This window comes from Opisthocomus hoazin, chromosome 6 (assembly GCF_030867145.1).
Source record: "Opisthocomus hoazin isolate bOpiHoa1 chromosome 6, bOpiHoa1.hap1, whole genome shotgun sequence".
Classification (NCBI taxonomy): domain Eukaryota; kingdom Metazoa; phylum Chordata; class Aves; order Opisthocomiformes; family Opisthocomidae; genus Opisthocomus; species Opisthocomus hoazin.
The window spans coordinates 60996973-61057920 of NC_134419.1; the positions used below are offsets into that span (position 1 = coordinate 60996973).

The 60948-nt window shown below is 41.9% G+C and overlaps 1 protein-coding gene across 1 annotated transcript; it reads right to left on the reverse strand.

Annotated features, from left to right (window-relative positions):
• Positions 1 to 31403: 31403 nt before the first annotated feature.
• Positions 31404 to 60200, reverse strand: HTR7 (5-hydroxytryptamine receptor 7). Its single transcript, XM_075423410.1, has 2 exons — positions 59634 to 60200; positions 31404 to 32896 (listed from the first exon to the last, which is right to left on the reverse strand). The coding sequence occupies exons 1-2, from the start codon at positions 60161 to 60163 to the stop codon at positions 32146 to 32148; spliced, it is 1281 nt and encodes a 426-aa protein (XP_075279525.1). The 5' UTR covers positions 60164 to 60200; the 3' UTR covers positions 31404 to 32145.
• Positions 60201 to 60948: the final 748 nt, after the last annotated feature.

Here is a 60948-nt window from a genome sequence, read left to right on the forward strand (position 1 = left end):
GACTGGTGAAAAGCCTATGTTACTCCAATCTTCAAACAGAGCAAGAAGGAGGACCCAGGGAACTACAGGCCGGTCAGCCTCACCTCCATCCCGGGAAAGGTGATGGAGCAGCTCATCCTGGAGGTCATCATCAAGCAAGTGGAGGAAAAGAAGTTTATCAGGAGTAGTCAGCATGGATTCACCAAGGGGAAATCATGCCTGACCAATCTGATAGCTTTCTACGATGGCATGACTGGCTGGGTAGAAGAGGGGAGAGCTGTGGATGTTGTCTATATCGACTTCAGCAAGGCTTTTGATACTGTCTCCCATAACATCCTCCTAGGGAAGCTCAGGAAGTGTGGGCTAAATGAGTGGTCGGTGAGGTGGACTGCGAACTGGCTGAATGGCAGAACTCAGAGGGTTGTCATCAGCGGTGCTGAGTCTAGTTGGAGGCCGGTAACTAGTGGTATCCCCCAGGGGTGAGTACGCAGCCCAGTCTTGTTCAACTTCTTCATCAACGACCTGGATGAAGAGTTAGAATGTACCCTCAGCAAGTTTGCTAATGACACCAAACTGGGAGGAGTGGTAGATACACCAGAAGGCTGTGCTGCCATTCAGCGTGACCTGGACAGGCTGGAGAACTGGGCAGAGAGGAACCTGATGAGGTTCAACATGGGCAAGTGCAGGGTCTACACCTGGGGAGGAACAACCCCATGCATCAGTACAGGCTTGGGGCAGACCTGCTGGAGAGCAGCTCTGTGGAGAGGGACCTGGGTGTCCTGGTGGACAACAGGTTGACCATGAACCAGCAGTGTGCCCTGGCTGCCCAGAAGGCAAATGGGATCCTGGGGTGCATTAGGAAGAGTGTGGCCAGCAGGTCGAGCGATGTTTTCCTTCCCCTCTACACTGCCCTAGTGAAGCCCCATCTGGAGTACTTTGTCCAGTTCTGGGCTCCCCAGTTCAAGAAAGATGAGGAGCTGCTGGAGAGAGTCCAGAGGAGGTCTACAAGGATGGTGAGGGGACTGGAGCATCTCTCCTACGAGGAAAGGCTGAGGGAGCTGGGCTTGTTTAGCCTGAAGAAGAGAAGGCTACGAGGGGACGTAATATATGCTTGCAAATATCTCAAGGGTGGGTGTCAGGAGGATGGGGTCAAACTCTTTTCAGTGGTGCCCAGCAACAGGACAAGGGGCAAATGGGCACAAACTGAAGCAGAAGAACTTCCGTCTGAACACGAGGAAGAACTTCTTCCCTCTGAGAGTGACAGAGCACCCACAGACGTCCCTTCCAACCCCTAACTTTCTGAGATTCTGTGATTCTGTAATGAGAAATGTCATTAACCTGTTCCAAAACTTAAATTTTATGATTCTGAATACACGTTCGTTGAACTATAGAACTTCTTGAACATCTACATCATATCCTTTTGGTCAGCAAAGGCACATATCAAGTTCAAAGTAAAGCCTATATTCATCTGCAAATCAGTATTAGAAGTCTTTAAACAAAGATTTTTTTGCTTGGCAGTGTAAATCTTAAATGATTCAAAAATTTTGCTTTAACAATATTGCACAATCACTAAAAGTGGTTCAACTACCAATTTTAAAATAATTTTAAAAGAAGGTGAGCTTCTGAAAGTGTAATATTTTTGTGCTGAATCATTACAGCAGATCATAGGAAGTGTAGGAGAAGAAAGGTTTTTGTAGTTTGGTCCCTTGTGACCTTTCACAGCCAGCATAAACTAGACTGTACCTAATGACTGGTAAGCTGATGTACAGAACATAGAGATGCAGAGACTTTGTACCTAGACTCAAGTATGCAACCCATGGCATATTTTATCAGTCAGTGGCCCATCATCTTGAGCTATCTATGTGCTGAAAAAAAGCCATAATGAAAAAAAAATGTGTGCTCTGGTTATCTCTTCCTATGAGAGGGAGAAAATGAATCCTGCATCTTCTAGTAAATGACGACTGGAACACATTTGCTTCATGCATCCTCTTGGATCCAAATTAGCTAGCCAGCAGGTGTATTACTATGGCACCAGCAAAAGACACAGCTATTTGTTTCCACTATAATCCACACAGGGTTGATGTGCTCCAGTTTCTTTCAAAGCCTTTGCTAGCCAAGAAGTAAAATTCTGTACTACAAATTTAAAAGATTGAAATATTTACCAAGTGTCAGATGGAGGACAGAGAAACCCATATGACTTTGTATCCAAAGTAATCTCAGGACCATTTTCTCAAAAGCTTAATATTTCTCTGTGTTTTATCAGAACTAGTCAGTCTTTTCTACTGCTTTGTTCACTAAACCACAGTTTAGGCTCTGCAAACTGTAACTTTCAGGTAAGAGTAAATGGAATAGGTATATCAGTGTGAGCTCCAGTTTATGGAACTACAGCAGACAAAGAGAAACACATTTTTGGAGCTCATTCAGGTTATATTTCTTCTAGGTATGCATTTTGCAACCCGCTGTGCCGTTTAACCAGCTAATTAGGTAGAGCAATTCATGGAAATGGAGAAAGAGTGATCTATTTACAGCCTCCTCTATGTGGTAATTTAACAAACTAAACTATGTTGTTTCACCCTGTCAATTATCTGGGAGAGTTTTAAAAGGAGCATTTTAAATGCCATAGTGTTCCTTTGTGGCAACAGAATAATTTTTCATAACATTTTAAAACTTGCTTTGATATAAAACTTTTATGGTTAACAGTCTGAAGATCTTTCACATTTGAGCAAAAGAATAAGAGGCTGCGTATTGTAAAAGTTCTGTTAATTCTCAAGTTTTCTATATTATATTTTGATATTTTTGGAGCTGTTACCTAGGCTTACCCTGCCAAATCCAAACTTATACTATGTAAAATATTAATATAGTATATGCAGCAGGTACTTTGTTAGCTTCAGTTTTGCTCTGTGAAAGTATGTTTTGCCACCTAAACTTTTGTGGATAGCTAGGAAATGGGGATAAGTTTACTAGTACAAATCCAAAAAACAGAGATTACCCAATTTCTGTTGTGAGTTTCAAATGCTGAGTGTTAAGATGCAGAACTTTCTTCGTAAGGCCTCACTGAAGCAAGTAATATCACTTCAGTATTAATGTAACGGCTGAGTAAGTGCCTCTGGTCTGAAGCCCTCCCTGTAAGTTGTATTTTTCAGATTGTGCTTAATGCATATTCATAGCACCTGCTCAGTTTTTCATTAATGGGCAATATATCAGGGCTTTCTTATTAAATCTTCTGAAGTTTCATACATCGCTTAGATGCGAGGGGGCTTCACTTTTGCCTTTTCAGAGTATATTTATAAATCGGAGCAGACTTCTGCTGTACTAAACACAGCACACTCATAATGTCTCAGCCCTCTCTAAACTGGGCTACGTCTCTGGGCTCTCTCTTTGGGTTTATCCAATTTGCCTTCATTCTTGCAGACCTTGCTACAGCAAATTCACTTCCCACTCTGCCTTTTTTTAGCGGGAAATTAGCTGCCCTGCATTTTCATAAAGCGTATAGGACAAGGAGATCCTCATCTTGCTGAGGTAAAATTGAATTAATAAAAAACCTTATGTAATATCATCTTTAAAATAAATGCGTGCTTACTTTTGCATGGCAAATGTCAACTGCTGATCAAGGTCAAAGACACAGTGAATGAATTTCAGTGTAATAGAAAAAGTCCTAGCTTCTAGGCTCTGCCTTTATAGTGGTGAGGTCGAACAGGGTATTTGAGTTGGTCAGGAAAATAAGGCCTTGGGGAGGGTGCAAGGACAACTTAGAAGTAAAGAGCAGCAAAAAATTTAGATAAAGGGTTTCCCAGAGAGTCCTAAAAGATTAGGAGTCTTTGATAATGAAACATCAATATTTTATAGGGTTAGAAAATAACCTTGCAAAAACACATTGAGAAACATTGTGAAGAAATGACCTGTTAAAGACAGTTCTGAGTGGAATATATGAATTCATGTAGGATTAAATTATATGAGGAAAGGCATTTATTCCCATCTGTTAGCGTGCTCTGAAATGAGGAGTAATACGTGTAGCAACAAACAGCTGCTGATTACCTCAGCACGATTTTGAATAAATTAATTTTCTCAGTTTTTAAGTGAATAACCCATAACAGAACAAAAAATCCATAATGGATCAAAACTTTTGTATCTTTTAGGTACTTTATATGAAGAGCTAGTGGACATACAGCATTAAAGACTTTGAAAAGTAAATATGAACTAGTAATTCAAGCGGCAAGATGAACATAGAATTAAAGGCTTTAGATAAATGATTTAAATGTACATATTGGTTCATTTTGGCTTTCATGTTAGAGAAGTTGGCTATCTATATGTAAATTGCCAGTAACACTAGGGATATTTTCTTATTTACCATAACCCCAAAATGCATCATAACAAAGAAATTACTACTGTTGCTAATAGAAACATGTCTTCACATACACAAAAATGAGAAGTTGCAAATGAAGTTTTAATTCGCTCTCTGGTAAGCTATGTTAATGAATATAATCATTCACCGTAAAATAACATTTTTTATGCCTGTGCTAGCTACACAGTGGCTCTGTGGACTTCATAATTTTCACTACATCTTAGTCTATCCTCAGAGAGAAGAGTATATCTTTTTCAGTTAATTAAAGCTGGTAATATAATATCCATGACTTCATCCACATGTATGTGCCAGCATACTTTGGAAATAATTGTATCAAATCCAATGTAGGGGTTAACTTCTCAGGTGCCTGATGCCCAAAACGAAATCTTGATGCCCATGTTAGGTATATAGGCTACTTCTGAAGTCCTTGCAGAGGGGCTGGGAGCCTCAGGGTGGGATCTGAGAGCAATAAAGCCTCCTTCAGCTAGCCCATATAATGGTCTGTGTTATACTTGAAACTACTTTCTGGAACGAGGATATGCCTACCAGTTTTGGGATTCATTCCTGGAGATGGATATCTATGCTTTTTTCTAACAAAGATCTCAGTAGGGCACTCTATTTTCATTGACAAGGCAATTATATTGAATATAATTCCATAATATTCCATAATATTTGAAATTTATATATAATACATATTATGTATATAATATATATATTCTCCAATATATTGCATAATATTTGGAAATATATGGCAATGAGGTGAAGTGCTTGGTGACTGGAAGAAGGAAAACATTGTGCCCCTTTTCAAAAAGGGTAGAAAGGAGGACCCTGGGCACTACCGACCTGTCAGCCTCACCTCTGTGCCTGGGAAGATCATGGAACAGATCCTCCTAGAAGCTGTGCTAAGGCACATGGAGGACAGGGAGGTGATTCAAGACAGACAGCATGGCTTCACCAAGGGCAAGTCCTGTCTGACCAACCTAGTGGCTTTCTATGATGAAGTGGCTGCATCAGTGGACAAGGGAAAAGCAACAGGTGGATGTCATTTGCCTGGACTTCCGTAAAGCCTTTGACATGCTTCCCCACAACATCCTTCTCTCTAAATCGAGGTGATACAGATTTGATGGGTGAACTGTTTCATGGATAGGGAATTGATTGGAAGGTCGCAGCCAGAGGGTAGTGGTCAACGGCTCAGTGTCCAAATGGACACCGGTGACAAGTGGTGCCCCTCAGAGGTCCATACTGGGACTGGTGCTGTTTAATATTTTCATCAATGACACAGCAAGATCAAGTGCACCCTCAGCAAGTTTGCAGATGACACCAAGCTGAGTGGTGCAGTTGACACACCAGCAGGACGGCATGCCATCCAGAGGGACCCGAACAAGCTGGAGAAATGGGCCTGTGTGAATGTCATGAGGTTCAACGAGGCCAAGTGCAGGGTCACGCATCTGGGTCAGGGCAAGCCCTGCTATCAGTACAGGCTGGGGGATGAAGGGATTGAGAGCAGCCCGGCTGAGAAGGACTTGGGGGTACTGGTGGATGAAAAGCTGGACACAGGCCACCAATGTGCGCTTGCAGCCCAGAAAGCCAACCATATCCTGGGCTGCATCAAGAGAAGAGTAGCCAGCAGGTCGAGGGAGGGGATTCTGCCCCTCTACTCTGCTCTGGTGAAACCCCACCTGGAGTCCTGCATCCAGCTCTGGAGCCCTCCACACAGGAAAGACATGGAGCTGTTGGAGTGGGTCCAGAGGAGGGCCACAAAAATGATCAGAGGGCTGGAGCACTTCTACAAGGACAGGCTGAGAGATTTGGGACTGTTCAGCATGGAGAAGAGAAGTCTGCAGAGAGACCTTACAGCAGCCTTTCAGTACCTGGAGGGGGCCTGTAGGAAAGGTGGGGATAATCTTTTTAGCAAGGCCTGTTGTGACAGGACAAGGGGTAATGGTTTTCAACTAAGGGAGGGTAGATTTAGACTGGATATAAGGAAGGATTTTTTTGCCATGAGGGTGGTGAAACACTGGCACTTGTTGGCCAGAGAGGTGGTAGATGCCCCATCCCTGGAAACATTCAAGGTCAGGCTGGACGGGGCTCTGAGCAACCTGATCTATTTGAAGATGTCCCTGCTCACTGCAGGGAGCTTGGGCTAGATGACCTCTAAAGGTCTCCCTTCCAACCCAAAGCATTCTATGACTCTATATTGTGGGCATTTTATAGAAAAAGGTAGTGTTTATAACGCTCAATACAGGCAGTAATCCTTACCCTAAGAGAGCTGATCCTCAACTGTCTCTTGATGAAGTACCTAATTCCAAGGTCTTCTGAGTTGGTGGTGGAATTGTTTCCCCTTCTGCTATTGAAATGATGCACTTTTACAGGAAAAACATTTGACATCTGTGAGCCAAACAGAATCTCTAGAGGCTTGATTCTGTAGGACGAGGTGATGAAGCTCATCTGGGAAATTAAACTTAAGACCTTTTTTCTGCTCCCAGAATTTCATTCACAGCCCTGACTGTACTTTTACAACACATCCCCTGGATAAAAGTTTAAACATAAAGGAATATCTTAAGTATTAGACTATGGAGTCACATACCCCTTCAGTTCTGTTTTGGTCCAATAAACATTGAAATAATTTCTGCAAAGGGCCTTTACCAGAAGGGACAGACAGTGCTTCCATCACTCTGAATAGCCTGCTGGCTGGAGTGCCCAGGGAGTAAGGAGGTTGTGGATTTGAGAAGAGCCTTTCTGCCAAATTTTCCATGTGCTGAGTCAGTCCTCTGACCATTTTATAAGAGACATAGATACTACCACCGTCACAACCATCTCTAAAAAGAGATGACTGGGTCTGTGTCATGTAGAGCGCTGGTTCTGGTGGGTATACAGTCCTTGTTCTCGGTCTGTGCTCGTTGGATTGGCAACTCGGACAGAGGATCTCCTGTTCTCATGTGCTGGCTCTGGCTCAGGAGCAGACCTCTGTGCCTCGCAGGAGCTTACAGTCAAACAGAGAAGTGACTGTTTAGAGATGTCCATGTTGATGTGGCAACTAGAGGTTTTTTTTGGATCACAATGTTAGTAATAGTTCATTCAATCCCACAAAACTTGTCCCTTAGGGTATGTTTTTATTAGGTATACCATATTCCTGTTCAAAATTTACTATTTGTTGATCATTTGCGTGGCAAAACTAGAGCTTGGTTTCACTTTGTTATCACACACAAATTTGAAAGCAAGATTTTCCAGTGTGGGAGGACTTAGAGAGTTGTAACACGCAACAGCATTTCTACTGTTTTTCTCTTTATTTTCTTCTTGCCGTTGCTACCCTTTTCAAGAAACAGATAATTCTGTATCTTAATATTCATAACATTTTAGATGAGAGAGCTTGTAGCTGGACAATTTTCTCCAATGATTCATCTATAAATTATGATAATGAATAAAATAATTTTAGTTAGCTAATTGCTATCTAGTTGTAAGTTGTTATTAAAATTTAGTTTCCTACCAGTAATTACTCCTCAGAAATCATATTTTATTCAATCTGTAAATCTACTGCACCATTCATAGTGCTATTATACCTGTGACATTGTAATAGCAAGAGTGAAAATCAAATCAGCATTCTGCTGACAGAATAAGAGCAGTAAATGTCAAACTAATGAATATAGAGTGAGCATATGTAAATAGCCTAGGAGAGCAGATAAGTTCTTGGCATTTCTCATTTTAAGCATAGATCAACTGAAGTTTCACCATATGAAACAAGCTTGCACAGCTCATCTATGCTGGCTGTAACTTCATCAGAAATCATTTAGGAAGGGCTTCATATTCTTGCTAAAAATTAAGTAATGGTTAATAGATGTCCAGCTTGGCAAGAATAAATTAAGAACTGGGATAGCATAAAGATTCCTCCCCATTCAGTGAAAGGACAGCTAGACTCAGGAAGATGGGAACTGGAAAGGGGAGGCTTTTTGGCTTTTTGGTTGGTTGCCACCAACTACCTCCTCTGAGGGAGCTGGGTGACACCTTTCACAGGGAACACTTCTCCAAGAAGAGAGGGTCAATTGTGACCTGGTGTGCCCTGGGAAAAAGTTTGGTGACCTGACTTTGAGGGTGGGTCTGTAGCCCTCATTGAGCTCTTGTTCCTCGGCAATTTGTGCTTTGGGGGCAGGTGAGCCCTAAGGTGTACTTCAGAGCTGACCAGAGCAGGAGGCATGTTGGCGTATGCTCCTTCTCTCTCGGCACCCACACACCCTGCTTCCATCCCCAGGGACACAGCAGGGGGAACAGCGCTGGGGTGGAAACAAGCACCCAGGTATGCACCCTGGAGCTACATCCGGATTCAGGCACTGGGAAGTAACCATAGACTGAGAAAGCAGGTGTAACCTGCATGTTTTGTTTCCATTTGTTCTAGAGAACTGCATGTATATGTTTACTGTCTCAAACACTTCTTTCACCAGCTTTTCTCTGATTTCATTTCCCACCATGGTTTGTGTTGTTGTGTGTGTCTTTCATCTTTTCTGAATCCGGTAATTGAAACCATGAGGGATGCAGTTTGTTCAGTACAACTCAACGGTCACGCATAAAACTGGGTTTTTGAGAGCAGTTTCGAAACACTGTCTTCTAAAATCTCTTTTATGTTATGCTGAAAAAAGTAATCAAACAATCATATGGCTGCCACATTTACTGGTTTATCTTGTTTCAGCTGGAAATCATCTCTGCTTGTTTGAGTAAATACACAACTTAGATATGTGGTATTATTAACAAAAGAATTCACCTAGGCAGTCATCTCTAGGAGAAGATGTTGGCTAAAGAAATAAGTATTGATACAACCGAGGAAAAAGGAAGAAAGCATTTGCATACACAAAACATATTCTAAAAAGTCTGTGGTGTTTTCTGTGGATCTCCCAGGATGGAAGCCCTCTGTGCATTGAATATGTCACAAGAGGCATAATGCAGAAGTCAAGTACGTATCCAAAAGGTCTGGTTTATTTAAAGCATGTTTCAGCTGAGAGGTTGTAGATCAGTGCTCCCTAGCCTGTGGCCTTTGAACTATCACAGTCAGTAAAAACTCTGACAGTGGTCTGCAAATTACGGGAAAAAATGTTTGAAGGGAAAGAACAAAACTACGTAGTATTCATGTATGCACACCTGCAAGGAAACAAATAAAATGGGTGTGAATGAAAGTAAGATACAAATGTTTAAAATTATTCATTTATAAATGAAAATAACTGACTATACTAGTCAAGGTCTTTGGATTTTTTTTAAAGGAATGTTAAGTCATCCATTTTTAATAAATGAGGCTAATGTCAGAGGATTTCCTCAACAACATGCTATATGACTTCTTTAAATAGAACTAGAAGCAAATCCAAATTTAGATTTTGTTATTCAAGAAATTGGACAAAATATCCTTTCTGGACTGAAATGCAATGATAAGTTTTGAGCATTTGCCCTTCCCTTAAAAGTCTTGGATAGACGAAATCAGCTTTTGCTTAGAAGCAATCAGTCTCGACCTGCTCAGTAGTGCCTGAGCCAGTGTTCTTTGTAGCAGGGTTTGTGCTGGACAAACCAAACCACCCTTTCATCAGGAGAGTCATTAAAATTTCCCACCTCTCATTCTTTCAGTTCAGTATTATCCAACAAGTGTAGGTACCTTTCTTTAACATTAGTTTTGATATAGTAAGGATTATTGAATGAGTCAAGCTAAAAATATCAGAACTTTTTTGTAGATGAGAATATCTTCCATGAATCTAAATTAAAATCACTTCAACAAATGGATTCTCTATTTTCTGTAGCATTAGTTCAAAGAAAGCACAACACAGCGATCAGTATTCACTAGACTTCTTATTTTATTGTATAAAAGTAATTACCTTTTAAATACTATCCAAATTAACATTTTAATATCCCTCTGGGCTTATACATTTTAAAAGCATAATATAACTCAGTACCTAATATAGAAGAACCCTATTTCCTTTCCTACTAAACTAGTCTGCTGTATAAATTTGAAGCACTTGCATTGTAAGTGGCCATAATTTTTTTCCAAATAAGACTCATATTACAACCAAAGACATTCAACATTTTCAGCACAGGCGACTTACAATTTCAAGAGCTTAATTTCCTTGTATTTGTATTTCTTGGTAAGATATCTGTGAGAAATAGTCTCTTATGTTAACGGTCTTTATGTTTTACTAGATCTCAGGAAAAAATATGAGTTAAAATGTACAGAGTTCCAGCTCAGTCCTCTGGTGACATTTGCGTACTGAAAGTCGCAGCAGACTGAGATATATAAAATTCTGACTTTTCGTATTATGTGTAGATATGGTTTTTCTTGCTTTCACATAACTTTTTCAACAGTGCATCTTGTGATAAGAAGAACTTTCTTTTATCATTGTATTTATTTTTTGCTCAGGTCTGAAGCAAATTACTCACTTTGTCACATGAATAAAGCTAGCTAATTTAGCAAGAACTAGAATCAAGGGAGCAGCTAGGAAAAGGCCTTAAGCTTGTAAAGAACAGATCACCCTGGACAAAAAGTAGGTGATGAGGGAAGAACAGGAGATACATAACAAGGGTGTAGTAGGCTGGTCCTCCAAATATCTCAGCTGCCTGTTGACCCCAAGAATACTTGTGGAGAACAAGACAGGCTGGGGCTCATAGTGAAAGATTAAGGGTTTTACAAAACTTTTGGGAAATTAATTTTATTTATTAAAACTGACAAATGCGGTGATAACTACCATAAGGCGGCCCTGTGGAAATGCAAACTGCTCACTGTCACACCCCAGAACAGGTTTGGTGACCAAGCTGGAAAGGCATCTTCTATAGATCCAGAGCTGTGAGTCTGAGCCTTGTTTCTGGCATTATTCATTCTGTTAGACTTCTGTTTACAGCCTGGGGACTTGAATTCTCTTGGTGTAAGGCAGGTCCGTGTGCTGCTCTTTTACTGCTGGATACAGAAACTATTGAAATCTCAACCCATTATCCCAGTAGGCCATCTAATCTCTTGACTTCTTTTGATCAGCCCTACTTTTTTCTAATCCTCTAAAACATTGTATGCACTAGTTTGTAGTCCTGAATACGCACTTAGCCTTGAGTGACTCTTCTAGTTACTGTGGTTTGTGCATTGGTTTGAGAGAGGTGACAGACCTGACAATTACAGTGGGAAAAAAATAAGCTTCATCCTCTATGACAAAGTATCAATATGCTGTAGTCCCCAATGTTCTTTGTGTTGTTTACGTGTCTGAATGGATGAAAAACTCTTCATGAAAAAAACAGGCAGAACTGCAACTTTATAGGTCCATGCTGCCGCTACTTCTTCTAAAATATTCTCATAATTTCTGCAAGATTCTGGGAATTTTATAGATATTAAAAGAAACAAATGTTGTTAAGTGATAATATATTAGTTGCCTTCTTTTCACGAGGTGGTACCATTCTAAAATATGAGGGATGGATGTGTGTGTTGTATATATGTACACCTATATCTATCTAGAATTGTAGATCCCTAACAGCTGGAAGTTCTTTCTGACACTTTTGCCCTCCGCTATATTTCCCCTAAAGCATAAATTTTCACTTAAGTGTAAAGCAACAGTTTCAAAGAACCCCCACTGTTGGGGTTGATGTAGCTTGAGAGTTAGCATGACTAGGCCGCTTAAGCAGAACAGTTCGCATAACTGAACAGGCCGCTGGAGGGGACAGCTAAGAATAGCAATTGAGAAAGTTCTGATAGTGCACATGATGTGGGTTAGCAAAAACAAGATGTGTTCAAGGACATGCAGGCGGTCTGTTGCTATTAGCGTTAGTGCATAGTTACCAATCATAAGGGAATGTGGGGTGCATGAACAGCGCGTGATTTATGTCTGTAGCCTATCCGAATAAGCGTGATCACGTGTGCAGATATGAAAAATGTATATAACCACGCAAGCAGAGCAATAAATCGAATCGACTGTGCATTGCATCAATGTGTGAGAGTCATTCCTGTCCCTGCATGGATGCTGAAACTCGGCACCCCACGATTTCTCACAGAAAGTTGTCACTAGTAGGGTTTGTTTAGTGAGATTTTTGAAATCACTTAAATTATTCATATGACCTATAAATTTTCCATTTCACTTGAAGTTAAGGTTTTGACGCAACATCATGAACAAGGAAAGTGACAGCCTAATTAATCTAAATAAAATTTTTTTCATTGCCTTTGTGAAATGGAGATGAAAGTGAGACCATAAAGCTTAAAAAAAGTGTTTCCGAGTATTACCACTGCCCTCTATTTTAAGGTTTGTGTTTTTTAAAGGCAGAAACAGGGTGGTTTTTTATTATCGTTATATTTATGGATCTATCATCTCCCTTTCTCATTAGGTGCAGTTATAATATTATTTGCCAGTGTAATTTTTACCTCAGCTGAATTTCTCTGAATGTGTTCTCATGTAATTCAATCAGAACCGGTCCATTGGCCATTGACAATAACTGTCCCATAATAAAATAAAGCAAATTAAAAGACTAGTTTCAAATGCAGAGTCCTTAGAGATTAGTTTTGTGAGTGAAGTACTGAAGTGCCTTGCTGACCTCGTACAACGAAAATCTGCTACTCCGGTGCTCTCCTGTAACTACAGGAGTTAGCTTAGGGTGTCAGCATAGTGGGAAGGTGGGTTGGGCTCTCTGTCCTAGGATTGACACAGGTTTACCATGGATTGATTTGCATTCCATGTATATCTCTTACTGATAAGTAATGGATTGGCCTGTGCTGGTATGCCTGGCTCTGTGGATAGTTAGGGCCTGGCGGTCGGAAGATGTCGTGCTGTACGGAAAGGTAGGCCCCCCCCTCCTCTCCTGATAACCAGTAGCGTTTAGCCCATAGGTGTAAGCAGACGGAAGTGACGCTGTAAACCTAAGCTATATAATACTGTGCTACCCGTCAATAAACGCCATTTGCCGTCCACCACATTGGTGTCTGCGAGCTGATGGCCCGAGCGGCCTGGGGTTGCTCACCGTGCCGTTCCTGAACCAGGTCGCCACGCCAACAAAGGCAACAAGTGGTGCCGAAACCCGGGAAAGACTCGCCTGGAGTCGGGTGAACGGTGGCCGGAGCGGTGGGACCAGCCCGGCGGGGAGGACGCTCCCGGACCAACAAGGAGGATGGAAGCCCTTGTGAAGGTCGTATCGCAATTACATAAGCAGTGGGGAATTGATTGTAAGCCCAAAGATTTTACGCTCGCAGTTGCGAGGCTTTTGCAAATTGGGGTCATTGACCAGCCGGTGGATATTCTCCACCCTGAGGTGTGGGATAAGTGCACTAAAGCGTTAGCCGAGGAAACGATGTCCTCGGGTTGTGGGAAAAAGCTTAAGTCGTGGGGGAAAGTCGTGCAGGCCCTGCAGAAAGCTATACAAGAGCAGGAGACCTGGAAGGCGGCAAAGAACTGTTTGTTAGCTACCCCAAAATTGGGAATCGGGGCAGCTACACAGACTTCGCACCCCCCAGACGATAACGGTTCTGCTGAGCCTAAAAATCAGCAAGAGGGCAACACGTCCCCTCAACTCCCGGACCCCGACCCGCTTACGGAGGGAGAGAAACAAGCTAAATCCTTCTGGGGCGGGTTAGCCGAGGAGGCTAGGGGCGCCGCGAAAGAAACAGAGTCTGATAAAGTCTGGGCCACACCACCGCCCTATGCGCCCCAAGATGGCACCGAGCACAAAGGGGAAAGGCGGGACGAAAATTCCTTTGGTGATAACAGGGAGGAAGCGCTAAAGTTATCAAGCGCACACAAAGGGGAGGCGGAGGAGAACAGGGGGGAGAGGAGAGGTAGGAGCGACCTAGAAGGGGAAAGGGGGGCCAGCGGGGGGCAGAGAGCCAACCAGCGCGTGCATTTCAAAAGGTGCGCCTGTGAGGTGGGCACCCCGCCGAGCGGAGGGCGGGGCGGGCCCGGGCGGGGGGAGGAGTGGCCCGCCCATAGGGGAGGGGGCCAGAGCTCAGCAAAAAGGTACTGGAGACCGGAAGTAACCAGTCAGTCGAGTTCCGACTCCGAATCAGACACTAGTGGGGATGAGTGGCTCGTAACTAATTTAAGTTTAGAAGAGAAGAAAACAAAGATAAATAAAGTCAAGAGCCAAAATATCCCCATCCAAATTAAAGAGAAACCGCGAGGGGGAGAAATCCCTCTCACGGACTGGAGGAAAATAAAGATTACGTGCGCCGACTGGACCCCATCGGCCGCACTAGCGTTCCCGGTCCGGGTGACGGACGGGGGACAGAGGGTCCACACACCAATAAACCCTAAGGACATACAAGCGATTGTTAAGGCAATCGCAGATAAAGGCCTTAATTCTGCCATTGTCTCCGCCCTCATAGATGGTGTCTTCGGGGGAGACGATATGCTCCCATTCGATATAAAACAAACTTGTAGATTGATCTTTGACGGGGCAGGGATGATCGTTTTTAAACAAGAATGGGAGGACAACTGTGCGAGGCAACTGGCCCAAGTAACTGGGGCAGACCATCCACTGCATGGCTCCAGCCTGCAGCGGTTAATGGGCACAGATCCCACAATGATTACTCCCCAGGCACAAGCCCAGGGCCTGCGGGCCCATGAAGTCATTACAACTACTCGTGCGGCCAGAGAAGCTATTCGCATAGCCTCTAGAGTCATTGCCAAACCATCGCCATGGTCCACAATTAAGCAAAGTGAGAGTGAGAGTTTCACAACATTTGTGGATCGTCTCCAAGCAGCGGTCGATTCATCAGCCTTGCCTGTGGAGGCAAAAGGCCCAGTCGTTGCAGAATGTTTACGTCAGCAGTGTAATTCGACAACCAAAGAAATCCTGCGATCACTATCAGCGGGGTCGAGTATCGCAGACATGATTAAGCATGTCGCGAAGGAAGAGCATCTAACCCCGATCGAGACGGCTGTTCGTACCATAGTAGCTAATGTGATGACATGTTTTAAATGTGACCAGGCAGGCCACGTCGTAGCAAACTGTCCTCAGTTTAGGGACCCACGCCAAAATCGACCCAGAGGACCGTGTTGGGCCTGTGGGAAAAAGGGGCATTTCGCCAGAGAATGCAGATCTACAAACCAGGGAAACGGAAGGGGGAGAGGGCACTCGGGCCATGCACAGCCCTCTCCAACTTGGGACATCAGGCGGCCCAATTATGCCAACCCCAAGTGGGGCGAGGTGCTTCCGAACCCGCTACCCCCTCGAGAAGCGACCAATTTTATGGTTCAACCAATGGTCCAGCCAAACCCGTTCCCACCTCAGGGACAGCAAGAACCACCCCTTGGGGGCGAGACCCCAGGGTGGCCCTGGCGGTAAAGTGTGATAACCCGCCGGTAGTGTGGGGAATCTGCTCCCTCTATGACACCCCAAACGGCACCACCATTAGTGTCCCTTTTTTAATCGACACTGGAGCAGATGTTACAGTTATCCCTGAGACAAATTGGCCCCCACGTTGGAAACTGGAAGATGCCCCCATGGTGGGAGGAGTCGGGGGATTAACCCGAGCTCGAAAGAGTGCCCAATTGGTAGCAATCACGCTTCACACTGAAAAAGGACCTGAAAAAACCATCACCCTCTTCCCATATGTCATGTCAGGAATCCCACCCCTGCTGGGAAGGGACGCTCTAACCCTATTAAAAGCCAGGGTGACAAATTTACCGTAAGGGCCACTGCCGTACACCCACTTCCACCAATTAAACTGACGTGGAAATCGTCTGACCCAGTGTGGGTCGAGCAGTGGCCCCTGTCGAAGCCTCGAATGGATGCCCTTCTCGAGCTAGTTGACCGCGAGTTACAACCAGGTCACATAGAGCCTTCCACTAGCCCATGGAACACCCCAGTTTTTGTAATACCCAAACGAACCGGCGAAGGGTTTCGCCTCCTCCATGACCTGCGTGAGGTAAACAAAAAAATCCAACCAATGGGTCCTGTTCAAACGTTTTTACCCATGAACTCTATGATGCCGGAAGGACAACCCTGTGCTGTCCTTGATATTAAAGACTGTTTTTTCTCAATACCTCTGCATGAGGAAGACAAGGAGCGGTTTGCTTTCTCTGTTGTGTTTCCAAACAGCCAACGCCCCAACTTACGTTTCCAGTGGAAAGTGCTGCCTCAAGGAATGATCAACTCACCTACCATCTGCCAGATTGCGGTGGACCGGGCGTTAACACCAGTCCGACACAGCAATCCGACCGCGACCATCATTCAGTACATGGACGATATCTTAATCGCCGCGCCATCGGGAAGTCAGGTAGACCAGCTAGTGTCAACAGTCTCGGAAACTCTGAAAACAAACGGGTTCGAAATCGCGAGCGCAAAGATTAAAAGAGGACCATGCGTAAGCTTTTTAGGAGTAGGGATCACGAGTTCTTACGTGAACCCCCCCTCAAATAAAAATCCACCGTCACATTAAAACGCTCTATGATATGCAGCAGTTAGTGGGGTCCTTACAATGGCTCCGCAACATTGTCTTGATCCCTCCTGAAATCATGGCTCCCCTGTATGATCTCTTAAAAGGAAAGAACCCATGGGAACAAAAAACTCTGACAACAGAAGCAGCAAACTCTCTCGACTTTATCGAGCAACAGGTATCGTCAAGCACACTTGCCAGATGGAATCCAAATCTGCCACTTGATCTGTATGTACACTTCACAAAAGGGGGGGGAGTGGGAGCACTAGCACAGGGCCCCCCTGAAAAAGCTCAACCAATACAATGGGTAGTTCAGGGAAAACCATCACGCGCATTCTCTCCAGGAGTCGAATGCCTTGGTAATCTCATCATGAAAGGCAGAAAACTCGCCCTGAGACACCTAGGCATCGAACCCGCCAGGATATACCTACCCTTCCGCAAACAACTCCCTGCTCAGTCAGTGGCAACGTCAGAGTATCTGGCCATAGCTCTCGTCGGATTCGGCGGCGAAGTTCGTTACGCTGCAAAGCCTCCCTGGACTCAAATGATGGCAGTTGTCAACATCGACCTCCCGCAAAAAATCATAGACCGGCCCCAACAAGGACCAACGGTCTTCACAGATGCATCCTCAGCGACCTCAACAGCGGCGGCGGTATGGCAATCGGGAGAAAAATGGCACTGTGTCAAAATGACCGATCGTGCGCTTTCAGTCCAACAATTAGAAGCGACGGCCGTAGTGCTAGCGTGCGGCCTGTTCCCAACAGAGCATCTCAACATAGTGACTGACTCAATGTTCGTGGTCAAGCTTTGTTTAGCCATGTCGGGGCCCGGCGTGTCAACATCCACAACAGCTCTAATGCTGGAAGAAGCACTTTTCTCCCGAAAGGGCACCATATCAGTCATTCACGTTAACAGCCACAACCCAATTAAAGGGTTTTTCCAAATCGGTAATGACAAGGCAGATGCCGCTGCAAAAGGGGTGTGGACGCTAAGAGATGCCCGTCAGCTACACGAGTCTCTCCACATCGGAGCTAAAGCGCTAGCAAAAAAATGCGGGATCTCAGTCACCGACGCGAAACACATAGTAGCCACGTGTCCTCACTGTCAGAAAACACCACTGTGGTCCAGTGGAGTCAACCCCAGAGGTCTCAAGGCCTCTGAAGTGTGGCAAACAGATTTTACGCTCTGGCAGTTGCTGAAACCTCGAGTGTGGCTAGCGGTAACCGTAGATACATATAGCGGAATAATTGTAGCTACACAACACCTTAAGACCGACTCCAAAGCAACCATTCAGCATTGGTTGACAGCCATGGCATGGCTCGGTATCCCTAATCAGATCAAAACAGACAACGGTCCAAATTTCATCTCTAAATCAGTCCAAACATTTACTTTGAAGTGGGGTATCACCCTAACACATGGTATTCCGTATAACAGCACAGGTCAAGCTATAGTTGAACGAGCAAATCAGACTTTAAAATCTAAATTAGAAGTGTTAGCGAAAACAGAGGGTTTTGCTAACGCCATTCCCCCGGGAGACCAAACACGCCTGTTAGCTACCGCTCTTTTAGCACTAAATCAATTCCCCAGGGGGGAAGAGGTAAACAGCCCCACCCAGAAACATTGGGCCACCCGAGCACTAGAAGAAGGCCCGTTAGTCATAATCAGAAATGAGCTGGGAGAGTGGGAACAAGGGTGGAGGTTAGTCCTTACAGGGCGAGGGTATGCCGCTGTCAAAAAAGATGGTAAAGTTAAGTGGTGTCCGCTTAAGTCCATTAAACCAGACCGCCAGAATAAAACTAATGAAAACTGTGAGTTTTTGTTCACAGGACCGGATCATCGGACACCCCTGTAACCCGTATACCCCGGTGACCAGAAAAGATGACAAGTCAGCGAGCGTCCTGTCCGAGCCTGAGAGTTCCGCACCGGCAGAACCCAAACAACGGCAGAATAGCCTCCGCAAAAGGGGGCTGCGATGCCTTTGTGTGATCTTGATTTTGGAACTTCTCACTATAGGACAAACAGAAATGGTTACCATCGACCCACCAGTTCTCCTAAAAGAGGTACTAATACTTTGGATATGCTGCCCCTTAATAGTCTCAACAAATGAACACCACCAGCCCTTTAAGTGGACTTTAAGTCGATTCGAAAACCAAGAGATTATCTCAACCCAAATAACGTCAGGGGAACCAAGTTTTACTTCCACTCTATGTCAGCTAGTCCCAAGGCCCCGATGCTGGGAATATATGGGATTTTATATGTGCCCTAGCTCAAATCCTGGAAAGGGGTACTGTAACTACCCTAATCAATACTACTGCAGTCATTGGGGTTGTGAGACCATAGCCCCTGGATGGATACCGGGCAGCGGCACAGATAAATACCTAAAGGTCCAGTGGGGTCCATACGGGTGCATCCCACCGCGAGGGTGGCAAGGGCGTGGAAACTGTAAATACCTCTTTTTAAATGTTACCCAACCCACGGACCAAGGCTGGATATCCGGAAGAATGTGGGGGATAAGATACTTGGAGCCTGGGACCGATAAAGGAGGATTAATTTTCATAAAAAAGGAAGAAATAAAAAATCCTCCTCAGGGAGTTGGCCCCAATCTAATCATCAGTGGACCAGAGATAACTACCAGCCCCATAGAAACCACCAAAATTACTGTAACACCCTCCCTAAACAAGATGGGAGAAACCCCCCTGTGGAGAGTAAATGAAACTCCTCTGTGGAAAGTAAATGAACCCCCCCTGTGGAAAATAATGCAAGCTACTTATCACACCTTGAACCAAACTAACCCAGACCTAACTACAGACTGTTGGCTGTGCTATGATGTAAGACCCCCTTTCTATGAGGCCATAGGGGTAAACACAACATACACCTTAGACACCCGAACCGTACCACCTCAGTGTTCTTGGAAAGATAAGAAAAAAGGGGTAACCATGCAATATGTTTCTGGATCTGGGGTCTGTATAGGCAAAGTGTGGGGACAAAAGCAGAAGCTCTGTAGTTCTGTCTCGTCCACAGTGGGAAAAACCAATGCAAAATGGGTTATTCCCTCTGAAGGAGCTCAATGGATCTGTTCCAAAACAGGCCTTACTCCATGCATATCTCTGGCTGTGTTTAATGCTTCTAATGAATATTGCATTCAAGTCATTATTATTCCAAGAATCCTATACCACGAAGAAAAAATAATCTATGACTATTGGGATGCGGAAAAACACCACATTACAAAAAGGGAACCCATCACTGCTATCACAATAGCCACCTTGTTAGGTATTGGAGTAGTAGGGGCCGGAACAGGAATAACATCTCTTATACAACAACAGCAAGGTTTCAGCTCCTTAAGAGCCGCAGTAGACGAAGACCTGGAACGAATAGAAAAATCAATCACGGCATTAGAAAAATCCCTAACTTCACTATCAGAAGTTGTGTTACAAAATAGGAGGGGAATGGATATTCTTTTCTTGCGACAGGGAGGCCTCTGCGCTGCATTAGGGGAAGAGTGCTGTTTTTATGCTGATCACACCGGAGTAGTCAGAGATACCATGGCCAAACTTAGAGAAGGTCTAGAAAAAAGAAAAAGAGACAAAGAAGCCCAACAAGGATGGTTTGAGTCGTGGTTTAACCATTCGCCATGGTTAACCACCCTGATATCCACCTTGATAGGGCCGATCGCGATGATCGTAATGACACTAATTTTTGGACCCTGTATACTGAACAAGATCGTGTCATTCGTCAAGAGTCGGCTAGAGAAAGTTAACATCATGTTCGTAGAACACCAACAACTGCTTTAAAAATGTACCTACCCAGTGTTACCCTCAATCGTCCCTAAAAGTTAACTTCTACCTGTTTACTGTGCCTTATGTTTTTTATTCAAGTTTATAGCATATACTTTTTAACACTACTGTACAATATAGAATAAGAATAACAATAACAATAGAATTTTTAAGATTATATTTTAGCTAATTTACAAATGCATTTGTCTAAGGTACCTTATCTTTGTAATCGTAAGATTTTAATATTTACATTTTTTAAATTGTAGTTAAGGTTAAGTAAGGTTAAGTCTGGCCAGATATTAAGTTTAAGTCTTAAGGTTAAGTATTAACACTTTTATATTTTATATTAACCTATTTAGTTAAGCATAAGGAGGGGGGAAATGTGGATAGTTAGGGCCTGGCGGTCGGAAGATGTCGTGCTGTACGGAAAGGTAGGCCCCCCCCTCCTCTGTTTCTCTGTGTTCTGTACTTGGATACAGGCAAATGGGCAAATGCTTTGACTATTTATTTTGTAGCAATAGAAAAATGGTAACTTACATAATCTATCTGCTGTATGGATTTGAGATGGAATATTTGAAGAGATATATTCAAGAACAATAACAAATTTAATTCTCAGTCTAGACTGGCTAGCCAGTAAGACAAAAGCAAAGTACCATGGAAATTCTCTAGCCTTTTGTAGTTATTTGAGTCAGAATGAGAGAAAATTGTTTTTTATAATTTAGCAGATCACAAAGACTACATTAACACAGAGCAAGAGTATTTGTGAATTAACTGTAGTGTAATACATGTGCGTTCTAGTTCTGTCCCTTAACTTCTGTCAGAGGGTAGCTGAAGACAGCGTTTTCAATGGTTAGGGAGAACAAACCATGTGTATATTAACAAGTAAACAGACATTTACCTGGTACAACAGAATGTTTTTACAAAAATCAGTCTTTTATCACTGCCTTTCTCGATCCCATTCCAGGTGCATAGCATCTCTTCAATACGAGCTCTGAGAGTATCTGCAGAGCCACTACTTGCTTAAAAATCTCTTTCTGTAGTACAACAAAATACATTTGGTATCACTGATGGTCCCTGGGTATTAATACCAATGTTACAATCCACAAGCATCATAAACGTAAATGAATGCTCTTGTACATTGTTTAATGTGGTGGAAATCTGTACAGAGCTTTATCTTTGAGTTTTAGTTGGGTTTTTTTCCCCCACCCCATGTACCAAACTCCTATTGCTGAAATGATTTGGCTTTCTCAGGCAGAAAACTATTTTCATTTGTATGTAGCAGCGCTTTTCTCCATAACAAACAAAATGTGACTACTTCCAATAGAAATGTATTTAATGTAATGTATTCAGCTCTTTGAATATTTTTATTCCAATCAAAAGGAGATGAATTAATTTTCATAAATCTATCAGTTCTTCAGAAGTCAACTGTGCATTTTTCTTCTTCCAGTTCTGGCTTGGCTTTTTCTGTCTGCTTTGATGCATGTTTGGTCATGACTCTTTTTCCCTGGAGAAATCAGAACTTCTCCTGTTTTCAAAAAAGTGGATGAATTAGATGAGAAATGTCCTGGAGCAATGAAATGTCCTGATGCAGATATCACTGAAATAAATAGAAACACTTCTTAAGAGGTAATTAGATCATGGCTAATGAGATAATGCTCACAGATCCCATACAAAGGAGGAAGATAGGGGAAAGCGGAGGATTCTGGTGGCCTTCCAGTCCTTTGTACTCTGGGTTTCTGTGAGAACTGAGGAAGTTCCCAGTCCATTTTACACAATTCAGTGGCAGAAGCCCAAAATTAGTTCAGAAAATGTAGCTGGTTTTTACTGAGAGCCCCACATCTGGCCCAGCCTTCCAGACTCCGGTGGCAGCACAAGCCTACCTGCACATCACTGCTCACAGGACCTCACATGCAAGGGAGGGAGGAAGGAACCAGAACAATAATGCAGGCTTCTCCCTCAATAGCATATAATCGTCTGTAGACAATTACTGCAAAAGCTTTGCATGGAATATACATTTGTGAGACTACAAGACAGGTTTCCAGGGCACCCCAACCACAGTTCTGCCCGGCTATAGCATTCAGCAAGGTACTGTTTCACCTCGCTATAGTCTCCCTATTGAAATCATTGAATTATTCACATCAGTAAATGTATCAGGAGCAGGCATTTTTCAGACAAACCTGCATTCTCATTCATTTCAAATATTTCATTGCACGAAAACACATCTTGGCAAAAATGAATCCAAATCACAGGACAGCAGGTGGGTAGGAACTGTTGAGAACTGACCAGGTAATTATATCTAAGTTCAAAACTAGATATAAAGGAAAGTAAGGATTTTTTTTTTAATGCTGTGTTTTAGTCAATTGTAGGTGTTTTTTAAAGTCAGAATAAAATGCTGGACTTTACGTAATTTGCCTTGGGAAATGTTATTTTCTGTTCATGTATTGCATTCATTGGAAGAACAACTTTAAAGAAAATATATGGACAAAAGAGTATAAGTTATGTCATTATTGTGGCTAAAAGTTTGTTTTTACAATGTTTGTATGTCCAAACCATTTTGGTGCTGATGATCTTTATTGTTTTCTGCTATGACGGGATTATTTTGGAAAGAGAAGACTAATTTTTTAAAAAATGGAACATTTGAATTTTTCTTTTTCTGTAATTACATGTTGGAGATCCTTCGCATGATTTTCACAGTACTCACTGTATTTACTGCCTTGTTAAAAGGGAGAAATATGATTTAGGGATTTGTCAAAAATACTTACTGTATACAAGTTAGGAAAAACTATAAGCATTCTGTAAGGAATAGATAGGTTCTCTGCAAGTTTGCAATCAAATATCCAGAAGGTTTCAAGTTCTCTACGCTTGTTTGGTTCCCATGTTACTTTTTAAGTATTTCTGTTATTTTTTCTGTATAAGGATAAGTATTTGGGTTTCTTTAACACTTTATCTTGGAGAGGCAGTAGATACCTTGAATAGGTCCTCAGTAGTATATCAGTCTACAGGAGCTGTACATCCTCCTTACAGCAAACACGTGCTAAGGTAGAATTATTTTATTGGACTGCAAAACCACAGCAACTTGCTCCAGCATTCCTTAGTGAAAGTCTCCATTAATTAAATATACAAGGAAAACAGTCTCTAAGATTTTGGGTAAGTAGCTCTTACTCAGTTTGGAAACACATACTATTGAGGTATTAATTTCTTTATTTCTATGAAGCAGCTGTAATATTTTGTCATTATGCTGTTTAAGTGTTAAGATTACAAAAATATTGTCATTGGTTTTACATATTAGGTGGGGTTGTTTTGCTTTTGCAACTGTGCTTGGGAAGTAAATGCTCATTTAATTTGCCTGATTTTATCTTTGCCTTGCAACCATCTTCACAATGGTAGATTTGACTGATGAATCTTTGCTGGTTTATCACAGACTTGCAGAAATCCTGATTAGATTATCCAGAGATGTAAAGTTTTCCAAGACATTAATGAGTTTATCCAGATGCATTCTGCTATATTTTTCCATGCTTCAAAACATAGATTCTCCAGAAGGGCTGAACAAGTATACTACAGTGGCTTTCTCTCTCTTCTCTCATAGAAAGTAAAAATAAGTATACTGTAAACACAATTTTCTGGAACTAGCAAGACCACACAACTACTGAATTAATGAAATATTGTTGGTTTTGACTGAGTAGAGAGAAAACTAAAAGCAAAATATTTATTCAATCTGGTATGTTAGTTTACAGAAGTGCATTGGTCTCTTCTGGAAACTGTTACATCTGTATGCATTTTTTTTGCTGAAGTATCTTGACTAATTCCATGTGAAAGATCACAAATGGCAGAAATAATAATTTCAATCAGTAAAGTCACAAAATTACTAATCATCAACTTATTATCCCCCTAGAGTAACCATATGTGAACATCTTTAAGAAAACACAGTATCTCAGTGGGGTTTTTTTGCTTGCAGCAGAGAAAGCTTAGTCTGGGAGTTATAAGCACCTTTCAGTTTTCAGTGCATGAAAGCCATTCTGCACTACTGGAAATACTGTGACATGAGAAGGGGTTTGTCAGCGTAGCAGGGCAGCTAAAACGGATGCCAGAACAGGGAGTGTGGGGCAAGACAGGCCTCTTTGGCAAGATGTTTAGAAAGTAGGTATAGAAAACAGTATTAATTAACTTCACATTTATGCTGAACCCACTCGTTCGTGGCAATAACTACTTAGGAGATAAAAATCAGTAAAGATAGATATAAGTTTGTATTCCTTGCACATTGCAAATATTGCTCTTCTAATTTAGTGTTTCTTAGGCTATTTCTTTTTTTAATTATTTTTATTTGCTTGAGCACTCCTCTTAAAAAAATATCCAAAAATCCAGTCCTCACAATTCCTACCTCCTCCCTTTTAAATAAGGGGTGAGTGTCTTCTATTCCAGGAGAGTAATAATTTTGCACTTTAAGACTATTACCTAGGTCTCTGAATTTTCTCCCTTCTGTTTCTCTCTGTCTTTCCAAGAAACATTGTTTTAAAATACGAGAACTGATTCTTAAGCAAACTGTGAACAGGATTTGATGATACATTAATCTTGTGCATTTTCTCAGAATATTATACTTTGAATAGCTTTTCCTGAAGGATAAGAAAAATAATATTGAAAGCCAAGTTGATAGCTAGAGGGAAGCAACCAAACAAATGGCATTGCTTCAAAACACCTTCCAGTTCTGTATCTACAGCGTCTTGGCCAGTGATCCCAAAACTTACCTCAACAGTGTTCTTCTAACAGTGCTGTGCTGACTTGAGTGTCTGGAGCAGGGGCTGTCTGGAAATCCATATTCCTGACATAAAATGGGCAGGAGGGAGTGAATGGATTCTGTCTGCATTATTTATAATACTAATTTGATAAATAATTCCTTTATTTCACATTGTATTAGATTTATTTCCCACTGTTTGACATCTTTCTGCAGGTGGTGCTAGCTAGCAAATCCTCTGAACAGAGCATGAAAAATATTGTTTTTCATGAAACAGAAGTGTGAAGCAATAAACGTGTAATAATGAGATATTATCATAAATTCAGATGTTTTGCTACTCTGCTATTTCTATTATTACTCAGTGAGACTACTGCTAAACAGGGGAGTTTGTTAAGTGCCAATACTGTGCTACAGTATTAAACCTACACGCTGGTAGACTGCAGGAGCTGGGAGAAAATGTTAGGAATCAGGCTTCTACCACAGATGGTCTCCCTCCAAAAAGCAGTACTAAGTGAGCAAGGGGGGTACAGTTTTCATGATGTATTGATACTGCAACAAAACTTCCATGTTTATTTAAACAAGGAGGAAAAATACCATGGGGAATGCTATATGTTGTTACTCCCTGGTTCTACCGCAGACTAACATCTACTGGGAAATGGGAGAGTGGTTGACAGTATGCTAGCATTACGCTTCACAGAATCATAGAATGGTAGGAGTTGGAAGGGACCTCTGTGGGTCATCTAGTCCAACTCTCCTGCCAAAGCAGGGTCACCTACAGCAGGCTGCACAGGAGCTCGTCCAGGCAGATTTTGAATATCTCCAGAGCAGGAGACTGCACAACCTCCCTGGGCAGCCTGTTCCAGTGCTCCGTCACCCTCAGAGGGAAGAAGTTCTTCCTCATGTTCAGATGGAACTTCCTTTGCTTCAGTTTGTGCCCATTGCCCCTTGTCCTGTTGCTGGGCACCACTGAAAAGAGTCTGGCCCCATCCTCCTGACACCCACCCTTGAGATATTTGCAAGTATATATTAGGTCCCTTCGCAGCCTTCTCTTCTTCAGGCTGAACAAGCCCAGCTCCCTCAGCCTTTCCTCATAGGAGAGATGCTCCAGTCCCCTCACCATCCTCATAGCCCTTCGCTGGACTTTCTGCAGTAGCTCCTCATCTTTCTTGAAGTGGGGAGCCCAGAACTGGACAGAGTACTCCAGATGGGGCCTCACCAGGGCAGAGTAGAGGGGGAGGAGAACCTCCCTCAACCTGCTGGCCACACTCTTCTTCCAAAGTCAGTTGTTAGTAGGAATGGCAATGAAGAAATACGGTCATGTGTGACACTTCAGAACCTCTGAGCAACAGTTGCTGATTTGAGTCTCGGTAATTAACTCAGTGGAAAGAAAGAGAGATGGGAGGGCACAGGGTGGGCAGGGAAGGCTGTAAAGCTAGCCAAACCAAACCCTTCAGAAAACCATTATCTTAAATTCTGTTCAAGGGCTTTGCTTACACTGAGGAGAATTGTTCAAAGTCTACTCATCTAAAGCCCTTACTGTAATCTACTTTGTGCCCTGTTTATTGAGGAAAAATGACATAAATATGGTGTAAATGAGCAGCATGAGACTGAAGGATGCAAGGGACTTCCTGGTAAAGTATAACCAGAACATTGGCCGCTATATTACTGGCATGAGGCATGCTGTGGATAGACTGTTTCAAGTAAAGCAGGCTCATCCAGGACCCCCTCACCTGGGAGCCACTGAGAGCTAGTGTTACCTTTATGGATAAATTATAGATAGTAATATCACATAATAAGCTGTCTAAGTGTTAATTTTTTGTGTGCCTTTCAATGCTTTGCTCTTTATTTTGGCCACAGCTGATGCTTATCTTGTGTAAAATGTGTTTGTGATACTGAAAGGTGGTCTCAGGGAAGGATCTCTGGCACAGCTATGGCTAAAACTGCTTTTAGGGAACTGGCTCACTCAATGGCTGCTCATAAGGATCTTCACATACAGTTTAGAGGTGAACAAAGAGATATACAAAATAAAGAAGGTTTGACTGGCATCTCCCTGTGTTGATGTCTAGATAATTCCGGCAGCAATTGAAGATCTCAGGCTGCAGCTGAAGACTGTGACTGGCTGCTTGAGCTGGATGAAGAAGTAGTCTAGATGCTGCCAGCATCTGCACAGTTGCTTCCTGATTTCCTCAGCTCCTAGCATAGACTGTGGTAATCATCTGAAATTGCTGTCTGAGCATTTCCCAGTATCACCTTGTTTTTCCCAGTGTTTAGGCATGGCAAAGCTGAGTGATCATCCCTTGAGCCAGTATAGCTAGCTACATTTCCCCATAAATACCAACTGGAACAGCAACAAAAGCCCTAACCTAACATTGTGGTGACTCCTTCCCTCCCTGAATAAGGAGAGGTAAATTCCCACTCGAGAGCTACAGAGGAAGCAAAAGGGCTAAACAGCCTCCTGAGATCATGGAATGCAACCACAAGTACGACGTGTGCATCAACTAAGCACAACTGTTCAAAAACACTTGTCAGCCTAGTAAACAGAAGTAAAATTTGGTTCCATTCCTGCCACCATCACCATCCAGGAATCACACAGTTGCTAGAAACCAATTTCAGAACTAGTGGCTGCCAGAAAGATGGTCTAGTATGTACAGCAACATGACTAAGCTTTTCTAATCAGGAATGCTGCACGTGGGTACTGTAGCTAATAACAAATGCCGCATTGAGTCTCCTCAGACAAAAAACCCAGGTGGGGTAAGGCCAGTTCTGCACTACATATAGTGGGCAAACCTACTCCCTAGGACAGATTTTTCGCGGCTTTCTTGTTTTCCAGACTATGCTGCCCTGTGCACCTAGGGACCTGCTCCAACCTTTCCATTCAAACACTCAAACGTTACACAAAGTGACAGCTACCTTCATAGAAAACCTGAGATTGTCCAATATTTCAAGTCTTTTGCACTCTGTAGTTAAAGTGGGACTTCTTACATCTCAGACTGTGACTTAAGGATGAAATAGCTGAAGTCTTCCAAACCTCCCAGGAGTTGAGTTAGAGTTAGTTGTCCCCGTTGTCCATATCCTTCTGTGACTACAGTTTGTGGATTTAGACAACGTGCACTGTTTCTTAAAAAGAAAGATTGGCTTAGATTTCATTGCTTTTACATCTCATCGAATCTTACCTAAAGTCAAGATTCACTTCATGCTGGATATTAGATTATCTTTTTTTTTTCAAATTAGAGTTTTGCTAAATCCAGAGCAGTGCTGACCTGCAGAGCCCAGCTCGCCTTGAAGCAATGAGGCAGCAACAATCTTTTCACTGGGACTGAACGAGCGTATTTTAGACACTTTTATGTCCTAATCCTCAAAATCTTGTATATGTACCCTTGTTGTCTCTACATTGTTGCTTATTTTCCCAAAAGTATCTATCCAGTCACAAGCCTGAAACTTAGAACTGCTTCCGCGTCTTGCTTCCCATATCTTGCCTTTCTCTTTCTCGGTCTTCATTTGGTTAGTGTTAACACTGGCCTCCCTATGCTCCGACTTGTTCTGGGAGTTTTATACTAACATTTTTTGCTCACAACCACATCTAGTCGATTCACCCCCCTCACTTTCTCCCGGAAATACAGGAAAGGATGCACAGACCAAGGGTGCAATCTCTTTTAGGGTTTGGTACTAGCATGTACCAGGCTGCGCACAAGACTTCTCATTCACCCACTGATATGTTACCTCTTTGTCAGATGAATAGTGAATTATCTAATTTAAAAAACAAATACTACTGCTGCACTTAGGTATTTTGATGCAGTTCTCTTTATCTTTTGAAAAAGTAAAAAGTCCTGTTCTTGAACCCAAGCAATTACTTTCTTATGCTTCTTATCTAAGCCTCTTTTAGTTTGAGTTCTATCTGAAACCTTTCTCCTCTTCTCAACGCCATGTTGCCCATGTGGTTGGGTAATGGGACATTCTTCTAATCTTCTCAGTGTCTTTACTTTTTCCCTTAAATACAACTCCATCCAACAATAGCTTCCATTTGCTATTTTATATTTATATAAAATCTTATTTGAAGGAAACACAACGTCTCAGGCTTTTCTGCAGAATAAAAATGGCTGAAACTTCTGTCCAGAATTCTGAAATCAGCTTCAGAGTTTTAGAATCCCACTTGGAATTTTCACAGATACATTTATTTATAGCTTCTCCTATATATCCTTGTATAGGGTAAAAATTTTACAGAAGGCCCGTGAAAACTCCTTACGCCAGGAACTCAAAAAATGCTACTCCGATAGGTAACAAAGTCAAAAACCTCATTAATTTCACATCGAATATAGAAAATATACTTGAATTAACATGAGCTCTATGCCATATTACACAGCTTGTGGATATTCTGGGCCAAAAATCTCATCTTGTCTTTCTGTACACAATACTTCTGGAATATTTGAAAGAAATCGGAACGGTCCAAATCAATTTGAAACTTCTTTAGAAAACTTTTTTTGAAGCTGGGATATAGCCTATCCCTTACTACTTTAAAACCATGATCCCTCTCTAAAAATGAGGCAAAAATGTGCTTCCTATTGTATGTACTCTAGTGCACAAATCCATCTAACAGGGCTTAAGCTTGTTTCAGTACACATAGCTCAGCACATTGATCCAGGTCTTGTGTATCTGCCCCTCAGAAGCACAAGCGTTTGCCATGATCTCTGTATGCTTTGAACAAGTGATCTGACACAAGATTCTCACTACTTAGTCCAAATTAACATCACTGAATTCATTTAGGTCATTTTGGCTTCATATTTGGGCTGGGATAGAGTTAATTTTCTTCACAGCAGCTGGTATGAGGCTACATTCTGGATTTGTGCTGAAAACAGTGCTGAGAACACAGGGATGTTTTAGTTATTGCTGAGCAGTGCTTACACGGCGTCAAGGCCTTTTCTGCTTCTCACCCCCCCCTACCCGCGAGTGGGCTGCGGGTGCACAGAAGTTGGGAGGGGGCACAGCTGGGGCAGCTGACCCCAACTGACCAGAGGGTCACCCCACACCGTGTGGCATCGTGCTCAGCATGTAACGCTGGGGGAAGAAGAAGGAAGCGGGGGACATTCGGAGCAATGGCGTTTATCTTCACAAGTCACCCTTATGCGTGATGGAGCCCTGCTTTCTTGGAGACGGCTGAGCACCTGCTGCTGCTGGGAAGGAGTGAATGCATTCCCTGTTTTGCTTTACCTATTAAACTGTCTTTATCTCAGCCCACAAGTTTTCTCACTTTTACCCTTCTGATTGTCTCCCCATCCCACTGGGGGAGGCATTGAGCAAGCGACTGTCTGGTGCTTAGCTGCCAACTGGGTTTAAACCATGACAATACTTGAGCAAGTGGGCACAGAAGGTAGCCTAATGAGTGATTTGCTACTTAGGAAATTTGATAATAAACACATTGTCTCCTCAGTGATGTTCCAACATCTGAAAACATAGATCAAGTTCTGAAACAGCCTCAGTTCACTAATGTACCCCATGCTTCATCTGCAACATGGTGTGCAGTGCACACTCAGTCCACAGAAAGCATCTTGTTCTTATGAGTTGTTACAAATTTATTATTATTTTATGCTATTATAGTAATCTATTATATAATAGATGCATTTTATATGGCTACATTGCTACTAATATATTAATATAATTAATGCATTTATTAGCATTAAGTTATGAATAAAAATTTTGTTATAATAATTGACCCTGCTCCACTGAGGGAAAAGCTCTGTTACCAAAGCCAGGAAAAGTGGAATCACATACTTGCGTGAGCTGCAGTGGTGGAGGGAAACAGCTAGAACTAGAAACAGTAAATTATCTTGATTCTTACAAGAGGCAAGGCTTTAAATCATCTTAAGTAGAAATTATGACTGAAATCAGTTTGTAAGGATAAAGTCCAGATGTTTCTGAATGTCTTCCAGACCTCAGTTTAATCTTTCCTTACTGACTTCAGAAAGGAAAGAAATCCCAAGAAGCTAGAAGAGCTTTAAAATGGACAAGAAATTAACTCCTGAAGTGGAACAAGGAGTACCCATACATCAACAGAAATCAAGACTTAAGCATAGACAGTCTCCATATAGATTAGAGAAGGGCTTGACTGGTAAAGCCAAGAGAATTAAAGAAACAAACAAATGGGCAAAGAGCAGACCTGAAATAAACTGTAATCAGATGTATTTGTTATGTGAGCAATATAGGATAAGATCTTTACCTGGTGTAACTGGCACAGCAGCACTGCAGCTAACTGTGCTGCATAACTGTATGCCATAGAAGTTGGTCCACACAACTTTACTCAAACTCTGAGTAAAGTATTGACAAACTGTATTGACATTGAAATAGTAAGATATTCTTTCAGTGCCACAGCTACTGTGCAAAGGCAACATTAAATTTCACAAAGTTGTTTATTTCCAGGCAATCCAGTAAATTAATGTTTAATGGACATATGGTTTTTATAATAAAGAGTATTTCTAAGCAATACAAGTTCTCTGATCCAGCTTCATCTTAAATGGTTTATTTTTACAATAACAAAGTGGAGAGCAATGTATTGTACTGAACTTTCCACCATTCTCAGGTCCTTATTACAGCAAAAATCTCTAGGATACAAGATGCATCCAACATTCAGACCTACTGAAAGTTGCCTGGGGCCAAGGGCCAAACAAATGGGTCAGGCTAACTTTGCTCTTTCCGCGCTAGCAACTCAAACATCCTGCACCGCCTTTTACCCTCTCCTTTCTGGTATTGCTTTTATACCCAAATCCTTTAGATGGTTGTCTGGTCTCTCCAGGCTCACTAGGACTGGTGGGCTGTACGGAAATTAACCTTGCTACATCCCAGTTTCTTGATGACTGTATTAACAGTGCTCAGGAAGCCTGGATCCTCCCATAACTCTTCTTCAAATCTGTGGGGCAAAAGCTAATGTGATAAAACAATAAATTATCATAGTAAAGGACAAATAACCTTACAGAACAAATTCTGGCTTTTCTGCAAGCTTCAGAGCCTCATGCATCCCTGCAGCTGACAGTTTCCGGTTGATATTCCTATATCTGCATTGCAGTAGGTTGCGGTAAGTTGTCCTGAGGTCCCGATTGAAGAAGGCATATATAAAAGGGTTAATGAGAGAGTTTGCGTAACCCAACCATAGAAATGTTCTTTCAACCCACAGTGGGATACAGCTGCACGCTGTACCACAGATGAAGGGCCTGGCGGTTGAGAGGAGGAAGAAGGGCAGCCAGCAGACAGTGAAAGCCCCAACAATAATCCCAAGCGTAGTGGCAGCTTTCTGTTCTCTTTTAAAGATGGAAATATTTTTCTTGTCGTGCTTTAGAAGTCGTGAAAAATTAGTACATTCTTCAGATTCCTTGTGCAGTTTTACAATTCCATTCATAGAAATCCCTTCCATTTCTTCTGGCCGGGGAAAACCAGCAAACTTGTGTTTAGCAGCACTCCTCTTGGCAGCTTTGTAAATCTGGTAGTACATGAACAGCATCACTGACATTGGAATATAAAATGCAACTGCCGTGGAGTAAATGGTGTAGCCAAAGTCTTGACTGATCAAGCAAACCTTTTCATCGTTTACATTTTGGGCCCAGCCGAAGAGCGGGGGGATAGTGATGGAGGCAGATAGGAGCCATACACACAGGATCATTTTGGCCATACACTTCCCATTCTGCCTTACGGGATACGTAAGAGGTCTCGTTATTCCCAGGTACCTAGAATGATAGTGTAGAGTTAGTGTATAGTGCAGTGGTTAACTCATAAAAGTTATTTCAGGTAGTCTGCCCTAAAATAAAACATCTTTGGCTAAGGTTTCCAGTTTACATTTTTCAGTTCTCTCTTAGCATGTATTTCAAACCTGTAAAGTCATGTGTCTTTCACTTGAAAATTTACAGTGCAGATATTCTGTATAAAAGGCCTTTTATTCCAGGAGGAAATCTCCCACTGGCCACAAAGGACTAGGATTTTAATGAATTTGTGCAATCTTCACACAGATAATGAATTTTTTGTTATTAAGGGAATTCTGAAACCCAAATTTTATTTGGTTAACTTCTGAAATGTTGGAGTATAGATGAACACTCACTCCACAAATCCTTCCATTTTTTTGTACTGAGTGCATAGTTAAATTAAAACAAGCATGCATTCATCTTCCTCTTCATCCTTCTTACATATTCAGCATTTATGAAGATCTCTGCTACTAAACTGAGATGATGAGTTGCCTTTCTTACCTTCATTTTCAGATGGGAACAAACAAATGTAGACTTATGCCAAGAGTAGATTATTTCAATACTACAATAATTCTTTTAATCATCATTTAGTTAGAAAGAAATGACAGTTGTTCAACGTTCAGACTTTTACTGAACAAAATAACAATCTATCATAGTGTCAGCTTAAGCAGACCTGGGGAAAAAAACATAGTTTTTACCAGAAGCTAAGTTTAAGGTAGTAAATTGTAAACAGACAAGAAAAATGTTTATAATTGATCAAGTTTCCATAGAAAAAAAAATGAAGTCTGTTCACAATTTCTGTATTTCCTAATCTGTGACAGTTTAAACTATGTAATTTTTTTCTAATTAAAAAAAGTATCACTACTGCCCTATATAGCTGGACAGCAATATCCTAAGTTTGTGTTTGCTCTCAACTACAAAAGAGTTTTTATTTCCTCCCAGACTATGGGAAGTTTCTCTTAGATGGAATTGGATGATTTTTTTTTACACCTAACATTTGGTTTCTGCTCAACAGGAACTTACCTATGAGTTATCATTTCTTCTCAAATTGTTTTATCCTCGCCCCAAAAGAAAGAATATTGAGGAGAGTCAGTGTGATTCATTTTGCTACTCATAAAAGAAATGGTTTCAAATCAGGTTTCAGAACAACATTTTGGTTTTACGAGATGCCAGTGTTTAGTTACACAGTGAAGGTTTTGGAGGGTTATGAACAAGAAATATAGTAATTTGTTTTAAAATATTTTTTTCAGGTATTTTTTTTCTCTCTAATCACCTAGCAAATCAGATATGAGTATTTGCCTGGCTCTGCAGAATGCTGCATTGTTGATTTTACTGCAATGCAGTAAATTATGGCTAGTACTGCTGCTTTATACAAGAACACAGGTATGGTACAGTTCTGGAAGGATAAAGAAGCATCATTTCATGATCTGCTCTGATGAGTAACAACAATCTCTCTGAACAACATCATTGATTTTATATTACTGCTATGGTGTTACCCCAAGGACAGGACTGGTTTAATGTGCCCTATTCTCGACAGCATGCACAAGTACATTACAGCCTATGAAGCTGTGCCTGGTGGGGCCATGAGAACAGTTATTAAAATCAGCAGGGATCAGAGCAGTGTGATGCATGGACCATGTTATTAACAAAGGCGGTTTCTTGTGCACCTCACCATCAGCATTAGAACAGAATCACTGCACCAGCTCCGGCGGTTGTGAGCATACTGTAGAGTCCACGGAGATTTCTGTTTTACAGCATCATGGCCAAAACTGCACTCTCAAGGAGCTGAGAGTTTTCCAAGGCGCTCCGAGACGTAGAAGAGCAGGGTTAGTGTGGTGAAGTTCCAAAGTTTAACTACCTAAGGGATACACCATTCTGCTCTACGTAATGTAACTGCAGCAAGGGCAAGTTACTAGCTGCAGCCCTTCTGGGATAAGAGCTGCACACCCTTAACATTTGTCTGATGAACAGCAGGATTTAGCTACAAGAAGAGTTAAACACATCTTTTGCGCGGAAAGCTTACTTGTCACTTGCAATGTGTTGTTTTAAAAAAATCTTTTAGAAGTTGGTCCACCTTTCTGAAGTATGTCTTTTCCTAGCTATTACCTAATTGGTCATTAAAAATAACACAATTATGAGGTGAGCTTTATTATGTAGCTAAAAAAAGTTGAACTCAATTTCTGTAAAAATCAGATCTGTGGGCTGCATGCTCTGGATGCCTACTGATGCATTCTCGTGCATCATAATATAACAAAAAGAATTAATGAAAGCAGAAGTATACTGAAAAGAATTAAAATTCATCAGTTTTGCCCTGGCACTGCTTTTTGGAAGCTGAGTTTCAAAAATGTTATTTGAAATTAAAATACATTAATTAACACAAAAATACACCAGGGTCCTTTCTGCCTTATCTTTTTTGCTAAATGTAGTTTGATGGGGGGGAAAAGTCAGCAGGCATAAATGAAGGAATTTAATCTTTTTATCTCTATATATGAAAACCACTACCCTTAAAAACTTACTTGCAACTTCAAAATAATGTAAATCACTGCTGTTGTCTGATACACTAGAGAGTGTCCAGGACTTCATAGATTCATGAACTTCAAAAGTGTTGTGTCAAATTCATCACAAAAATATGCTTTGTATACTTAATCTTTAATTACTACCTTCCAAAAAAAAACTGACTAAAGGTAAATCAGCTGAACTTAACATATCACTCCAAAATTATGTAACATCTTGAGGCCTTACTGCTGGGAAAGAATTAAGTCAAATTCCCTAAAAAGCCCATTGCATGTATCTCAGCTATCCTCCACAAGAGAGAAGTGTCTCGGACTTGTTATTCTGAGATTTGTTTCTTTTACACGCCACAGATGTTCATTTTCATCTTGGTGGGAAGAAACTGTGCCTCAGTTCTCGCTTGCAAAAGCAGGACAATGCTATTTTCTTTTCTTCCTCTGAGTTTCCTGGCTATATAGTTCTGCCAGACAGGGCATCCACCTGCATTACACCCAGCACAGTAAGGACTATGTATCTACATTACTCCCCAAAACCACAGTATTGCAGACTCACAGCCCTTAATTCTTACAAACTGGTCATGGCATTTCTCATCTGACACTGCCTGATGCTGTATGCAGAACACCAAAGCGCAGGATGCTACAGCAAATGACTGTCAGGCAACTCTGTGAGAAGCATGACACGTACTCCAGTCACAGTCCTGCTGCCTTTCCAAGAAGAAAGCGAGTGGTGAAAAACGAACAGGGAGAAGCTGGCACTAATATCTAGGTGATACAACAACAAAAAAGATGATGGGAATTTTTTTGTACTACATCATTGAAACGTGGAAAACAGCCCCTTGCTCAAAGAGCTCAAAATAAGAGCAGACAACTTAGACCAAACAGAAGGCAAATGGTGATGGACAGAGTAAATTTCTTTTTAAGCAAGTGTGTAAACACACAAGCACATCCCCATTCTAGATTGGTTTCTTATGATTTCTTCAGTATCTCCTCCATCCCTCTGGAGGATCAGAAACCGACTCCTGTGCCGCAGTTCTGTTCAGGTGTGAGGTGCACGCAGGGTGCCTAGCTCTAGGTAGGAAAAATTATCCCTTGTCATCTCTTTTCTGGAGCTCCATTCAAACGTATGTGGGGGGTAATGAGCCTCCTCCTTCATGGGGTGTTGTCATCGGTTATTGTGAATGATCGCCTTCTGCCACATCCACCCACAAATGACCAGCAATGGAAAAGGTAGAAGAATAAATTCCTTTTTTCTCCCTTAATAAAAATCTGGCTCCCTGTGATCCAGTATTCTTTCCAGTACCTCTAAATTGTTACAATTTAATGACAGGCAATCGTTATAGACAATTCAATGTAAAACCATTATAACTGATAGGACCGCTCCTGAGAGCAGTCGCTTTGTGGGTTTTTTCATTCTGGCTTTTTGATACCAATGCATTACAACGACCACACACAACAGTGTTTATCCTACAGTGCTGAAAGCCTCTGTTGTCATTTGAACTGTAGATCACACAGGTATTTCTTATTACAGTGTACTCAATATATTAAACGTTACAGCAAGTGTTAGGATGTAACATCTATGAAAAGTAAAATGGTATATGGCAGAGGGAACAGGCATCCACAGACCCCTGTGCCTGTTTCTGGCACATCATTTTATCTTTCTGTGACACTTTGTACTCTCTTTTCCCATTCATGTTTTAGATACGTGCTTGTTGTAATGGCTGTCATACGTTACTGCTTGCACAGCCGTTATTAAACTGGAAACTAGACTGCCACTGTCTCCCACTAGATGTTACTATATTTAAAAATATGAAAGATTTGATATGGCTTCTTTTCTTGTAAATATATTTATTCCATTCTCTAACCTAGGAAATAATGAAAAGTAGTTTGCTTTATCTGCACTACTGTGCAGTGAGTTCATATCCATCTACTTATCATCTACTAGAAGAACTTTTCAGGAAGATCTTTCTCACCACCTTTATGCGAATAACTCTCCATTTGTGGCTGAATTGATTGGTAATTCTATAGATGTAGAAGAAGATGCTAATTCTTCCTCCAAGAAGGAAAAAAAAAAGGTGTAGTGCCAGGCATGGCAGCATTTCAGGTTAACCAGACGTGACTTTTTTTTAGTGGCATGAACCCAATTTTTTTTTCAGCAGTAGAAAAGTTCATTTCCTTTTCTTTCTGTTTGTTTCTGAGAAAGCTAAGCATAGCTGTAATATTTAAGCTGTAAAAGTGGAGACTTGTTTATAGCTATATTGGAAACTTTCAGATGGGTCTAGTCCTCACACCTTTTGAAATATCCAGAAATCAAACTGAGGCTTTTACAGCTACATTAACTTCAACAACAGAAAGAAAATAGTGAGAGGATGGTTCCATTTGGGATCCTGTGTCCAAAATCTTTCTTACATCTGTTATATGGCTAAAAGATAAAGAAAAAGGTAAAAGCCCGTGCTGCTCACTGTGAGCAAAGTCACAGAGTAACAGAAAACCTAAGAGCAAAGAGCATTAAAACTGTTTTGAAGCCTCCTGCCACACTCTACTAAATTGAATGCACCATGACATCAAGGTCACTTCTGCCACTTTTGAAGCACATACATGTAATTCCTTTGCCTGTGATCTCTATGTACTTTATAGGCAGATAAAATTCCATTTTAATGAGTCCACATCCATTTCTCAGAATTCACCAAGCTGATCTAACAGATAATTATTCCAGAACCTGATTAGCATCTTTCACTGTCTGAGTTCCCTTTTATGAAGCAGAATGGATTACTATGCAATAGAACTAGAAAGTTGTATTGGAAATTATATAGATGTGTATTATAGCTATTTCTACCAGGAATCTCAACGTATTGTTCTGTTACCACTTACCATTTCACTAGGAGTTGCCCTTAACCCGAAGCTCTTTCAGTTCTTCCTATTTTTATATTTTAAGAGAGTCATAAAGCTGTTTTATTTCAAACACACAAAAATGCTTACTTCTTTGCCTTTGTGCTCTTTTTCTAGTACAGCAGCTTTCCAGCTTCAATACATATCTCCTTGTATTAGTTTCTTTGCCAGCCTACAGCTATAGAATCCTGTCTAATGATTCACCGCAACACCAACTTCTTCTGAAGAATGATGCTGATCTACTGATCTTCCTTCAGTGGCTGTGATTCTCTCATGATCTTCCATACTTTTTCTGTTAAATTCAGTTGAACATTAAGAGACATTTCACAAGAACAGGAGCACAATGTCATTCCTAAAAGCTATCCAGCATTCAGAAATCAATAGCAATCAATCTAGACTTTTTTCCTTATACTTTGATACATCAAATAGTAAATTAAACGTAAATTTAACAAGTTGAAACTGATCAAATCTATTATTTCTGTTATGGCTATGTCAAACCACCTAACAGAAATTGTTCTCTTCTTTAAAAAGACTATGTTTTTACACTGAGCAAGAGATGTTCTGTCCCACAGAACTGCTTTTAAATAGAGTAAGATATACAAACTGACCAGGAAAATACTATTCCCATCACATATTTAAGTAACTGAGATAGAAGTAAAGGGATAGAAACATAAACAGATTTAAGTGCTGAGACATAAGCATTAGAGTGCACAACCATGGTTTTATAATGTGAAAAGTAACCTTGTTAATTATTGTACAACAGTATCAATACCTGCCATTTTGAAATACAGGCTGGCCTCATAACCACAACATGATAACTGCTAATTTATTGTCTGCAAAGAGGAGGATATTTCAGAGGCATTAAAATACCTTTCTCCTTCCCAGAATTGAACAAAGTTACTGATTTCATTGCATATATGACAGCTTTCAGAATATGAATTAGATCACATTAAAACCTAAACACTAAATATTGTGCAATGTTAGTGTGAGACAGCAGAATGAAGAAAATCAAACCATTACTCACTGGAGGAAAAAAGACTTTGTTCAACTAGTTCTGTGCTCCATCCAGTTAAATGTTGCATCTTTTCTACGCAGTGAACTAGTACATAGTTATAAAAAGTCTTAGCACAGTGGCCAGCTTCCACATCTTCATTGAATTTGCTAGGAATGGTTAAAGTTCTACTTTGTCCTTCTCAGTCAATGTTGAATGCAGTAACATGAAAGATCTTAAAAGTATGTTTTGACATCTATTGTTTTAGATGCTTATGCTTCAGATTTCATACAATTTCAACATTATTCTTGTTATTGAAACAGTGATACTTTGATTTTGATACTTGGAAGAATGAGGATGAAATATTTGTTTTGCTTTCAGCAAGGTTAACACTTTCCATTATTGCCCTTCTTGCTCTCAATTAAATGTATTTCCTTAAATTCTCTTTACAAAAGAAAGATATTTGTTCCTACTGTTAGAGTGGCTACATATTGAATACACTACTATACTCTTATTGTGTACAGTAAATGTTCTGACTTTATTTTTTTTTTCTCAAAAAGCATTGTAAGGGTTTATTTTTGATGGAACTCAAGGAGCGTATGCTTTCCTGGCAGTGGGGGAGGATTAAGTCAATCAAAATTAAATGTCTGTTCATTCTAAAGGAATGCAATTTGCATAACAGAAGATTATGTCCTACTCTCTTACATTTCTTTCAGTTTCTCCGTACTTTCATGGACTTTCTTCCTCTCATATTGCATAACTTTACAGCTTCATATTTTTCTTATTTATTCTAGCTCATTTTTGATTCTTTCAGTTTTATTCTATTTTTACTTCACTTTCTTGCGCTGCCTTATTTCTACTTCTCTCTTAGCTCTGTACCTTTCCCTCTTCTTTTTTGCCTACTGATCTAAGACATCCATCCCATAGATGTGGGTGGATGTATTCTGCTCTCCTTCTAGGTAATATGTAACAACTCTATTGCCAGAAAGAGATGTGCAATGTCTTTCCATTCAACTTCTGTTATCTTAGCCATAATTTCTGAAACCATATTCCTCTTTCCTTTCAGACCTTGGCAAATTACCTGTCTTCAGCCTTTGCCTTTCATTTTCCCTCTGCATAACTGTCAAAGTACTTGTCACCAGTAACTGCCTTGTTCTCAGCTTCCTGACAAAACAGTTCAGTAGTCTTTGGTTTTCCACTACAAACAATACACGGTTTGGAAGAGAAGGTCCCGACATGTAGTTGCTGATGTTTATCTTGCAATGCTGACTAAATGCTAGACAATATGTATTTGCTAGACAATATTTTTCAGTTACCCAAATAAATATTTCATATTATAAACTAAACCCTCTTATTAACTGTCTTTCAAGAAAACGTATATTTTCTTTTCTTGTATCTTTACTAATGACGTAAACGTAGGAGATACAAGAAGCGAAACGGACTTTGGCCCATTCTGTCCTTCACCAGACTCCTAGAACCTAGATGCGTTTGAAAACTGAAAAGGCTTTGGCAAAGAAACATGTAGAATGAAGTTGCATGCTGTAATGGAGGACTTCCTATTTTTAAACTTTTTCAAAATGTCTGAACTCCAACTTCGCGGGGTTCATCATCTCTGGTTTCCTGTATGTAAGCGTGGTTTGCATAAGGAGTGGAATAGGATTAATTATATACAGAGCTCAGAAGTGCTTCTCACCTCACTTCTTGATAGATAATCTGTAAAATTTCAAAAGCGCAACAAATTTGGGCAAGTTACACATGAAGAATCAGTTTTACTTTACAGTGTTCAACCATGTGCAGTGTTGAGGGAAAATAAAAATAATTTCATGCTTTTCTAAAAGAAAATGCATAACTGTGTCAGAAGACACACTACCCACTTCTGCCCTTTTGCCCTCCCTGAGATTTGCAAGTTCCCTTTATTTAACAATGTTCTAATTTTTTTCCCAGTGTTCATAAGCAAGCAGTAGCGGAAGAAGAAGTGAGAAGAGGGTCAGAAAGCTCTTCCTAAGTTTTTCTTTCTTTCTTTCCAAAAGCAAAAAATTGTATTAAAATATACGATAAAGTACAATTCACAATACGTATTACTAACATTTCAGGAATATTCCCTACAGAAGTGCTTCTTGAGCTTTTTAAGTAATGTCTTACTTCACTGAAAAATTCTTCATGGACTTCATCACAGTATACACACAACCTGCTTCACAAGTCCTGAAGGCCAGGCCCTCCTACACTGTTACACCTTCATACCCTATGGTATATGTTACACCAGTTGTTGAGTCATTTTATCAATTCAGGATAAAAAAGAAAAGCAAAACATCTTCAAACATGACTGTTTGTTGCTGTATTCAATAAGGTGATTTGTATCAGAAAACATTATTTTGTTGAAAATTCACATTTCAGTTTACTGCACATTCAGTGCCTTTTCATCATTACAAAATATTTTAGAATCATAGAAACAAATGCAGTGCATTTCCATCATGTCAGCTGTTGTACCTAAGTATCTAATTACATGTAGACTGAAGCTGGTCATATGTGACTATTTTTTCATTTTGGTGTGTATGATATGGTATCTCACTTTATTAAGTTATTACAAGATGCCTGGCCCCTTTTTGAAAGGGCAAAGAAGTTCTTTTAGCCCTCTGATACTATCTGAGAAGACTAGGCTAGGGAAAGCTTTGTCCTAGAGAAGATGTAAAGAGAAAACACATTCTTATTTATTCCTGTCTGTTTGTGTTGCAATGTTCATTTCAGACTGGGTGTGCAGCAAAGAAGAAGTTCAGGTTGGAAGAAAGCTAGGGAAAGAGGTTTTTATCTCATAGATTTTTTGTATGGTAGAGGAGAACTGATTAAATCTGAAAAGGGAAAATGAATCTGAGGATGACAAGTAAATGATTTGCCATGACTGGAGGGAGGCGGCTCTGGCAGTGAGCTTGAGAAGCAGCAGAGGAAACCTCAAGCACAAAGGCATGCATACAGTTCAAAAGCTACTGAGAAAGGGTGAGGCTTGACTTGAAATATTGTTTAATGGTGTTACATGGGACTTAAGAGGGAAAAGAGAAAGATGCGCTGGGAGTTGCTTATGTTTGTTCTCGTTTTATCCATCTAGAGAATCTGAAACAGCAAGTTAATGGATGGGAGGAAGGACAGGACCACTGGATGGTGGTAAGGCACTGGTGGAGAAATGACATAGCTCTATTCTTTCTTCATTATAATAAAGAAATGCAGGAGGAATGCCTTAGCATTGAAAGTCATCTTTATGGTGGCCTCAGTTCCTGAGGAGTTAATCTCACGTTCTGATTCTTACTCCCAAACTTTTCCACCTCCTGCAAAATAAATCCCGATGTCCTTCTGGCAACTACACAGTCTCTCAGAAGATGAGCATTAACCATGTTCTTTTGCTGAATGCCTTTGTAATCAGAGGATTTACAGCCTTAGATGATCCATTTGCTCATTGGCCTGAGCCACCTATATAACTGAAGATAAGGTTCAAGTCCCTAGACTTAATTCAATCCTATGGGCTAAGCAGTATAAAAAAACACAAGTGGATGTCATCAGGTTAACCCATTTGGCCAGCTGATAGGCAGAAGCACTCCATACAGATTATATTTGCTGATAAGAAAAGATTTATTTGTTGCTTTGCCCTTGATGTGGGGGAGAGTAACTTTAAGCAAAGATGTCCTGGTGACGGAGGATGCCGAGAAGGTAGAGCTACTGAATGCCTTCTTTGCTTCAGTATTCAGTGCCAAGGCAGGCCCTCAGGAATCCCAGGCCCTGGAGGTAAGAGAAGAAGCGCACAGAGAGAATGACTATCCCTTGGTCGAGGTGGACTGCGTGAGGGATTGCTTAAGCGATCTAAACGCCCACAAATCCATGGGCCCCGATGGAATGCACCCACAAGTGCTGTGGGAGCTGGCAGATGTCATTGCTGAGCCACTCTCCATCATCTTCGAGAGGTCCTGGAGGACAGGAGAGGTGCCCAAGGACTGGAGAAAGGCCAATGTCACTCCAATCTTCAAAAAGGGCAAGAAGGAGGACCCAGGGAACTACAGGCCGGTCAGCCTCACCTCCATCCCACGAAAGGTGATGCAGCAGCTCATCCTGGAGGTCATCAACAAGCAAGTGGAGGAAAAGAAGGTTATCAAGAGTAGTCAGCATGGATTCACCAAGGGGAAATCATGCCTGACCAATCTGATAGCTTTCTACGATGGCATGACTGGCTGGGTAGATGAAGGGAGAGCCGTGGATGTTGTCTACCTCAACTTCAGCAAGGCTTTCAACACGGTTTCCCATAACATCCTCCTAGGGAAGCTCAGGAAGTGTGGGCTAAATGAGTGGTCGGTGAGGTGGACTGCGAACTGGCTGAATGGCAGAACTCAGAGGGTTGTCATCAGAGGTGCTGCGTCTAGTTGGAGGCCGGTAACTAGTGGTGTCCCCCAGGGGTCAGTACTCGGCCCAGTCTTGTTCAACTTCTTCATCAACGACCTGGATGAAGAGTTAGAATGTACCCTCAGCAAGTTTGCTGATGACACCAAACTGGGAGGAGTGGTAGATACACCAGAAGGCTGTGCTGCCATTCAGCGTGACCTGGACAGGCTGAGGAGTTGGGCAGAGAGGAACCTGATGAGGTTCAATAAGGGCAAATGCAGGTCCTGCACCTGGGGAGGAACAACCCCATGCATCAGTACAGGCTTGGGGCGGACCTGCTGCAGAGCGGCACTGTGGAGAGGGACCTGGGTGTCCTGGTGGATGACAGGTTAACCATGAGCCAGCAGTGTGCCCTGGCTGCCAAGAAAGCTAATGGGATCCTGGGGTGCATTAAGAGGAGTGTGGCCAGCAGGTCGAGGGAGGTTCTCCTCCCCCTCTACACTGCCCTAGTGAAGCCCCATCTGGAGTACTGCATCCAGTTCTGGGCTCCCCAGTTCAAGAAAGTTGAGGAGCTACTGGAGAGAGTCCAGCGGAGGGCTAAGAGGATGGTGAGGGGACTGGAGCTTCTCTCCTACGAGGAAAGGCTGAGGGAGCTGGGCTTGTTCAGCCTGAAGAAGAGAAGGCTGCGAAGGGACCTAATATATACTTGCAAATATCTCAAGGGTGGGTGTCAGGAGGATGGGGCCAAGCTCTTTTCAGTGGTGCCCAGCAACAGGACAAGGGGCAATGGGCACAAACTGAAGCATAGGAAGTTCCATCTGAACATGAGGAAGAACTTCTTCCCTCTGAGGGTGACGGAGCACTGGAACAGGCTGCCCAGGGAGGTGGTGGAGTCTCCTTCTCTGGAGATATTCAAGACTCCCCTGGACAAGGTCCTGTGCAGCCTGCTGTAGGTGACCCTGCTTCAGCAGGAGGGTTGGACTAGATGACCCACAGAGGTCCCTTCCAACCCCTAACATTCTGTGATTCTGTGATTCTGTGATTCTATGTGGTTTTTTGAAGCACCACCTGAGATGAAGCCCCTACTCTGTTATACAGAGGCAGTTCCTGAGCAAAAGAAAACAGAGGAGTGGAAAAGAATACATTTTGCAGATCACGAACTGGAAAAGATATCAAATCGTCATTTTCCTCTTTCAGGTTCCCCCCATCTTACCCCTTTGTTCCTCACACCTGGAGGTATTGTCTAAGCCAACAAAGATTTCACGGTTTTGGCACAGTTTGCAGTTCTTCTAACATATTTCTCTCCTCCCCTTCTGCCTTCAAAAAAGGTTTTGGTTCTCAAACTCACAACTTACTAACAGAGCTCAGATCTCTCGCACTCCCATATCCTGACCAGTATCGTCCTGTGGCAAAGACGAGCCCTCGTGATTCCAGGCCAGACTGCTGGCTTCAGCCAGGCCAGAGGAGACATGCCAGGAGACAACCACCAGACATGTCTCAGTCTTGGGACCATCCTGTTCTGTGCAACCATTCAAGCAGGATGTAATAAAAATTGCCATGTGTTTTCTCTGGGTTCTGCACTCTGCCAGACACCAGCACAAACATCCCTTAGGTGAGCAATGAGACAGGCTTATAGCCCACAGGATCTGTGTCTATATTTTGGCTGATGTATCAGTCCACTTCATATGTGGCAGCAAGGTGGGTCCCAGGATGCATGTGCTACAAACAAGCTGGAAACCAGAGCAAACTCTGGGAGGGCCTTCAGAGAGGGCAATGAAGTGCCTGCAGATGCACATGGCGGCGTGCCTGCGTGGATGCAGCTGAGGCAGCCCAGAGAACTTCTCAGGACTTGTGGTGGAGACTCAGATTGGGGACGGGACACCAGGCCTTTAGATGGTTCTCAGGAGGAGGAGGTTGCCAAAGTGGTTCAATGACACAAAAATGGGGAACTCCCAAGTCCCTGTGCCCAGCTGAGCACTCTGGCTGCTCTCTGGCACCATTCAGACATAAGACCCAGGCCTGCAGTGCCCCTTGTTTTTTTCAGGAGAAAGCCTAAATACACAAGGAGCTGCAGAGAGCTCTGCTCTGGGTGATCAGGGAATCTGAATATCGGGTTTGCCCTAAGCATACCCAGCTGTCACTTCAGATGCAGTTTAAGTGGCCTGCCCAGAACCACAACTTAAGCCTATAGACCCTGATCTGGATCATCACAAGCCAAGGCTGGTGCTTTAGTTGCATAATCGGTTTTTTTTTATATTGCTTGAGTTAAGCTAACAGCTACCTTCAACTAAAATGTACGTGGGCTTGATTTCAGAGCCATGAAAAACTGTCTTTTTTAAAAAGAAAATCCTCATCAGACTCCCATAAAGCAGTAATGGCTAAGGTGATTTTCTCCAACTTCGCTACATGAGTCACGCTTGGATTGACATTAAACATCAGCTTAAAAGGAATTATTTTGAAAGTTATAATGGTGTTTCAAAATGAAATCCTCCTACAACTTTAACTAGAAAATCATGACTGATGTCTTCAGTACAATTAAATGAAGCATTTCAGAAACTTCCACAGTGTAAGTGATGAATGAAATGAAAAATCACAGCCCATTGAACTGATAATATCACTGTATTAAAACAAAGTATCTGCAGGGAATAGCTATTTAAATGTGCTGATATTTATGTCCCCCTCTTCCTTCCTTGAATACAAACAGTTTAAACGTAATATCTCCATACAAAGCACTTAAGGAACAACCTCCTCTAGAACACTTCTTCCCTCCTCCCCCTTCTTTCTCTTCCTCTCTTTGAATAGACAGGAAAAATACTGGAGGACCTGGTCCAAATTCTCCTCCTTGCTTCTCCATGACAGTAATTTTGCAAGAGCCCTAAATAACACCTATATAGTGATCATGGGTGAATCTCAATACAGAACTAATCTACTTGGACTTCTTTGGCTTTGTCAATAGCTGTATTGGCCTGAAGGCAGATCTGAGTTTGTCAAGAATCACACAAAGATTTTGCTATGTTCCATTGAGTCATATACATAAAAATCGTAAACATTCACCTCAAGTTTAACATTTTTGCCCAAGCTCAGCAGGAAAAAAAACACAGTATGTCAATAAACTGCATTAGATACACAGGAAAATCTAAGTCTAAAGCAGATTTAATTAGAAGTCTTCTTTCTAAAACTTTGGATGTGCAAAGCATCTTACATAGAGTCTAGGTCTATAATATTACCTTTGGAAATGTCAACCAGAGGTATCTACTGTTCCTAGAAAGTGGGCACTGTGGGTTTTAATTTCCCTCCTTTCCTGAAAAATATGTTTAGACTATTGTCATTGTAGTTACGCATAAAATACAATTTTCACTAATGTAACCTTCTCACAAAGAACTCCCAACGCAAATAGGTGAAAGCAAGAAGAAAACCCACTAACACAATAAAAGTGAGAAATGGCAGCTTTGGGATTGTAACCGAGGTACTGAAGGAGCCAAAGCATCTATGTAATTCTGTTTCATAAAAATGTCCAAGATTAAAAAGGACACTGTACCTCCTCAAACACCAATATATTCTGGCTGACTAACTCAGATCTAACTTTACTTGAGAACAGCAGCAAACAAAGCAAAGAATTATTGTAAGGCTGAGTCAATTAACAAAAAAAACCCCATCAAACTACCCAAAGCACGGGGTAGGGAGTTTGTGATACCTTTCCAGAGCACGAGCAACTAAGTACAACTCTAGTCAAAGCAGTAGGAGAATAAGCTACCTTTGCTCCAATTCACATACTGACAGGTATCTAGCAGTGCTGTACGAAGAATGAAAAAAGCCATGCTGTGTTTCAGGAAAGCTTTAAAATGGCACTTCATTCTGAACTTTATGAAGGAAAAATCCAAAGGTTTTTTTGTCCTGAACTGACTGGTTAGAAACACAATGGTGCACTGAACCCTGCTTTTCACATACAAGCAAATGAACTGAACCAGCTTGTTCTGAAATACCAAAAAAGGACATCACCAGAAAATAACTCTAATTGTGTTGCTTTAAAAAAATAAATTCTAGAAAAATCATCTCGATTTCATAAAACATTTTGATAATAAAACATCCCATTCTGGTCCCCTTCAATACCAGTAGTTTTTAAAGGACGCAGACTCTGGAGTTGCTTGTCCTCTACAGTAGTAAAAGCATGTCTCACTTCCTAATATGAATAGGCCCTGTCATAGGAAGGAATCTTAACCTGTTTTGGAAGAGGACACAGTGGGCTGGAGAGAGCACAGCATGAGGGGAAGGTATCAAGGAAGGAAGGAAGCAAGTTAGATCAAACTGTGTATCTGCTATTCAAGAACCTTTTAGAAAACGGCTGTACGCAGTCCTTTCCAACAGAAACATCTGGAACAGGGACTTATCAGAAGATAATAAGGTGGTTCCTTCCCTGTAACTTACACAGCTATTTATTTGCCATTTCTTGATATTTTAGCAGTATATTGTCTGCTCAGTAGGTGGTACAGAATGATGTTGTCATGTCTCATCATCTTTCACGTGAATGAATGTAAGGTCTACTGTAGCCACCACATCTCTCAACCATATGTTATTTATCTCCTTAGCACTCATTTTAACTAACATATTTGTTTACAGCATGCTTGTACACCAGATCCCAAGTTCTCTCTTCACGTGTAATGCTCCTGCCTGCTGTCATTTTCCTCAGAAAATGTCTCATTCAGTGATATTTTGGAATTTAATTTCAATAAATAAATTCATCAGATCATGCTTTCCTCTATAAACTGGAAGTAGAAAAGTTGTAGGAATTTAATATTACTTTACAAATATTTCTTTCCCTTGCAATCACTCTGAACCCTTAAATTCCAGCCCCAGCTGCCCTTTGACTGAAGGAGAAGATTGAAGGGGAGAAACATCCAGTGACGAAAAATAACTGTAGCAAAATCCAAATTGTGGTGGGTAAAATGGTGTTTTCAGCCCTTCACAACCACAGTATTAAATAGTTCATTTATCATAATATTTATTCCTTCTTACTAGCAGGTTTGGGAATGAAGAAAGCAATGGCCACATGGATACTGCTGCTTTCTAGCTTACCAGTCCTCCGCTCTAATGAACTGTGAACCTCCTGGGTCTTCCTCAGACCTGCCAGGCTGTGGTTCCACATAGCTGGCTTCTTCCAGCTTGCTGCTTCAGTAGAAATTAATCCAAACCCAGAGGTTCATACTCCCAATTTCAGATGTCACCAGGTCTGCTCTTACAAAGGCGGCTTCAAGTAAGCTTAGAGATCTCTGGACAGGAAACCTGAAAAAGGGAGATTAGCTAGGACAATGTGTCCTCTTTGTCTTGTTGAACAAGGGTCTGCCCACAACAGGCTGCCACTACAGCATATCCTTTTCCTTCAGTGACATGTTTGATAATTTTTCTCCTTTTTAAAATCATGCAAAATCTTCAACACAAAATATATTTAAAATATAGAACAAATTTCAACACAACACAAACTGCTACCATCAACTTTATAGGCATGAAATCACAGCACATTCAATCTACAGAATCACAGAATACACCTTTTGCTCTTCTCCCATCAAGCAGGGAGTTTCCGGCCCTCTTCCCCTGGGCTTTCTGTACAGAATGACAAAATTTGAGGCCAGATTCAACTACTGGTTATGCTCAGATGACCATTGGTCCAGCTCTGTTGGGGGGGTGCGGTGTGTCGCAATTCTTTTACAATGCCTTTTCAAGTTCCCCAGCATTTAGAGTTATACCTTTATGCTAAAACAGAAATAGATACAGCTGATGATAGACCATCTCTTCTTCCAAAGTCTTTACAGATAGTGGGATTTGGAGATTATCAGGGATCCCAGACCTCACTTCTCTGTTTATGTTACAGATGCTACCCCACACATGAAAGCAGTGAAAGCAGTGGGATCAGCAGAAAGAAGCCCTTCTTTGCACCTCTCGGTAAGTCTTTGCTTTTCTCAGCAGCAAGTTGGCAACTCTTAAATTTCTTCTGAGACGTGGTGGCATCAGCTTTATGTGGATAAAGACTGAAATACCTAAGGTTTATTGCTGTGCCTGCAGCTTCCAGTAATATCAGTTCTCATTGCCAGGTTAACCACTTCAAACATGCATCTGAACTTAGGAGCAGAACTTTGGCATCAGTGTGGGATGAATCACCACAGCTAGCCTAAGGAGATGTCAAGGAGCTCACTGCAAACTGCAGGAGTTTGGGATATCTGATAAGATGCTCCCTTCATTTACAACATTTAGGCAGCAGTGCAGAAGCTTCGTGTTAAGTAACAGCCTTTGGAAATGTTAAGCTCCTTCTTGTGTTGTTTAATTCACAGTCCCACAGTCCACTATGCTGTTTTAATTTTAGCTATTTTTGAAAAAATGAAGCTTGTGTTCTGCTAATGATCAAATTCATTTAGCAAAAATAGGTTTTTAATATGGGACAATAGACTCTTGAGAGACTACAATTGGTATTGTTGCTAAAACTGCTTGTGCTAAGAAGTGGGTCTCTGAAGGCAGACTCTTAAGGTAAAAGTGAAACTGCAGTACATAACAATGCATAAATTAAGTCTTTAGAGCCAAAGATGTGTTATTTTTAGCAGCAAAACATCTTATTAGACTACTAAAGAAAAGCTTTGCATCTTGTCAGCAGCTGTTTGGGGTCATGGGTATAAATATTTCCAAGTAATTTGTAGCCAGACAACACACTCTGAGTTTGTTCGGGTATTAGTATTTCAACTATTTGTTAAACGTCGACTTCTACAGCAAGTAAAGAGAATTTAACCACCCAGAAGGAGAACTGTTTATAGAAAATTACTCTGGCAAATGGTACTCTGTATCTGAAATATTTCATGATAATCACAACATATTTTCATGGTTTGTATTCACAATGACAGTTAGGTCACAAATTCTACAATAAGTTTTGATAATAGCATATACTTCTGTTATCTGTGCTCATGCCTTCTATTTCCATCTTCTAATCTTTATGCCTATTGCCAATTTCTAAATACCTGTTGCCAGACTAAAACTTCTAGGCCACTATTCTTTACTTTGATTCTAAAATCTCTACATTTCATAGCACAGGAACAATCCTCTAACTAGTAAACACACACTACTGATGACAGACTTGGTGTTTTGCAGTTACCTTTTGTGTCCCTCTTTGGAGATCTGCAAACCATATGTTGAAATACTTCGTTCCTAGTCTCTAACACATCTCTCATGAAAAGCAAACAGTTTATAAATAACGTACTTAAAGAAAGCTCTGTACCCATTTAACTTGCAGCAGCAATAGGCCATATCTCTGATTGCAGATACTTGTATAGCTGATGAGAAACGATGATTCTAATGTCAGCAAGGTTACTGATCAGTATTCTTCAGCTGGAGTGAAGGTGGCACAGCTGCACACCAGGTTATTGAGAGGAGACCTCATGATGTGTCCGCCTACATTTCCAATAACAAGCTCTCCCCAAGACTGGAGAGTTTTCAACTCACAAAAGTCAAACTTTATTTAAATGAAAACAAGAAAATTGATTTGTTTAAATACAGAAAACTCATCACATGGTAAGTCAGAAGTAAAAAGGTTTATACACAGTCCTCTGACAAAAATGGTGCCCTTGCAGGCAAGCCTCTGCTGCTAATTCTGGTTTTACCAAACTCAGGGAGTGCCTGAAATACAACAGACACTGCTCAGTCTCCCTTGGTCCCTGAGCAGTTTTTCCACCACTGTTAATGAGTGGCAAGTTGCTGCTTGCTCCTCAACCTGCTACACCCTGCAGGACAAATAGCTTGCAATGTGAGAAAAGTGTTACCTTTCATATGGCACTACCTCCACTTCCCACAGCCTCCTCAAAGGAACATAAAACGCTGTACACAAAAATGGATAACCGACTTTCCTTGTGGTTATATTTGTAACTTACACTTCCACAAGCTTAAAAACTTGGTTTCAAGTTTTTGACAGTACCAAAAAAACACCCATTTCCTTGATATGTATCAGGAAAAAACTTTACTGCCAGCTTTTTCACCAAGACACAATGTTCCTCTAAGAATAGACTTCACCCTGGCTTCTCCTTACTTAAAAAAAAGGTATTTTTGTAACATCCCTCCTTGTTTTTGTGTTTTGGGTTGTTTTTTTTAAAAACAATCATGACCATTTTTCAGTGAAATAGCTGTGCACAATGACGTTAACGCCCCTCAGAGGTCTCTTGTGCTAGCTCACAATTTGATAGCAGAGGCCAGGGTAAAGACAGACAGAATATACTCAGTACTGACTTGATTTCTGTGCACATCACAGTTCTGTGTGTTATTAGAACAGCTGGCACTATTACAGATTTCATTCTTGTCTGTATGTTACCCAAAACGCTTGTTTACTGTTAGACGTGAATCACTATCTGATTTGCATACATGCTAATATGTATGGAACCACACACATGTATCAGATAATCCAGATGTTCTATGTAAAGCCTCCTGAGTAAACAGCAAGGTACAAGCAGAAAAACAAAGCTGCTGCACTCTAATTTTGTTATGTTAGTTCAAACAGAATAGAAACAAATTTTCCCTATGACATATTATATTACTGGAGTCTTCTGGAAAGGCAAAAATAATCTTTGTAGCAAGAGTTTGCTCAAAAAATGTATCTGTTTTTAGTATCTTCAGTGTACATAGGAACAGATATACTATCAATTGATCCTTTAGAAATAGTTGGCTATTCAGTACAACATGAAAAACTAACACAAGCTTTCCAGCTGAACAGAATTCTCCTCACCTTACAAACAGTAGTGATCATTAGGACAAAACTGCAGTGAGCATTGCTTTGTGATGCTCGTGCTTTGTACGCTCAGATATCAGAGCTTGTAATTTTGCTCTCCAGTCTTTCTTGTAAGACAACTGCACCTTGGCAGACTCAACTGTTTCTCAAGCTCTTTTATGTTCATGCAAGACCTACGATGGCCAGCTCTTTCTTCAGATTTCCTAGCCCACAGAGGAAGGACCAGATCTTTGGGTGATACACTGAGAGAGAAAAAAAAGAGGTGTTTGTAGCTGAAAGACAGCACCATATGTACAATATCAACTGCAGATGAAATGGGATGTTCTGATTCAAAAGTTGCCACAAATGTCTCCAACAAAATGCTTCAAACTCAACAACAATATTAAAAACAATAATGGATTTCTTTTAAAGAAATTATATATTCTCATTATGTAATTTAAAGAGATTTCTATAAATAAATTTCAGATAAAATTACTCCAGAAAAATCAAAGAACATTCCTTGATTAATTTCTGTTCCTCTAGAAGGTTGTGAGAGCATGCTAGCCGTGATATAGTAATTTGCTTCAAACATGGCATAATGACTACAAATGCTACATTCTATGAAACTCATTCAGTTCAAGAAAAACACTTTAGGAAAATACATTTTGATACCAGTGTACACAGGTTACACTACACCATTATGGCAGTATGATATGTACTTGCATTTCTGTGATTTATATTAGGAGCTATTCCTGAAAGCTCCCTTCAAAAACTGAGGAGTGTCTCCACAACTGTATTTGTCCTGTGAATCTTGAAGCAAATCCAACCTCACTTACGGAAACTATTTTTGTGACCTTGACAGGAAAAAAAATATCACTTTTTAAATGTCTATAGAATATCCTGCTAGGCAAAAATATGAATCACTGTTCCCTTATCTCTATCAGGCTTCTTTGAAGTGTCCGGATGAACCCCCAAGAATTAGAGACCTCAAAATCACTTCTGAAAATTTATCCAGTGTTTAACCCTGGTTGGAGCAAACAGAATGTAGCTTCAAATGTGGGTGAAAAATGCAACATCCAGTTTCAAGAAAAGGTATTAATGTAAATGCGGTGTAATTGCAAATCTCCTGGTACTGACTGAACTGTACTACCCCATTCATGCACACCTTGGAACATTACTAACTGCAGTCACCTTTTCACTGCCACCTCTAGATCATCTTGCACCTCCACACTTCATGACTCCTTTTCAGCACCACTACTTAAACACATCAAGAATATAACAGCAATACAATAATCAATCTACAGATTTTTTTTTCTATAACATCTTCCTGCTTCTCAAACTGTGTCAGTCTGCACTGTGCAGCCACAAGACATACCTACCAAACTTCAGATCTTACACCTGTTGCCACTGCAGAGGGACACAACTTCCACTCATTTTGGTGGTAAAAGAACCCCCTTTACTCCCAAGTTGTTAAGTCTCCACAAAATTGTCCATCTGTTTGATAAAATAGCTCTTATCTGCTACCTCCCATCTTACTTATTGTGAATCTGGCAGTCTCGTCACGAAGCGTCATGTCTCTGCAAAGCCATAACAAAACTACTGCTATGGCCAAGAACAGGTTACAGTGTAAGTAACTGTATCTCTCGCAGGCTGCCTACATGATGTGGGAAAAGATACCACAGAAAGGTACTTCAAGAATTGCGATCATATACATTTGTACAGCAAAACACCCCAGATTCATTTACTGTTTTGGAGCTGGCTCTGAGTGAGAGATACACATTGCACTGCCTTATACTGCTTAATGCATCCAACTTCCAATTCAACTTCTTCACCTCAGGATTTGGGAGCAAAAATTTATGTTGTGCCTTTTTCAATGTAAATAATAAAATGGAGATTGCAGAAGTGTTCGGCAAGAAATTCTCTGCAAAAAGAAAATACAGCAACTTGAGGAACATTCTTTAAGTGGACTAAACTAGAAAAACTACATGGAATGGAACAAAACCAAATCTGTTTTAGCGTATCAATGCTGTCTGTATCTTTCATAAGTTAGGTGAGTTATTTACAGACTCAGAAATTTCTGAGTACAGTTGTTCATTGGGCTGAACATTGGAAAGAATGGCTCTCGTGATGGCAGTGGTGGTTAGGAATTAGCTGCTGTATAGACCCCAGAACTTTCTTCTGCAATACAGACCTTAATTTCAGTAACTCTATCACACACTTTTTCTATAGTTCCTTTTGCATTTTTCCTGATTCCTCAGTTCTGTCTGTGTAAATATATATACTGAACAAAACCTCATGGGGCGCACTGCTGGTGGGTGCCTATATCTATTCTAGATCCAAAATATATTACATACAGGATTTTTTCATATCTATCTCTACATACATATTCTACAAGTATCTTCTGAAGGAATTGAGCAGGGCTGGCAGAAGAGACTGCAGCCTTTTCCACCTGTGGCCTGAAGGCAGAAGCAGAGTTTCACAGCAAACAGGAAGCCACCCAGGGCTCTTAGGTGGCATCAGCTTTAGGAAATCACTGACAAGGTTTTCAGGTCACATTATCAGTTTTGGATGTAGGCAGAATTTAGACATCTGGATTCTGCTGAAAATGCTGAAGTCTTCATTTCAGTTTAGTCCCAAGTTCTTCCTGAGAGGCACTCTGAGGCCTCCTCCGTTCCCAGGCCGCACCAGGACACTGGAAATAAGTGAGCTTTTAGGGACTGACATATTCTAAGGTGAAGCATAACTACTCATACTTACCTGGAGTATGGCAGAAGACACCAAACAGGGAGGGAGAGCGAACTGATCCTCGTGTATATAAATCTCAAGATCAACCAAAAGGCCCACTTTGGTATCACTTGCATACAAATTCTAAATCCTCATCAGTTTAATGGAAGTCTTCAACACTCATGAATTGTTGGCTAAGATACAGACTGGAAAAGTTCCCTAAAAAGTGTTTCATTACTTGTGTGGGTGTGGGGAAAGTGTTATAATTCGTCAACTGTATCTGAGTAGTTATGTTACTTTATCACATTCTAAGCCAAAGAGCTATTTTTAAATTGAATTAAAAATTGCTACTTATGCAGTTATCCAGTGGATACTCTCCAAAACAGGATCTCTGTAGCTATCTTGGGTCAGAAGAACATGATGAATCAGCATGCAACCACCACCAGTTTAAATTCAATTAATTCCCTTTATATGTTCATTCACCCACTAAGATGTGGTGTGGACCCTTCCCTCATAATTCACTCCCAATGTTCGCTCACTCTTAAATGTAAAGGAATCTAAATGTGGTATGGTTTATTCAATTCAGAACTAGAAAAGAGGAGCCTTAAGAGAAAAAAAAAAACCACAAACATACTAATAAGAAATGCTTAAAGGAGGCTACTATTTGATGAGGCACAATTATCCTGCCAAAATCTCTGTAACTCCTGCCTTTCTCCAGAGCTACCCCTCACATCATGGATGGTGAGTACAACAAAGGTAATATTGATTGTCCTGGTATCAAGCTGTCTTGCCTGTTTAATCCTTACAAAATTTGAAAGGGAGAAATACCCTTGTCTCTCCGCCACATTTTTTTAGTTCTGACAGACCTTCCTGTAAGCAGATAGCCTTCTTCCAAAGCAGGGGCTTAAACAAGACAGAGATGCCTCAAAAACAATACGCTCATCTTAAGTCACCCTCATAAAGGTTCTCATGTTGTGAAATAAAAGGAAAGATATGAGCTGAAGAAAAGCATAATTGTCCAAATATTCGTATCATTACAGACATTATGATCTCCACAAATTCAGTTCTTCATGCATAACAAAATGACCTTTTCAGACTAGCTTTTCTTGCGCACCCTGTACAAAGTTAGAGATCCCCATAACAGCATACTAACATACATTGTGCAGTCTCAACATTTATACAACTTCGAGTAGAAGCAATTTAAAAAGTACGAGCAGTACTTGATGTGTCTGACTAGGAAAAAAAGTGAGGTTTTTTTCAACAGAATGAAGCCAGTCCATTTGTAGACTCCATGCTAATCTGCATATTTCAGAGCTTTCCAACCGATAAATTCAGCTGAAAAACGCATCCACCACTGAGAGCAGCAAAATATCTGTGTGCAATAGGCCTGCCAGCTGCTGGCATTTCAGGGCTTTCAGTGGCATGGGCTGAGTAGCACATATTCATGCAGGGGAAACAAATCAAAAAAGCCTCTTCAATTTACTCATTTTATCCTGTTTCAAAGGGCCTCAAAGCCTCTTTTTTACCAGCTATATTTGTTTGTCTAATAAAAGATATAACCTCTCCCTACAAACCCTGCCTAATCCCGATTATAACAATAGTAACATTCTTTCAACTGTTTACCTTCAACTGATTCTCATATCTGCTCCAGGAAGAACCTAAAGGTTTATCCATGAAAATTTTAAAATATCCATCTTATTTTCTGTCTCTGCACTGCCTGCAACAGCCTCAACTTTCCCTTAAGGAGAGACTTTACTGGATCACAACAAAGGCTTCCTAAACTGTCCTAAAGAGCCAGATGGCAGTGCAATTCATAATTACTCTTCAAAAATGTTCGGTTTTGCCCTTGTCGTCCCCTTCTCCCTAAACAAATCCCGCCCGTGTGACTCCAGGACCACTTAATTGTGCTACAATGTTTAAGTGTGTTTAAATGGCCCAGAGTATAGTGGCCAAGTTGAAGGACGGTGAATTCCATGCACTCCTTCCCTGCTTCTGGATTTCCTGGTTTATCTCAGAGTTGTTATCTTTGCCCTGAGATAATAAAGGCTGTATCATCAGAGATCTTCTCCTCCTAGATAATATAAAAAATGCAAGTGTTTCCATCAAACCCATGGAAAAATGGTCCTTGTGAAAATGGTCAGACCCTGTAATGCACTACATACATTGTGATTTGCAAGCTCCTGTACCACACACAATATTTCATCCAGGCATATCCATTTTTTCAGAGATACATCTCCCTCACTGATCATTCAAGGCTTTCCTAAATATGTAAGTGTAAGAACAACTGCAGGTAAGGTAGCACCATTAAAATCAGTGCTATGCTAGCAACATTTCATCATTCACATTTAATTTTGGTCATTTCTCCCTGGTTTGCGTATTTTGTACATATTCACCATTAAAAAATTAGTTAACATCCCAAGCTAATCTTTGGCCTGACTGAGCAGTGTTACAACAGTACAAGACTATTTATTTTTAAATAGGATTATAAATCATGGACACTTTTTAATTCTCTATTGCCAAGTGGCAGAGACATTTTGCTAATCAGTTGCTGGCTTGTCTCCTTTTATTTATGTATCACCAATCTTAACCATATAATATGATATCTTCACCATATAATGGATTTGGGTGACAGAGGTTAAAGCACCATAATTCACAGAATTTTGATTTCAAGTAGGGAGTAGACAACAGCATAATGACTTATGAAAAGATCATGTTCAATAATCATTCAGTGATAGAAGTAGGAATGCAAAGACGAGAGGAGAATAATTCTGGCTTAAACCAGCACTTGTTAGTGAAAATTCGTCATTCATAACAGGTTATATTCTGGTCTAAATACATAGCTATTTCTCTTGTTGGTAGTTTGGGGAGATGGGGTGTGGAGGAAGGATGGAAAGAAGACAGCAAGAGACCCAGTCATCACTGTGACCAGTTCAGTCAAAGCCCCTGTTCAGCATACAGCAGTCACCTGAAATCTTAAGCTAAGAAATGAAAAAAATCTAAATTACTCCAGTGCTACTACATGAATCAGCCACACACCCTTACTTCCGTAAGAAAGCTTAATTATATTAACCTGTTTTGAAAAGGTTATTAGAAATTGAGGTGGAGTGCTCAGACATGGACATCAAGAACAATCAAAGAATAGCAAGTACTTTATATGGAGAGTCTGGAAAAAATGAAATCACCTATCTTAAAAATAGATTGAGTAGGAAAACAGAAAATAACATTGGGAAGGTCAATAAGCCTATTCATATTTTCTTACAATACTGGAATTAAGTTAAAAGACAGCAAATTTCAAGGCAACAACTGCAAAAAAAACCCACCCTTTGATACTGATTCAAAGTCCGCATGTGGATTGCATTGCTACAAGAAGCTTTACAGCATTCAGGTAACTGCTAGCCATTACAGAAGTCACAAAATAGAGAGCATTGGAGCAGGGGATGCTCGTACAGAAATTAAAGTTTTGAAATTAACATAAAATGTGATGCTCCTTGGCATGAAGCAACCTCTGGTTATTGTGGAAGCTCTTTTGAAAGGCTGTTTCTTTGCAGAAACCTAATGCAGAGTTCTTTCCCAAAACTTTCTGAAGCAGATGGTCAAGGCTGCTGCTGGATACCAGACTTGATAAACTGATTCTACGGTCTCATTAGGAAGCTCTTCAATTTCTGCTAATCCTGTTGACTTGTAACGAAAACAGTCTCCCTCTAGATGCTAAAATTCTCAGCATAGGATTTAGGCTGTGGAAGAGGGAAGTTACAGACTACAACTTCTTTTAGAATGGGACCTGCATGGAAGAAAGGCATCTGCCAGCCTCCCCCTGCAGAGGAGAGCTCAGACAGGGCCAATGTGAGATCTTAGGTTCGCCCTTCACATCGGAAAGGAATGCCCAAGATCCTCTTCTGCAGGCTGTATACACCTCCTTATTGCTCCAGTGCCTGCGTCTTTCGGAAAAAGCTGTGTGTCAACGAGCATAGTTTGGTTTTTAAGAGGGCAGACTGGAAAAAAAAAAAAAAAAAAGCTAACATCTGAAAACAGTTTTTCCTTCAAATAAAAGGCTGTTTGTCAAAAACCTGCCATCTGGCACTTGAAATGGAGCTATTCTGGCATGTACTAGAATAACGACCCAACCCCAGCCAGCTACAGTTCCTGAGTCTTCTCTGACCCGGTAAAACTCGACTGAACTCGGCGGGGTTACACCGTCACCGGCGCAGACCGAGCCGCCCGGCGAAGCGGCTCACAGACACCCGCTGCAGACGCCCCGTTATTTCTCCGAGGCCACGGTCAAGGCACGCGGTCTGGCTGCGGCCTTGCTCAGGCTCTGGGACGCTGCCGCGGCAGCTGGGCAGCGGCCGGGGGGACGCCCGGGCACCGGCCTGGTCCCGCCGCCCGCCCGCCCGCGGCTCGCCCCGCGGCACCGGGGGGGCAGCACGGACCGCGGCCGGTCCCGGGGCGGCGGCGGCGCCGCGGGGAGCGGCGGGAGGGCAGGGCAGGGCAGGGCAGGGCGGGACGGGTGGCCGGGCGTCTCACCTGTCGATGCTTATCACGCAGAGGGTCAGGATGGAGGCCGTGCAGCACATGACGTCCATGGCGATGAAGACATTGCAGAAGAGGCGCCCGAAGATCCACTCGCCGCCGATGAGGTCGGTGACGCTGACGAAGGGCATGACGGCCAGGGCCACCGAGAGGTCGGCTAGGGCCAGCGAGACGATGAGATAGTTGGAAGGCTGCCGCAGCTTCTTCACGAAGCAGACGGAGATGACCACCAGGCAGTTGCCGGCGACGGTCAGCAGGGTGATGAGGGAGAGCGCGGCCCCGATGACAACTTTCTCCGCGCTGCCGTAGCTGAGGATCTGCTCCCCGCACTGGGAGTCGTTGGCGGGGAGGGGGCCCGCCGTGGGCAGCGCCGACGGGGGGGGCGACGGGCCGAGCTTGGCCAGGCTGCGCGGGGGCCAGGAGCCGGCGATCATCCCGCCGCCGCCGCCCAGCGCCCGCGGGTCCGGCAGCGCCGAGGGCCGGAGGCTACCGCAGGGGTGGCTGCCGTTGAGGGCGAGGACCATCGCGGCGTGAGCCGCCCATGAAGCCCCTCCGCCCGCTGCCCGCAGCGCTCGGCTGCCGCTCGGGCTCCTCCTCGGGCGCCCGCCGCCGCCCGCCCGCTCGCAGCCCGCCGTGGGGCCCGGCCCTCAACTTCCCCCGGAGCAGCCGGGCTCGCCCGCGGCGCGTCCCGGGCGGGCGGGGGGTGGGCGCGGAGCCATCGCCCCCGGCCCGCGGGGAGAGGGGCGGGCGGGGCCGGGGGCCGCTCCCCGCCCACCCGCGGCCGCTGTGCTCCGACGGCGGCGGGGGACGGGGGGGAGCCGCTCCGCCCCCTCCCCCCCCGAGCGGCGGGTGCGGGCTCCCGTCGCCGGGGCCCGTCTGCGCGGCGGCCGCCGGTTTCTGCCCCTCGGGAGCCCCCGACATGCCTATACATCTGTCCGTATCTGTATACACGGGTCGCACCGCCGAACTGCGGGCGGGCGGAGGCGGGAGCGGCTCGGCGGGGGGACTGCGGTGCAGCCCGGCATCCCGGTGGGCCCTGCCCCGCCGCTGGGGTGTGCGGGCTGGAGGGTGCGGGTCCGGCGGCACGCCGGCTGCTGCTCCCAGAGGTCATGGTGGCCGCGCTTGTAAGCTCTACCCCCAACAACATAGGCTGCTCCGAAGTATTTCTTGGTGTCGCCTAGCTTACAGATTCTCACTGTTAAGATTTCTTCCTTCCTACCACATTAACGTCAATCCCACTACTACTTTCGATTTTATTAATATTTATGTAGCATTATTTTCAATTTATTCACGGTTCCATGTGTAATCC

Bases quoted from the DNA above. Each gene is read 5' to 3' on its own strand.
- HTR7 (XM_075423410.1), bottom strand. From the start codon at position 60,163: ATGGTCCTCGCCCTCAACGGCAGCCACCCCTGCGGTAGCCTCCGGCCC. The intron at 32,897-59,633 runs GTGAGACGCCCG...CTATCATTCTAG, and splicing joins TGCGTGATAAGCATCGACAG to GTACCTGGGAATAACGAGAC.